This window comes from Staurois parvus, unplaced genomic scaffold, assembly GCF_062004578.1.
Source record: "Staurois parvus isolate SC_StPar_1 unplaced genomic scaffold, SC_StPar_1.0 ptg000165l, whole genome shotgun sequence".
Taxonomy (NCBI): Eukaryota; Metazoa; Chordata; class Amphibia; order Anura; family Ranidae; genus Staurois; species Staurois parvus.
Window position 1 is genome coordinate 1,447,298 of NW_028317961.1, and position 72,089 is coordinate 1,519,386.

Genomic DNA, 72,089 nt, shown 5'->3' on the forward strand with positions numbered 1-72,089 from the left:
TTATAAACATATTTGCAATGGCCACAGTTACTTTACATATAAGGATCATCTCCTCAGTTGAGAACTGTGCTCTCGCCATGTCCAAATGCCAATAAAGTTATCAAAATTTTCAACCAACACAAAACCTCCAACCACTTCTCATCCACTTACACTCCCAACAACCACTTCCGAGTGCGCGCGCACCAGATGACGGACTTCCAGGAGGATAGCTGCTCGTGCGCCATGGGGGACACCTGTTTGGCGTTTATTTGTGCACGATCGCGCATATCTATGCACGATCGCTCATTTCTATGCACGGCTATGATAGCTTTCGCGAATGTGTGTTTTAGTGATTTTTTTCTTTTTAAACCTTGGCTAATATATATTTGTTGCCAAAGGCCAAAAATCAACATACAGTGGGGACTATTTTATTACTGTAAATCAAATTGTAGAAAACCTGTAGCTGGCTGCACAGTGAATGTGACATATTCATTAGTACATAACAATATTGTGGTGCAAGCAGGTTTTTTTATTTTTTTGTTTGGTTTTGAAAAAGCCAGTTTGCACCCACTTGCATATTCACGCTCTTACAAGCTACATTTGAGCAGATTATATAAGTATACAAAGTAACTATTAAGGTTGTTCATATATTGAACATAAAATAAACACAAAAACATCGGTGAAACATTTATTGATCAAATATATCTTCATTTATTTGGTCAGCAGGAACAAGTAGGTACAGTCAATATCTTGGTGAGTCACAAAAATAGGATTGATGTGGCAAAAATAAAACACTCCTGCTCATAAGAGCTTACAATCTAAAGATACTTCTAATGAATTGTGTGTGCTCAGGTTATAGCAGGAAACAAAGGGGAAGATGAATCAAGTAACATTTTCGTGCACATAAGGTTTACTTACACAATCATTTAGTATAAAGATCCATTCACAAAAAAAGTCTACACATCAAAATATAAAGAAAACAAGACATATGTGAAAAACCCCTCCCACCTCTACAAATCCCCTCCCACCTCTACAAATCCCCTACACATACATTTGTCAGCAGGTTTGTAAGAAAAATGCATTTGAGTCTAAATAAGCAAGCAAAATTAAAACAAGAGCAGATTTTAAACAAAACGATTGACATGTGTGAGGCTTTCAATGCAAAGAGAAAAAAACACAATCATTGTGCAATAACACACAAACACACTTTACAAGGCCAAAAATATGCAAACATTTCCAGCCCACTTCCAAACACAGCCTGAGTGGTGTCTGGGGCAATTCAGCACAAAATCTCTTCCTCCCCCAAACCACTACAAGCAAGGACTTAGTCACAAACCACCCGGCCTAGTAACAGGCCAAATCACTCCCTACTGCACATCTTTATATAAGCTAGGTTGTATTTGGAGCGCGCCAAACAAGGCCCCACACCCAATGAAGCCACACCCACCACTGACCTTAGTTTGGTCAGTGAAAGTGTTTTCACCTGATGAATCCGCTTCCTACCTGCATTAACCCTTGGTATACAGGCCCCACAAATCAGAAAGAAATATACAGTGAAATGTACGTGTGCAGCATACAACAGAACATTGAGCAGGGATGTGAAAGGGAACCCCAATTGGAACCTTTATTGCTACTATGGTCACAATTCCCTCCAGATTCTCGCATGAGTTAAGACAGTCACATGACCACATCTTGTATGCAATACTGAAAATGACAAATCGATTTGACTAGTATGGTGAATTTCCCATCAATTGGTAAAACACTCCAGAAATCAAACATCACCAAACATTACACTCTGGGCAAAGCTGATTTACAAATCATGCAACTTACAGTAAAGTTGACCATTTCAAAGCAATTTTCAAGACATCTGACACAGATCTCTATGCAAATTGCCACTAAAGTAGTACATGTACTACTATAGAAATCAGTGTTTGAAACGCACCCATGTGGTCACTCTAATAGCAGACAATAGGGTGCGACTTTGCAGATGATTTACAGCTTGCATGTTGTGCAAATCACATGCCAAGTCCCACTCAATGAGCACGCTATTGGAGCGTTCATATTGTTGTGGTTCAAACTTGGTAGGAGCCGCAAGTAATAATAGAGTAATGAATACACTACTTTTCATGCAATTTGCTGAGAGATCGATGTCGAATGTCTTGCAAATTGCACTTGAAATCACCATGTACCCCGACTTTGAAATCATGCAACTTCTATGCAAGTCACATGATGTGACTGTGGTGTCAATAACACCACTTAGAAATCTGCTTTAATGTGACCGGGTAGCCCCCAGTAACATTGTTTGCGATTGCCATGCAATTGGCATGACAGGCGACTTGCAAATCGTAGACCAAGTCGCACCCTATTGGCCACTGTAGGCTCTGTTCACATCCAATTGGATTGTGAACTCGTGCAACTTCACTGTAAGTTGGACAATTGCCGCATCGGATTAGATGTGACAGTGGTGTTGGCCCCCAGTAACATTGGGTGCAATTTGCCATGCAAAGAGCAAGCTGCTGGCCATGCCAATCACATGACAAGTCACATCCAGGGTGTGCAATTTCAGGTGCGATTTGTGCATTGACATCGTACCTGATATTGGATATAATGAATGTGAGTGTATTAACATACACCATTTGTTGCAGCGAGAGTTCAAAGGTATTTGAGAATTGTGGCCATTTATTAGCAATTTAACATCTAGACTCAAATAGAAATCGCAATGCTACACACAATTGAAAACACAACTAGTTAGTAATTCTCTAGAAAACACAGTAAAATTGGCAACTTAAAGAGTAATTTTCAATTGCATATAGTGTGAGCGAAGCAGGAAAATCAACAAAGGAAATAAATCTTTGAAGGCGTGCGGTACCTGCCTGCTGGGATAAGGGTCTGCTATGCATTTGGGGGAAAAATGCACGCCAGGATTTGTGACAAGTTTGATGTGTGGATTCACCAACCGAGTCTTTTCTCTCTCGCTCACTCTTCTGAATGTCTCTCTTTATCACTCCTCAGTATGTATCTCTCGCTCACTCTTCTTCGTCTCACTGGCTTGCTCTTCTCTCTCGCTCACTCTTCTGAATGTCTCTCTTTATCACTCTTCATATGTATCTCTTGCTCACTCTTCTTCGTCTCACTCTTCTCTCTCTCTGTCAGCTCTTTGCTTGCCAAATCCTTCACAAAAGTGGGTGGAGTGTAAACCATCATTATCAAATCTATTAGTGATTCAGGCCCTTATCTTATACCATTGTATGACATTCACATAAGGTGCAGCTTTGAAGGTGTTTCAACAGACAAGGCCTCATTCTAATTCACATTTTAGGGATCATTTAGACAGAATGCAAAGATGTTGCCAGAACATGTATGTGAAGACAGCCACACACGGAGATCATGCTACTACCTCGCCGGGGTTGGGATTCGAACCGACAACCCTAGAGTTGTGAGGCAGCAGTGCTAACCACTAACCCACGGAGCTACATTGCTAACCCAGCCTGTATTTCTGTGCTGTGAATCAATCCTAGGTCCCTGGGCATGGTCAGTTTAACTAGCCAGATATCTCCAATGTGACACAAATGTTGTGCTATGTTGCCAATTCACATGTATGATGGTTCTATGTATCCCAATACAAAGGATTGCAATACTAATACAGGCGTACCTCGGTTTACCAACGCCTCAGGGAACGTCATATTTGGGGTACAAATGCCAAACCATTTCAGTTAATTGGTCTGTTTACAAATGTTTGAATAATTTGGTATGGGCATGTGGCCTGGTATGGTTCAGGAGGGGGGGAGGCGCTCGCTCGTCCCCCCCCCCTTTCCTGACCTGCCGGGCTGCATGCTCGGATAAGTATGTGTTATGGATTTTGGGGGGTACCCCATGCTGTTTTTTATTTAATTTCAGCGTGGAGGTACCCCTTAACATCCATACGAGACCCGAAGGGCTTAGTATGGATGGGAGGGGGGACCCCACGCCAGTTATTTAAAGAACTGTTTATAAATCACTGCAATACTTTGACATTCAACTGTCAGTGGGGAAATCCGCCGACAGCTGAAACATGAGCGCTGCATTGGTTTTCACTACTAAAACGCCGCATGAGTTGATAACATAACTCATGCGGGATTGTAGGAGCGACAGCCATGAGTTAATGTTTCATCTGTCAGCGGGGTTCCCCACTGACAGCTGAATGTAAAATAATTCCCTTTATTGCATAAATAATAGAAAAAAAGCGTGGGTCCCCCCTCCCATCTGTACCAAGCCCTTCGGATCTAGTATGGATATTAAGGGGGAACTCCACGTCGAAATGTAAAAAAAAAAACAGCGTGGGTCCCCTCAATATCCATACCAGACCCTTATCCAAGCATGCAGCCCGGCAGGTCAGGGAAGGGGGGGGGGACGAGCGAGCACCCCCCCTCCTGAACCATACCAGGCCACATGCCCTCAACATGGGGGGGGTGCTTTGGGGCAGGGGGGGCTCCCCCCCCAAAGCACCTTGTCCCCATGTTGATGAGGACAAGGGCCTCTTCCCCACAACCCTGGCCGGTGGTTGTGGGGGTCTGCGGGCGGGGGGCTTGTCAGAATCTGGAAGCCCCCTTTAACAAGGGGGCCCCCAGATCCCGCCCCCCCCCCCTACGTGAATGATTCTGCGGTACACGGTCCGCAGACTCATTCACAAAAAAACTAAGTGTGGTGTAAAAAAAACACAGTACAGGGTCTTTGACAAGTCCTTTATTAAAACAATGTCCCCCGAAGTAGATCCAACGTCAATCGCGGCGGCGGCAGGGACCCGAAAAAAAAAATAAAAGTTCCGCTCCCGTCGGAGGCTTCCAGCCTAGTGAAGAAGAGGCTAGCTGACAGTTCTTATATAGGTATGGGGCGGGGCCAGCCGGGGACATCATCTGAGTGACCCGCCCCATGTCACATGCTTGCTGTTCCCGGCTGGCCCCGCCCCATACCTATATAAGAAATGTCAGACTGTCTCCTGCATTCAGCTAGTTAGCCTCAGTGGAGAGACAGGGTGACATTTCTCAAATAGGTAAGGGGCGGGGATGATGTGCCCGGCTGGCCCCGCCCCATACCTATATAAGAACTGTCAGCTAGCCTCTTCTTCACTAGGCTGGAAGCCTCAGACTGGAGCGGAACCTTTTTTTTTTTTTCTTTTTTCGGGTCCCTGCCGCCGCCGCCGCCGCCGTGATTGACGTTGGATCTACTTCGGGGGACATTGTTTTAATAAAGGACTTGTCAAAGACCCTGTACTGTGTTTTTTTTACACCACACTTAGTTTTTTTGTGAATGAGTCTGCGGACCGTGTACCGCAGAATCATTCACGTAGGGGGGGGGGGCGGGATCTGGGGGCCCCCTTGTTAAAGGGGGCTTCCAGATTCTGATAAGCCCCCCGCCCGCAGACCCCCACAACCACCGGCCAGGGTTGTGGGGAAGAGGCCCTTGTCCTCATCAACATGGGGACAAGGTGCTTTGGGGGGGGAGCCCCCCTGCCCCAAAGCACCCCCCCCATGTTGAGGGCATGTGGCCTGGTATGGTTCAGGAGGGGGGGGGCGCTCGCTCGTCCCCCCCCCCTTTCCTGACCTGCCGGGCTGCATGCTCGGATAAAGGTCTGGTATGGATATTGAGGGGGACCCACGCTGTTTTTTTTTAAAATTTCAGCATGGAGTTCCCCCTTGATATCCATACCAGACCTGAAGGGCTTGGTATGGATGAGAGGGGGGACCCACGCTGTTATTTTTATTTTATTTTTTTTTATTGCGGACCTTTATTTTTACATTCAGCTTTCAAAATAAATTTTATCTAGACCTTCAAAATAAGTAAAATCATAACAGAAATAATTATAAAGGATAAGAAACAAAAATATAATCACTAAAACGAAGGAAATCTAATTAGATTACATGAAGATATGCTTAATGCTGTTTATTAAACACAGTAGTCGCGACCGAGTGCCGGCTGTCAGAGGAATCCACAATCAGATTCACTATTAGTCAGTGGCTAAAAAGCAAACGCCCATGGCAGAGGACTAAAATGTGTTCTGCACATGCTCAGTTCTATCTGCCAAAGACACTGCACGGGCATCTAGATTTTTACTGTGTCGATTTCCTTTAGAAAAACGTTTTTTAACACATTCTTAATTTTTTTGGAAATAGCAGATATTGTTTAAAGTGAAGTCCTGATATTTGGCAAAGCAAATTTCTAAGTGAACATGTCTCTACAGTGATTTTTCATGGTGTTAGACGTGCTTCTTAGCAAATCTGCTTTTGTGAGTCTGATTCCGGGCGTGTGTCTTTTTGTGAATTAGATTGGGCGTCTGCTTTTGGGCTCTGCTCAATAGTGAATTAGGTTGCAGGGTCAAAAATGGACGGACGCCCATGAAAATTGGGCTTAAGCCCATAAATATGCGCCCACGCCCAATAGTGAATCAGGGCCATAGCGTCCCTCTATCACCTCGCCGTTCATCCTGTCACATATCCCCCCCTCTGCTCAAGCCCCTGTGGCTGAGCAACTGTCCCAACCAGACAATGGACCCGGGAGAGGGCATCTACATTACTTTGCAGTTTCCCCGCTCTGTGTTCCACTGTGAATTTGAACACTTGTAGCGTGAGAAACCACCTTGTCACTCGACTGTTTTTCTCCTTATTATCACACATCCATTTGAGTGGGCATGATCAGTAACCAACTTGAACGCTCTTCCTAACAGGTAATATTTCAGGGCCTCCAAGGCCCATTTGATGGCCAAACATTCCTTCTCCACAATGGCATAGTTTCTCTCATGTTTGTTGAGCTTTCTACTTAGGAAGACCACAGGGTGCTCCTCCCCATCTCTGATTTGGGACAGAACCGCACCTAGTCCCACGTCAGAGGCATCAGTCTGTACCACAAACTCTATTGTGAAATCTGGAGTCACAAGCACAGGTTGGGCACAGAGAGCTTGTTTCAGCCTTTGAAATGCGGTCTCCGCCTCGGGATTCCACTTAATCATGACTGACCCCCTACCTTTTGTCAGATCTGTCAGTGGGGCTGCAATGGTGGAAAAATTGGGGATAAACCGCCTGTAGTACCCCGTGATTCCAAGAAATGCCCGGACTTGTTTTTTATTTACAGGTTGGGGCCACTTTTGAATCGCCTCAATTTTATTGATCTGAGGCCTAATGAGACCTCGACCAATGATGTAGCCAAGATATTTGGCCTCCTCTAAGCCAATGGCACACTTTCTGGGGTTAGCGATAAGACCTGCTTCCCGGAGCGAATCTACGACCGCTTGCAAGCGGGACAAATGAGATTCCCAGTCGGGACTGTGGATGACGACATCGTCCAAATAGGCAGCTGCATATTGGCGATGTGGTCTCAACGTCTTGTCCATCATCCTTTGGAATGATGCAGGAGCCCCATGCAAACCAAACGGCATCCGCTTATACTGAAAGGACCCCTCGGGGGTGGAGAATGCCGTCTTTTCTTTTGCAGCTTCCGTTAAAGGAATCTGTCAATAGCCTTTGGTCAGATCTAAGGTGGTTATGTACCGAGCTGTTCCCAACCTGTCAATGAGCTCATCCACCCGAGGCATCGGGTACGCATCAAACTTAGACACACTGTTCAGTTTCCTGAAATCATTACAGAAACGAATTGTTCCATCTGGTTTTGGGACCAACACTATGGGACTCGACCACTCACTGTGAGATTCCTCAATCACTCCCAACTCTAACATATCCTTTATTTCCTTTGCCACCGCTTCCCGCCTAGCCTCGGGTATTCTATAGGGCTTGACATTTACGCGGACCCCGGGCTGGGTAACTATGTCATGCTGTATGACAGTCGTCAGTCCAGGTAGGTGGGAGAAGAAATCTCCATTTTTCCTCACCAACTCCTTAACATCATTTTGTTGGGCTACTGACAAGGTTTCCATTATAGGTACCTGAGGGGCCACGGGAACCACGTCCTTTTGGGGGCTTGGTACTGCCAACAAACTTTCCCTGTCTTTCCAAGGTTTTAAGAGATTAACATGATAGATTTGTTCGGGTTTCCTTTTTCCTGGCTGGTAAACTTTATAATTTACTTCCCCCACTTTCTCCTTAATTTCAAAGGGACCTTTGCACTTTGCGAGGAATTTACTTTCCACGGTGGGGACTAGCACCAGCACTCTATCCCCAAGGTTGAAGGTACGGATCCTGGCACCCCGGTTATAAACCCTTCTCTGGACCTCCTGGGCTTGCTCCATGTGTTCCCGAACAAGTGGCATGACAGCTGCGATTCTATCCTGCATCTGCGAGATATGCTCGATGACACTTCTATAGGGCGTGGACTCTGTCTCCCAGGTTTCTTTTGCAACATCTAGCAATCCCCTGGGATGTCTACCATACAGTAGTTCAAAAGGTGAATATCCTGTAGATGCCTGAGGTACTTCTCGTATAGCAAACATGAGATATGGTAGCAAAAAATCCCAATTTCTCCCATCTTTGTCCACCACCTTTTTTAACATATTCTTAAGGGTCTTGTTAAACCTCTCCACAAGCCCATCGGTTGGGGGTGGTAGACCGAGGTACGGAGATGGGAGATTTTGAACAATTTGCATAGTTCTTTCATAACTCTAGACATAAATGGCGTGCCCTGATCCGTTAATATCTCCTTTGGAATACCTACACGACTAAACACCCGGACAAGCTCTTTGGCGATATTTTTAGCGGAGGTATTACGCAAGGGGATGGCTTCAGGATACCGGGTGGCATAGTCAAGTATAACCAGTATGTGCTGATGGCCCTGGGCAGACTTTACTACTGGACCCACTAGGTCCATGCCCACTCTTTCAAACGGTACTTCAATTATGGGTAGAGGTACTAGCGGACTGCGAAAATGGGGTGAGGGCGCAGAATATTGACATTCCGGGCATGACTCACAATGCGCTTTGATGTCTCCATGTAAGCCTGGCCAGAAGAATCTCTGGGTTATTCTCTCCTTTGTTTTCTCTACACCCAGGTGTCCACCCATTATATGCCCATGGGCTAAATCTAGTACCATCCGGCGAAAGGGTTTGGGGACCACTAACTGTTCTACCACCTCCTCCCCTTGCTTTACCACTTGATACAGCAAGTTATTGTTAAGAGCCATGTAGGGAAAAGACACCGCTACATCATTTTCAACTGGTTCCCCATCAATCATTTTAATGTTTTCACGGGCTCTATTAAGGGTGGAATCTTTCAGTTGTTCCATACAAAAATCCTCTTTTCTGACCTCTAGGTCAGGCACCACATTCTGTCCACTCTCACTGGAGCCAGCGATCATCTCTTGTTCTATATCCTCAATGTCTGGGGTTGGATCCAACTCCTCCTGCTCCCCCGCCATTACAGAGAAAGGGAAAAGATCTACACCTTCCTCGGACACACCAACAGTTTCCCCTTCCACCTTGCCGTCAAAGGGGTCAGGAGTGAGTTCAGGAGTTTTCGGCATTTCCCCAGCAGGGGGAGCTCGGTCCTCCTGACTCCCCTCCTTATCCCATAACTTCCAGAAATGGGGAAAATCTCTCCCCACTATGGCTTCATGAAGCAGAGAGGGCACCACCCCCACAGAATGGGTCACAGGGCCCCAGGGAGTACCAATCTCCACCAGAGCAGTCTGGTAATTACGTGTATCACCATGAATACAAATAACCCCAATCGTGCTAGGGTGTAGGCTGGCAGGGTTTACCAAATCACTTTTAACTAAGGTCACAACACTACCCGAGTCTAGCAGAGCAGTTACTGGCTTTTCATCAATGGCAATCACACACATTTGCTTTTCCATGCGTTTCTGACATGCTGCAGTACATACCACCTGTGCAAAAAGAGACATACGTTTTCCTAAATAAGCATTTTCACATTGCATAGGTTCATCATTTAAAGGACAGTTTGCAGCAATATGACCTAACGCATGGCAACGATAACATTGTATATGTTCAGTACTTAGACCTCTAAACGGCTTTGGGGACCTTCCTGACCTATTTGGCCAGTCTCTAGGTCCTAAGCCTACAGTCTCATTATCTGACACAATAGTCTTATCATTTTTCCCTGAGCCTTTGGCCCATGGAACAGTCTTACCGGATCTTCCGGATAGTTTTCCACCCCGAGTGACATTGGGGTACGGCCCAGGTGAATGAAAAAAGTCCTCAGCGGCTGCATATCTCTCCACCAGGTCCACCAGCTCGTTTGCAGATTTAGGGTCTCCACGGCCAACCCACTTCCTCAAAGTGGCAGGGAGCGCATGTAAATATTAGTCCATGACCACACGCTCCACAATCTGAGGGCCTGACAATACCTCTGGCTGGAGCCACTTTTTGGAGAGATGTATCAAATCGAACATCTGAGATCTGGGTGGTTTGTCAGCCCTGTAATGCCACTGACGCACCCGCTGAGCCCGGACTGCAATGGTGACACCCAGGCGTGCAAGGACCTCAGCCTTCAGTTTCTCATAGTCCTGGGCATCCCCTGGTTCCAGGTCATAATAGGCTTTTTGGGATTCACCTGTCAAAAATGGTGCAAGCAGTCCTGCCCATTGCTCCTTTTTCCATCCTTCCCGAACAGCAACCCTTTCAAAAGTTGAGAGGTAGGCCTCCACATCATCCGCAGGTGTCATCTTCTGCAAAACATAGCTGGCCCGCGCCATTTTCTGCTCAACTGGCAGCGGATCTGCAGATTCCTTCTTTAATTCTAATAGGTGTTGGGCCACCTGCTTAAGGAGCTCTCGGTCTGCTTCTTGGGCCTCCGCAAACTGGCGATTTGTCTCCCGTTGTGCTGCATTGGCCTGCAGCAAGGCTCTTATTATTTCCTCCATCTTCCCACTTGCTCAGGAAGTGCCCGCATCCTCCACCATATGTGGGGTTAGCTCAGGTGGGGGATCTCCTTCCCTGGGAAGGTAGACCGCACAGCAGGCTTTCATCAAAATCTGACTGGTTGTCAGCTTTATTTAAAAGGTTTGCAGAAAATAAAACATGAAAATAAACCCTTGCCATCCAGGCACTAACTAAACAAAAGGCGTTTCCTCTCTCAGAGGTGAAGGGCTTCTCCCTGTCACCAAAATAAAACAAAAGCAAACCTTTTCTTATAGGTATAGTACACACACACAGCTCTCTCAGAACACCTCTCTGAGTCCCAGGCCACGAGCAACTCCTTGCTCCAGCCCTGCCTTATTTATACCACCTGTTGGTGGTCATCAGTGGAGCCCAAACTCTGGTCCGGACCCACCTACTTAACTGTGGCCCCGAAAACCCGGAGTGGACTCCACCTAAACGGTCAGGTATGAGCATATGCGAGGTGACACATAGCGTCCCTCTATCACCTCGCCGTTCATCCTGTCACAATATATATATACACACACACACACATACATATACACATACATACATACATACATACACATATATATACACACACATACACTCACACATTTTATACACATAGCTTAATTTCTGAACTTGTTACAGTTTCTTTGTATGCATGGATTGCATAGGTTGTTACTGATGTCCTGAATATTTCATACCAATAGCACCTTTAGAAATATATTTACTGAGAAAAATGGTGACATGTTCTTTTGCCAGCCGTATATACACACAGCGGGTATCGAAAAAAATCACCCCCTTTAAAATAATCACATTTTGTTGCTTTGCAGCCTGAAATGAAGACACAGTTTTCGTTTTATCCAGCTGTGTTTACTCAGTGCAACTTATAACATCAAAGTGAAAGATATAACACCAACATGCCAGAAAACAATAAAGAAAAAATTTAAATACAAAATCACTGAATTGGAAAAAGGATCACCCCCTTGTGTGAGTATTTTGCTAAACTACCTTTTGCTTTATTCACAGCCTTTAGTCTGTTTGGATATGTCTTTACTCACTTTTCACACCTAGACTTTGTAATATTTGCCCACTCTTTGAAGAACTGCTCAAGTTCAGGTAAATTTGATGGTGACAATTTGTGGACTGCACTCTTCAAGTCATTCCACAGATTTTCAAAGGGGTTCAAGTCTGGAGTCTGATTGAGCCATGCAAGGATATTCACCTTTTTATCTTTTAACCACTGTGTGGCTATTTTTGTTGTGTTCATTGTCACGTTAGAAGGTGAATCTTCTTCCCATTGCCAACTTTCTGGCAGAGGACAGCAATTTTATTGAGAGTATTTTGCCCCATCCATTTTTTCTTCTATCCCGACAAGTGCTCCAGTCCCTGCTACAGACCCTACCCCCCAAATATCAGGATAATACCACCTCCATGCTTTACTGTAGGAATGGTGTTACTTGGATGATGAACTAGATTGGATTCTGACAGACATATTGTTTAGTGCTGAGGCCAATTAATTCAATTTTAGTCTTATCTGACCAGAACACCTATTTCCATGTGGCCTCAGAATCTTCAAGGTGCGTTTCGGCAAATCTCAGTGGTAACTGCATGTAACCTTTCTTGAGGATTGGCTTTTTTCTTGCAACCTTCCCATACAAGGCACATTTGTGCAGAAGTTGTGATATTGTTGTCACATGCACACAATTAACACTCATAAATCCCTGCAACTATTTCAGAGTTGCTGTAAGGCTTTTGGTAGCCTCTCTGACAATGGTTGGTGCTTCCACTAGGCAAACTAGGCTGCTGTCTAGGGCGCACTGCCGCCTAGTGGCACCTTGGCATAGCACAGGCCAGAACTGTGTTTGTGCAGGGCACCGCTATGTCAGGAATGATCCTCCAGCTGAGTGGGGCAGCAGAAAGGAGGAGAGTACAGAGGAGGACAGAGAAAGTTGTCCAGTGTCTGGGGCCAGGCCCTTACTGCAAACCAGCTGGCGGCTGCTGATCACTGTGGAATTCCAGCCCTTCTCTTCCCATTCATCAGCAGAGGCGGAGCTGCACCTGTGGAGGAAGGTAATGTCTGACTCTGATGTCTCGTGTCTGTGTGAGTGTGACCCAGCCAGCTGGCCATCCATCATATCTGCAATGTATTAATGAGTGATGATATCATCACAGTCCCAAAGCCTGCTAATCTGTGTCAATGTTGGTGGTGGTAAGTTGTGGTCGGTCGGTCTGTCTGTCTGTCTGTCTGTCTTTATCTCCCCCCTATTGCCTTGGGAATTCCAGCTTAGGATCTGTCAGTGTGGATCCATCAACCTCCACTCACTGCAACTGTCACCCTGCCACTGCCAGCCACAGGCCACAGATACAGTCCATGACACTGATTTTGTCCTTAATATTGGTGCTGGTGGCATTTTATGGTACTTATTTTCACAAATGAAAAGAAATTTAGCAGTTTCATGTTTTTGTTTTAAAATTATTCTTTTGGGGGGGGGGGGAAGTAGGAAGTAGCTGGTCATGCCTAGGGCACAAAATAGTCTAGCACCAGCCCTGTCCAGTTTCCTCCTGGCTCTTTCATCCAGATTGGAGCGATGTCCTGAAGCAGAGAAGGTCTGTGTTGTACCAAATACCTTTCACTTCTTAATAACAGACTTTACTGTGCTTCTAGGCATTTATAAAGCCTTTGAAATTGTTTTGCATCCGTCTCCTGAGTTGTGCCTGTCCACAACTTTATCCCAGAGATCTTTTGACAGTGCCTTTCTACCCATAGGTGATTGTTTGCTTTAAGTGCACTCTCAGGGACTAAAATACTCCAGGAACGCTCTTTTCATTAATCATAATGACCACAGCTGATCACAGTTGAAAGTCAAATGGCTTTGCGTGCCATTGAGAAGGTGATTAGCTACACCTGATTGAGTTTACAAGTCATTTTTAAGAGGGGGTGATCCTTTTTCCAACTCAATAACTCGGTTTTTGCTTTTTTCTTTCTGACATGTTGATGTTATAGCTTTCACTTGTCGTATGTTATACGTTGCACTCATAAGTTGAGCAAATACAGCTGGATATAAGTTACACAGCTGCAATGATGGCGCATGTGCATGGGAACCACGATTATAGTGCAGAACTTTGAAGGGACGGCATACTGGGTATGATATCCCTTGAGAGTGCAGTGCACATGCAACAGTGATGGCAGCAGCTGCAGAAATAGTGAATATCTCCTAAAGAATGCACATTTAGGAGATATTTCCTGTACCTACAGGTAAACTATTATAAGCTTACCTGTAGGTACAAGTCAGCCAGCGGTGTTTACTACCCCTTTAATGTATTTCCCAAGGTGTTAGCTCAGAAGCGCCAGCTGCATCTTTTTCAGTCACAGGCTAGCATCAAAAGGAGGCCACAGTGCCATTTTTAAAATTGGCACCATTATACTGGGCCTACGGTCTGTTCTCCCACATTAACCACTTCCCGTCTGGCCGGACGGTGGCAGTGCAGGGGCGGGTTGCCCTTCATAAACGGCGCCCGCCCTTTTGGATTGTGCGCGCTCCCTGGGAACACCGATCGCTGTCGCGGACCTCTGTGTGAGGTCCTGATCATGTGATCACTGATTGGCCAATCAGTGATCACATGAATAGGTGTAAGCAAAATGTCACTTCTGACATCATTGCTTACTACGTGTGAAATCTGTGAATGATCACAGAGATCACATGGTACAAGGCTATTCACAACAGCCTTGCACCATGTGACAAGCTGTGACCAATCACAGCTCACACAGTATTTCTCAATGGCTGCAAGAATGCAGCCAGAGAGGAAAAATTATTGCTTTTACAGCCTTTACGGGTGTAAAAGCAATCAGTATAAAAAAAAAATCTTCACCACCCCCCACAAATAGTACAGTGACACTGTACTGCTAGGATGACAGTATGTTAAAAAAAATTAATATAAAAAAAGTAAAAACTTTTTTTTGAAAAATTATAATTTTTGGTTATAAACTAATTTGGGTTATTTTTTTTATTAAAAAGATATCTGAATACATTTTGGCCAAGATTTATGAAGAAAGATTATTTATTTGCAAAATTGTATAAGAAAAACACTAAAAATCCCAGTGGTGAATAAATACCACCAAAATAAAGCTTTATCCGTCTCAAAAAAATGGTAAAAAAATTCATACAGGTACAGTGTTGCATGACCGCGCAATTGTCATTCAAAGTGTGACAGCACTGAAAGCTGAAAATTGGCCTGGACAGGAAGGGGGTAAAAGTTTCCGGACTTAGAGTGGTTAAAAAGTGGTTTGTAAACCTCAGACATGAAATATGAACAAAGCAAATACATGTCTCCATTAAGAGCACCAAATGTCCTTTCTATCTGCTGCTTCCTTACTCTGCTATCAGCATGAGTCACTTCTGAAAGGTTTTCCTGACACTAAGAAAAAAAATGGTGACAAGGGAGGGACCTCTAGCTGAGTTCCTGTGAGCTGTGTGAAGGGGTGTGTGTCCCTTCCCTCCAATCAGCGCTCAGCACTCTCCTCACTGAGCTCTGCCGAGTAAGTGTAGCTCTCCGCCACTATATATACTGACAGCTTATACAAGCTTTATCAATTCAGCACTTTGAATGGATGTTAGGAAAAGAAGACTGCAGATAGACAGGTACAACTTATGTAGGAGGATTGGTTTCATCTTGTGTACCACCTGAGGCCAGCCACTTAATTGGGTATATGTAAGGTTATACAACCACTTTAGGTCTGTGCTGCCTCCTTCTGTTTTGCAGTGTTGTGCATGCAGTTTTCTGGCATGCGTGCTAACCTGCTTAGTCCTTCCTGCTATCTGCTCACCCCTTCCTGCTATCTGCTCACCCACACCATGATCCTCCAGAATGTTGACTTTGGCTCCTTGCTACCCCCAGTTACAAAATCATAAACAGAATTAACCTTTCCTGCTCTGACAGTATTCTTGTGAACATACCTTGTGGAAATCACTCACTTGTATACTTATTATTGGAGAACATAAGAGGCAAGGCAAAGCCCTATCCTCCCATCGCAGGACCTGCCATGTCCTCCTGCCTTAGGTGTCTAGTCCAAAGATGTTGAATCTTTAATGCCACAAAAAAAAGTAAATATGCAATCTGCGATCTTATCAATAGGAACATTCCCGCCTATTTTCCAGTACATTTAGGCCTTGCGCACAAGGACAGAAAAATGCTGCCTTTAGAAGCATTTTTACATTTTTCATGCCTCCGAATGCAGCTCTGTGTTAGCCAATGTATCCATGCATATTGTGGCATTTACAGGGAGTTGAAATAAAAAAAAAAAAATCACCTCCTTTAAAATAATCACATTTCCTTGCTTTGTAGCATGAAGCGAAGACCGATACAAGTTTGTATTTCAGCTAGCTGCACTTATAACATCCAGGTGATGATAGAACACCTACACGTCAGCAGAAAATAGAATAAAAGCAGAATCACAGCGTTGGAAAAAGGACGATCCCCTCCTAAAAATGACCCCCCCCCCCCTTTAATATAATCACATTTCGTTGCTTTGTGTCCTGAAATGAAGACAGACAGTTTTTGTTTTATCCAGCTGTATCTACTCAACTTATGAGTGCAACTTATAACATCCAAAATGAAAGAGAACACCAACATGTCAGAAAAAAAAAGGCAAAAGCAGAATCATTGAGTTGGAAAAAGGTTCACCCACTAAAAATGACTCAAATCAGGTGCAGCTAATCACCTTCACAATGACACAGAAAGCCATTTGACCTTCAACTGTGATCAGCTGTGGTCATTTTGAATAATGAAAAGAGTTTTTCTGGAGCATCTCAGGCCCTGGTAGTGAAAATGAAGTAATAAACTAACTATGGGTGGCAAGGCAGTGTCAAAAAATCTCCGGTGACCATTTGTGGACTGCAGTCCACTTCCATCTCCATGTATGTGTGGGCAAAGGAATAGTAGCAAAATGCGTTGTTATGATAAGGCTGACATTTTTTCCTTTAGTTCGATTCAATCAATGTGAGTATTATACACTCACATAAATAGGACAAGTTAATGTATTTGATTGTAATATGTATATTCTAAACAAAAGTTAACTTTAACTTTTGTAGATTGCAGCACCTTTCTTGCAGAGCCATTCCTGAAGAAGGAGCTGATTCCAAAACGTGTTGGTTTTGGTGTGCAATTAACTGTGCTAAGTATTTCAGTGTAACATACTGTGTTTGTGTATATATATATATATATATATATATATATATATCACACACACTGTATATACATACATACACCCACACACACTGGTCAACTCAAAAAGTAGGCCCATGATGTACAGTCACCCAAAGAGCCTCTTACCTCTACACTGCATAGATGTTTACTCCTCAGGTAACAAAAACCCAAACTCCAAATTGCCAGTTTCTAAGGTAAAGAGAGAGAAAAGAGCATATATGGAACCACAAATCCAAGCTGACACATATCATTTAAAGTTCATGTGTGTATAAAAGGCAGGCATCCTAATACTTTTGGCAAAATAGTATATATGTACTTTTTTGTTGATGTAATAAGAAACATGAATTTTGGAGTAAATAAATATTATTGTTATATCTTTGTACAATGGATGTATTTCTGCCAGTAAAGTCCCATACAGTTGGGCCAATGCTCACAGTTTCGTATATAAAAAATTAAGGATGAGGGCAGAGGTGACCCCTGTGGTTTAATGCATTTTGAAAGGAGCATACTGGCATAGTAATTTGCGCATCTACAGGTGTAAAGGCCTGCATACATGCAAATATTCATTCTAGTAGGTAGAATGAATATTCTCACCATTACATGGAGTTTATGTACATATACTTCTAAATGCCATACACCTATAATTGGGCATAAATGTGCAGAATTATGAGCCAAAACATTTTTTTTATTTTTCATGCCGGCACTTTATGCAAGCTCCTGCCAGAAAGATCCAGTGTGGATAGGAGTATTGTAATACACCCTGTGTGCTTGAAGCCTTAGACAAGAACTTGTCCATTGAAATGATACTGCAGAGGTTGGATCACAGAGTCTGAAATGTGTAGACACACATAGGAGCGTTTTCAGGAAACTGCACCAAAACTATTTCTGGTATCCCACAGCCTTGTAAGTGTGCTTAAGCCAGATTTTTTTTTAAAATAAAATAAACATGTATTGAGAGGAGCTTCCGCTGCCAACTTTTGAAAATGCGAATGGTCTGGCTACAGGGCTTTGCATTACAGACATCTGGAACAAGCATGCAACAAGTGAGGTCAGGACTCATCTGCATATCTGTTCCCAGGAAATACCGAAACCTCTGGATTAGCATGGGAGCCAAGCAACTAGCATCTTCAGAGAGCTCAGCAATAGCAAGAAAAAGAGAGGAAGGCGCCTCTAAGTGCGGTTATTACAATTTATTCAGTAAACAATGGAAAATTTGCACTTACAAGATAAACGGTTAAAAAGACTCATCGTGTGGTAATTAGATCCAGGTGGGACATCCAGCTGACCAGCAGCAAACTAGATCAAGAAAGGCTAGGTGGTCTTTGTTGACTACATGGGTAAATGCCAGGCCCATATCATTGATATTACAGTAGGATACAAAATCCTGAAGTCAGTAATGTTCCCATCCGAAATAATTATAATATCATCAATGTAGCGACCGTAATACACAATGTGGGATAGGTATGGGTTGTTATGCCAGATATAAAGATGTTCCCAGTGGCCCATAGTGAGATTGGCGTATGAAGGGGCAAAATTAGCTCCCATCGTCGTGCTTTGTAGCTGCAAGTAGAAGTCTCTGTCAAATGGAAAATAATTATGAGTAAGGCAAAATAGTGTAGCATTGAGAACAAATGTGGCCTGTCTAGAGTTAATGGTAGCATCCTCTGATAAAAAAAAATGTTGTATGGCCCATATGCCAACATGATGGGGTATAGATGTATAAAGAGAGGAGACATCAAGAGACAGCCAAAGATATGTAAGTTCCCATCGATAGGTATGCAGTAGTTCTAATAAGTGTATACCATCTCTGATAAATGATTGCAGATTTTGGGCTAACGGTTGTAAGAAGAAATCTTACCCAGGACCCAGGAATTACTTGCCTTCCTCCCATTCCCTTCACACTATAAAAATGTCAGGGTTCTACTGGGGCTCAGTTCTGAAGAAGGAGTCTATTGAGCATGCTCTGAAATGCATTTCCGCCCCCTTCACCTGCTACATCTGACTCTGCTCTCCAAGCTTCATTTTTGATGCACAGGCATATCCTGAACTCTACTTCCTGATCCTATAGACATAGTCTGCTGCTGGACGGCTGAATGTCCCACCTGGATCTAATTACCACACGATGAGTCTTTTTAACCGTTTATCTTGTAAGTGCAAATTTTCCATTGTTTACTGAATAAATTGTCAAAACTGCACTTAGAGGTGCCTTCCTCACTTTTTCCTGTTACTGCATTAGAGCCTTGCTTCCACTCTAAGGAGAGCTGCCTCAGTGTTACTGCTCCCATCCATCCATCCATGCCTGATATCCATCTGACACCTTTATCTTACAGCTACAGAGGTTGGGCTCCAACAAGCGCGCCCTATATAATATACATTTTCAGCTCAGCAATAGCAGCCTTCTGAGTTTTTTAGGCACAGTGATCATGGAGGTTGTCATGAACTCCTAAAAGAGGTATTGATGATGCTTTACACTGTCTGAGTCACTGATCTGACACAAGGAGCACAAATTTGAAATGGGGAAAGGATCTTCTGATCTTACAGGAGAAGTTTACCTTTCAACAAAAAATAAATGCACTTTTGAGGGAAGGAGAAGTGGATTTATTACTTTTTGTTGTGTTTGGTTAAAGCATTGCACCAGTGATCAGCAGATCATGGGTGCCATACAGGACTCCTGCAGACCTGTCAGTGTATCTGCTTATGCATACATTGTACGGGCAAGCCAATAGCTACTGACAGGAAGAATTAATGAACTACCACATTACTCACTGAGCTTTGGTCATTCATTAAGAACTACAAGCTGACAGCCACTAAGGCTGTCGGGACTTGTAGTTTCTCATTCACAAAATACTGTGTATGAGTGATGTGGCCAGGACGGGCAGAACCCTGCACAGCCGTGTTTTTTGGGGGTTTTTTTTGAGGGGGGAATGAAGCTGTGAAAACATAATACGTTATGCCCTGAACATGGGTGGAACATGTAACATGAAAGGTGAATAGTTGCCCCAGAAACACCTCATTAACCCTTAACAGTTGCAAGCCAGTGGAGCCCTGTTCAATTGAATGGGTTGTGGTTAGCAGTGGTATACCTGTGCTATAAGGTTTACAGCAACTGTGATGCTCTGCTTGTGCACCACCCAGGGGTGGACTTGTGAGATAGGGAAACAGCTCTCATTGTTTGCACACTGTTTGTGTGGAAGTAAATTAATGTTTTGACTGACATTCTGCAGTTTAGCCACAAGATGTCACTGTTTTTCTAACACAGGCTCAGACTGCATAGATATTTGTATATTCATGAAGAGGTGGGGTTTTGCACTCAGAGTTGGAGTTTAGTGAACAGGAAGAGGAGACTGCAGCCATGTTTTGGATGATGCTGAGTGAAGCTGATGAGATTGCTGCCAGGAATGCTGATGAGATTGCTAAGAAGCTGATGAGATTGCTGCCAGGAATGCTGATGAGATTGCTGCCAGGAAGGCTGATGAGAGCAGAGGAACTATACAACATATACGGCAAGACCGCATGCTTTTTGGAGAGACATTTGTTCTGTTCAGAGTCACCAGTGAATACAAAGCAGACCCAGGTTGGTAAGATCGTGCACGCACTTCATTTCAGTGTTGGCGCCTTGAGACTGAGTCCAGGCCTATAGTTAGTTAGTTAGGGTCTCTGTTTGTGTCAGGCCACAAGTGTTGTTACTGATTATTGGAACAACTCCACAACTTAAAGACTGAGACTGAGTCCAGGCCTATAGTTAGTTAGGGTCTCTGTTTGTGTCAGGCCACAAGTGTTGTTACTGATTATTGGAACGACTCCACAACTTAAAGTGACATTTCACATTGGAGAGCTGATAAAATCCTACTAACTGAAGCCAGACTGGCGTTTTGCTCAGAAGGAATACTCAGGCACGTGCTACAGGACCAGTTATAGGAGAGGGAATACTGTAGATTTGTGTAAAATTGTAAGCTGTTGTGCTGCACCGCAATCAGGATTTCCAACTCGTGAAATCAGAACCCCAAATGTCTATACTTTTCTCCAGCCTGACTAAGAAGTAATAGAAACCGATAAATCGGAATAACAGGCCCTCCCCCCATAATCACACACCATTCATTTCTAGCACACTGCCACTTTAGTAAACAACCTCTAATTGGTTGCTATCAACAACCAATACTAGTCTATGGTACTTGGGAAGAGAATATGGGGACCTGATACCTGAAATCTCTGATAAAGGTAAACAACCCTGTTGTCATAACAGCCAATCTGCTTCTGTACTTATGTAAACACCTGGGCTGTACAATAGACAGCTGGGGCTGGGCACTTGCTATGGGAAATTGAAAGGGTTGAAAAAGTTATCTAATTTTGTTTTGCGTTTACTAACAAACCTTTAACAGAATGTTCCCGGGGACTGGAATACTGTTGTTATCTATGAAAAGTATCCTCGGCCTTCAAAAACTGTAAAAGTTACTAACTTGTTTGTTATATTTGATGATGTATCATAGTGAGGTATTGTAATTTCTATAAAATGTATTCTGATTGGTGCTATATTTAAGCTCGAGCAATAATAGAGATGATTGGAGGAAGGCAGCTAACTTAAATTGAGTTGTCCTAACAGGCAACAATCAAATGTTTACTATGACAAAGCTTTATATGATTATAATAAAAAGGGGAAGAAATTAAAAGGACTCCGGATTAATTAGAGATAAAACAGATTTATTACTACATGGAATCAGCGAGAAGAGACACTCAGTAGATCTCCAGCAATGCCATTGGCCCCCATATATTACCCAAAATACAAAGCTGAGCCCCCAGAAATGGAGAAAAAAAAAAAAGATACAGAGGAAATACATTTCTAGGACATTTCTTGCTTACCATAAGATCTGTAATTTGGTTGAGCCAGAATTGCCATACTGACACCCCCATAGACAGCACAGCCAGCTTCCTGGACATCCATGGCAGTTATAGCAAAGCTTAGGGGGCAGAGGCCTAAACTGCTGCCAGGAAGAGGCTCCACCCACTGAGTGGAGCAGACAGAATTTAAATCTGCAGTGTGCAGCCTGAGGTCAGATACTTCTTTACCACTTACCTGAGATGCAGCAATTTTCCGAGGATCCCCAGCAAAGTTTCTTTGCTTAGTAAATGGGCTGTTTACATAGAAAATCTAAGGCTTCTCTGATCACCATCAAAGAGGAGCCTGCTAGGGAACATCAAGACCTCAATACTGAGGAAACATGGGAGGATACATTTCCAAAGACTTTCAGGCTCCTCTGACTACCAACCAAGGGGAGCCAATTACAGAAATTTGGGACCTTGACACCAAGGAGAATTGGGAGGATGAGCTCCAATAAGACCCTCAGGCTCTTCTGCATACCACCCAAGAGGAGCCAACTGAGCAAAAGATGGGACATAGACTTCATACCTGAAGAAAGTTGGGACATTGATGCAGGGAACATCCAGCCCTGCACCAGTAACATCAAAGAAGCTCCTGCTAAATCCAAAAAAACAGGTACATTTAAAAGAACTTAAGCAGGGCTTTAAGAAGTTCCTGGGAAGACATGGTCTCAATTATGGTTGCCAAAGATGCAAAAAGGCAACCCCATCATCACGTTCAGCAGGTAAGGATTGTAGAATATATTTATTAAATGTTACACTTATTGCAGGTAGTGTGTCGAGGATCAATTTCCTACAAAATGGAGGATAAAGATTAAAAGCAATAGGAATGGGGTGACTCCGTGTACCTGGGGGAAGGAGGGGGAGGGAAATAGGAAAAGCCAGTGATTCAGAGGGGGATACTGGGGAGGAATACGGATGGGGGAGGGGAAAATTAAAAATAATATCTATAAATCTGGACAGGATCAATAGATTTACCAAGAGCCACCAACCCAAAATAAAAACCGGAATAAAATTGGAGATAGCGGGTGATCAAGCAGGTGATCAAGGGTGACTCACCAGTAAAATTAGAATTGGTGATTTCTGGAAGACAGAATCAGGAGCGGACAATCAAGCTCACTAGTATTCACCACCAAATATGCCCTTTGGTTGAATTAATCATTTAATATTTTTCATACTCCAGTTTGATTTTCTGAGCTCTGTACTCTTTTATGGTGTATAAATGTTACCATCAATATATGACTTGTACGCAGAGGTAATCCGATTTCTCTCTCAGGTATAAGCGACATCTAGCCTGCACCATGCATATGGACACCCCATGTGCTTTGACTCCGGACAAATTCACTTTTCATCGCATGCTTGGAGAAGGAACCGTTGACAAGGTAAGTTGCCCAATACATAAACCCCTAAGTGATCTATACAAAGTATAAGAAATAGGAGACCTTTCTGATAATAAAATGATGAGACTACATCATTTTTAATGTTATTGTTCAGTGTTAAATCATATGGATCTGAAAAGGTTTTCATTGGAAGCATTGCTCAAAACATTAGACTCAATTTACAATCCTACAATTTACAATGAAGATCCTTATCACCAAAAAAATTACACTTACGGTATTTTCAGCTCAGTCCAAGGAGATTTGAAAATTATAGTCTCATGGCTGTAAATAATAGAATGCCTTAGGATTTTATTAAAGGGTTGTGAATGAAGCCTGGTAACCATGTCTAAATTTATAAAGCTTTGCACAAAGAAAATGGATTGTATTTTTCAAAGGACATTGTGCATAGCCGAAAATAGCTGTCACTTTTTTAAAGAAGGCCCCTAATCCTGTTTTAGCTTTGTCATAAATTGGTTTGAATATTTATAAGCTTAGATTACAAATGGGGAAAATGGACATGTTGCCTACAGCAACAACTCAGAAACAACTGGTTTCCAACTTTCATTTCCTAATCCTGAGAATCCATGTTAGTCCCTTACGGTCATTGTTGGGGAAAGGATTAGCACTGCAGTTTCCCCACGTTTGTAAATCATACCTTACAGGTCAGATGTCTGAGGAATGACGGCATCAGGGGAGGATGGGCCTCTCTAGCTTTATGAATTATCCAACAACATTCTCTCTTCTATAGGTAATGTTGGCATCTCACCCTTCCATTGGTCAGCAACTGGCAGTCAAGATGGCGACTAAACGGCTCCTACTTGAGGAAGATCCCAGCTGTGTCCAAATCGAGCATCAAGTGCTGGAAATGTGCAGGGATAGCGATTTTCTTACTCATGCTTTTGCCACATTCCAGAAGCATCATCACTTTTTACCAAATTTCATGTCTTATTATCCACCTAGACCCTCACACGTATTCCCTTGATAACTAGGAATAATGGCATGCAGACCATTTCATCTTAGCAAAGGGAGCAAAACAATCATTAAGGTTCCATTTACACTTGTAGAACTCTAAAGTTGCACGACTTTGGAGTGCAGCTTTGATTGCAGAGGGATAAGTCACATCCAGCTGGCAGCCAAAGTCAGAACCACTGTTGTATGTAAATTATTTAGGTACGACTTTCATGCAACTTTTGAGGCTTACCATTGAAGTCTATGGCCCTAAAGTCAGACCAAAGTAGTGCATGAACTACTTTGCAGTCACTGCAACTTTAAATCGAACATAGTTGAATGGTTATCATTGGAAAACACACAGTACGACTTGACATGTGACTTTGATGTCCAAGGTCGCATGACAAGTCGCAGAAGTGAGAATAGGCTCTAAGTGAAGATTCAGATTATAAATGATGTCTGTATGAATTTAAACTAACTTTTTTCCTGTCTCTTATACAGGATTATGTTTCTTTGTCATAGGGTATTTGAATGGAGGAGAGCTCAATTCACTGATTGCAGATAAAGCTCCATTTGATGTGGCAACAAGCTCCAATAGAGGCTAAAAGTTGGCCTCAATTACTGAGAACATCCTGTCAGCATTATACCATAAGAAAATTTTTTTTGGTTGGCTTCTACAAATGTTACCATATTATGATGTTAAACCTTATTTTTTCCTCCACATCAGTTTTCTTGTAGTCGAAATGTTGTACAGACATCAAGCTCTACATTCCAGTGGCATTATGCACAGAGACATAAAACCAGACAAAAATACTGCTGAATAGCACCAGCCATGCTAAAATAGCTGATGTTGGCCTAGCAGAAACAGGCATGTTCAGATAGAGGATGGTCAACGACTATATCAGGACTCCACCATACATGGCACCAGAGGTTCATCAATACGGACCCTACAACAAAATAGCTGACTATTTCTCTCTTGGCTGTGCAATCTATGAGATGGCAGTGGGCTCACAAGCATTTTGTGACAGTGTGAACTATAAGTTGGTACGCAGAACAGTATGTACAGAAACACCAGTTTGCCTGGAGCACATTGATCCTGAACTACGATACCTCATCAAGAGAGTAAGTACTTTTCTATTTATAAGGGGGAGAGGAGATAATACACAAAGACAGAACAGAACACAGCCTATAGATGCACTTTACAAAGCCATGACTGTATACAGTAACCAAATTCCCATTTATAGGAAGATCTTTGGTTATTGCCTGGATATAAAACATTACATAATCCCTGTCCAGAAATCACAGATTATGAAAAAAGAGAAATGGCTGTTCCAAAATATTTTTGCAGCCTATGAGCAGATACTTCTCACAAGTTGATGTGGAACAATATAGGAATGGAAAGATCTAGTACTGAGGATAAAAGCATATAAAAAAAAAAACAAAAAAAACACAGATCAGATGAAATTGCTCATTTGTTTATGCTGTCACACTATTATTTATTTATTATTTTTTGTTCCCCATTATGCCCTTTACTAATATGAGGAATTAATCTAGCAAAGAGTTTGTGCAGCGCTGAGATCAAAAAATTTCAAAATACAATAAAGTGCAATGAATCCAACAGACTGCGCAATTCTTCTATTATTTGACATATCACCAGAAGATAGGAAGTGGATCACCATAACCTGACATCTTATGTTGGATCTTCACATCTATTAGTAAATGTGGACTTTGTCACTTTAATAGCACTATTAATCACTTTGAGTAGTAATACTTATATTTTACACTTTGTCACTTTATGAACTTGCCAATACCATTTTTTCTTGTCACTTTAATAGCACTATTTTCACTTTAAAGATAACAGTTGAAGAGTGATATAATTAATGAAGTCTGCTGGTTTATAACTTTGCAGTCTATTGCACTTTATTGTATTTTGTATTTTGAAATTTTTTGATCTACTCTTTGCTAGATTGATTTTGGAAGGTTTTTGGTACCTTTTTTTCAGTGTTGCAGGAGCTTGCCTACAGTGCTCACTTTGTTTCTTATGCTAGTATAAGGAATTGCATTAGGGAGAAGGTTTGAGCAAGTTCAAAACAGATTTTAATATCCAATAAATAAATAATCTCAGTGTACTTTAATTGAAGAAAAATATCAGTTTGGGGCAGGTGGGCTTTTTTCTGCCACTTTTGGGAATGTAGATTGATGTTACTTTACTCTGTCATGTATCTTATGTAAAAGCCCTGCTATTGACATATTACCACATGACTATATTGACAAATAAAAAACAGACCAATGTTTTCTCTTTCTAAATTCTGGTCATGAATCCCAATGATTTCATCTCGGTGGCTGACCTTATGATAGATTGAAACAGGGGCGGACTGACCATTTGGAAACTCGGGCACTGCCCGAAAGGTCCAGGGTCAGTAGGGGGCCCCCCATGAGATGCCCCTGGTACCTTTTTCATAGGCTTTTTTGTTTGGGCAAGGACACAGGGGCCCCATGATCCCCTATTGCCCGGGGACCCCATGAGTTGTCAGTCCACCCCTGGATTGAAGTATGAAGTCTGGCAGCCACCAATTCCAGCAGAGGAACAAATGTAACCAAAATATCAAACAGTGTTGCGCTTTGCTAAGAATTACAATAAAGAGTGAAGAAAAGTTTTTAAATAAATTAAATACAGTCCAACAACAAATAACTGTATTTTTCGCTCCATAAGATGCACTTTTTCCCCCCCAAATAATGAGGGGAAATGTCTGTGCGTCTTGTGGAGCAAATATGGAGTGGCCGAATGGGAATTCCAGCCACCACAGTGGTAGAAGACTGGGCCGGCCACTCGGCTCCTCTGTGCTCCTCGGTCCTACCTGTTCCTCGGTCCAGCACTGTTCTCACCATCTTCTCTCCCAGGGCCAGCATCTTTAGTCTGGGCACCCGGCTATGACAGCTTGTGGCTTCACAGCCGGGTGCCCACTGAGCATCCATGAGAAGCGCTACGCTTTGTGAATGGTCCGACATTCTTCTGGGACTTGTCACGTGTCCCAGAAGGCGGGGAGGGAGGGCAACTCCGCAGAAGTGGGAGCAGGTACCTGTCAAATTTGGGTACCCACTCCCCACCCCATCCTCTGCTCCCCAAAAGGTCCGCAGTCTCTGGTCATCCCCTGTACTGTGTCAGCAGTCTCTGGTTATCTCCTGTACTATGTCCACAGTCTCTGGTCATCTCCAGTACTGCGTCTGCAGTCCATTGGTTAAAAATATTTTTTTTTCTTGTTTTCCTCCTCTAAAAACCTTGTGCGTCTTATGGTCAGATTCGTCTTATGGAGCGAAAAATACAGGATATGTGATAATGCAATCACACTTCTGCTGCATAAATGTCCTTAATCAATTCATGACTTTGACATTCCTTTTATTGATGTGATAAGAAATGATTTACATGCAATCCACCAATCATAAAAGTGTGTACACCTTCATTGGCTGTGCCCTCACCTGGCATATATGACCAAACCATTAAGTGAGATCATATAAGGCTTATGTCTCTTTGGACTTGGAGATAAATGGAAGTATCCCTCTTCACAGTTAGGGGTCTCCTTACTTCCTTAGGACACTTCCTCCATAGGTATAAGTGCCATAAAGAGTAATAAAGAATATAGTGCATTATCTTCTTTTTAAAACATTAATTAACCTCCCTAACGGTATTCCCGAGTGTAGCTCAGGGTAAAGTTTCTGTACCAAAAGCGGTAACCCCGAGCTACACTCGGGCTTACCATGCAGCGTTGCATAGGGAGTCCCTGCAGCGCTTACCTTGTCCTTCACTCACGTGATGTGTCCCCTGCAGCGTCCCCAGCCGATGCCGGCTTCCGTGTTCCAGTCCCTGTGACGTTGGGACGTACGGGCGCCGGAACCGGCGGCAAATTTGAAATTTTTTTAAAAATGTAATTTTTTAAAAAATTATTATTACATAGTAAAACATTGCTGTTTCAAAACATTTCACATACATTTTGTCCCTACTGCTTTGTCCTGTCCCCTGCCTGCATTTTGACTGTTCTTTCTGCCTGGAAACTTAGAAAAGTCCATGGTGTCCAAAAAGCGTCTCTTTATGTCAAAAGCAGTTTTAGACCAGTTAGAATACAGCGATAGTAAATCAGAACCACTTGCAGAATTGAGTGATGATTCGTGGGGAAATTCGGCATCAGACACTGAAAACGATTTTGCGACTTTGCTCACCGATGTGCGTACTTGGCGCTAATTTTCAGTGTTTTTGGTTTAATTATATTATTTTTGATTATTAAATTATAATTTATGATTTTGTGTTTCAAGTTTTATCATATCCGGAAGGTTTACTAGACTCTTGTTCGGACAGATTTTAGTGAGTTATTCCTAAATTACAGGCCTACAATAAAAACAAAATACATATTTCCATGCAAAAAAATGGTACCGCTTTCAGCACCTGAAATAATCATACCGCTAGGGAGGTTAAAGTAGTGCACTCACATGTAATATAAGTTAAAATCGCTTTAAGACGTTGAAAAATTAATCCACAGTGTGTTTTTGAAAACTGCAGTATACTTGCTGTGTGTTGCCCTTAAGCGTTGTGATGTCAGAGCCCCTCCCCTATGCGTTACGCCACGTGGCTTCATCAGGGAAAATGATTGGACAACACGGGTCTCATTGATTTATATAGGGAACTCCAGGCACCATTTTCTAGTAGTCCGCATGGCAGCAGCCATGTTTCTGGAGCCCGGTTTAAATGTTTATACACAGGAGTGTGTGTAATCATTGCTCAGAGTTAACACCTTGTTAGCGCCTTCAGTTTTCCTCCAGCTCTATTTCAGTGTACTTAATACACCCATATATGATGGAATATACAATAATTAGCATATGGGGTGTGATGGCAATATGATTAAGATTGTAAAACACATATGCATTACTAAAAGGATAAAATTTTACTAAATAAAATATTTAAAAACAAACACTCTCGTTGCCATATTAGAGTGGTCCACAACTTAGTCGCCATTAAGTTGAGGCCAAGTTAATATATGGATAATGTAAAACTGTACAAAGCAATAAAATCATTATTACTATGTTGTAGATCTCACTAGATTATATTTCCTGCAGCAATGTGGTAATATTAGTATCACTTGCAACAAATGAGGGTGTGAGAACAAACATATTGCAATAAGTTGGTCAATGTATTTTTCCCCAGAGGTAACTACTATTACTACTGATGCTTAAATAGTGCTCTATCAATATGAATACATTTTATTGATGTGGATATTTTTGTTCGCTCTTATAGGGCCACACCCTTATTACTAATTGTGGTGTTATGTGCCTTTAGTGGTTACTAATAAAACAAGAGATCAAATTCTTTGTTCAAGCCTGTAGGTGCTAGACTCTATTTTGTGGATCCATCTGGATTCTTTTTTTACCGAGTTCTCCGATTTTATTGTCCTCTCTCCAATGACTCATGTGTTTTTCAACACCCTAAAATTGCATAAGACTAGCATCCTTATTATGGAAAGTGTGAAAGTGCTGTGATAAGTGATATCTATATCCCCTATTGATGTTATAGACGTGTTTCTTTATTCTGTCCTTCAGTATACTGCAGTTTTCAAAAGCATACTGGATTAAGTTTTTCAATGTTTTAAAGCAATTTAACTTGTATTACATGTGAGTGCACTACTTTATTAATAAAAGGTTTTAAAAAGATAAAGGCACTATATTCTTTATTACTCTTTATGGCATTTATGGAGGAAGAGTCCTAAGGAAGTAAGGAGACCCCTAACTGTGAAGAGAGATACTTCCATTCATCTCCAAGTCCAATTAAAGGGAATATTAGCCTTATATGACCTCACTTAAGGGTTTGGGTGTATATGTCAGGTGAGAGCACAGGCGGTGAAGGTGTACACAATTTTATGATTGGTGGATTACACATACATCATTTCTTATCACATCACTAGAAGGAATGTTAAAGTAACAGATTATGTACATTTATTCAGCAGAAGCATGATTGCATTATCACATATAATTTGTTGTTGTACTGTATTTAATTTAAATTTGTTAAACTTTTCTTCACTCTTTATTGTATTTGTTAGTGGAGCACAACACTATTTATGATTTTTTTGGTTTCACTATGTCACATTAGTATGAGTATGTGCAGAGAGTAGGTGACCCACTTATTTTAATTTCATTCATATTTCAATTGTTTTAATTTTTATTTGTATTGGCATTATTCACAATATTGATTTAATACATTAAGAATACTTTTTACACCATAGTAGCTCACAAGACTCCACATTTTAGAGGAACAAATGTACTTCAATGGGCTCTCCTTCATAAGTGAGAAATGGAGTCACATAGGAGCCAAGACGACATCATAAAATTGGTGGTCATGAAAGTGATGAAGTCCACTATTACCTGTAAATGTAGGCAGACCCCCGTGATTCCATGTTGGTGGGTGACATTACGATGGGCCGTGAAGCCCTGAATCTACTCCCTGGTTTTACAGCGTCCCATTGAGAGACCCCCACAATCCTAGGTGAGGTTATGATAGGCCATAAAGCCCTGAGAGTCCCAATAAGAGATCCCCATGATTCCATCTCATGGGTGACATGAGGATGGGCTGCAAAGCCCTGAAGCTACTCCCTGGATTTAGAGAGCCCTTAGGAGCAACCCCCACTATTCCATCTCAGTAGGTGACATAGTGATGCTGAAGCTCCTCCCTGGATTGAGAGAGTCTAGTGATAGATCCCTACAAATTCCATCTCTGTGGGTGAAATGATAATGAGCTGCAAAGCCCTGAAGCTACTCCCTGGATTGATGGAATCATGGAGTTCTTTCACTAAACTATGTCACTGGGTGACAATATGATGGGCTATAAAGCCCTGAATCTACTCCCTGGCTTTAGAGTGTCCCAAGGAGTAATCCCCATGATTCCATCTCAGTGGGTGACATTATGACAGGCCGCATAGCCCAGAAGTTATGCTCTAGCTTTGCAACATCAAGAGATCCCCACGATTCCATCTCACTGGGTGCATTATGAGGGGCTGTACAGCCCTGAAGTTACTCCTTGGATTTATGGAATCCTGGGGTTCCATCACTAGACTCTCACCAGGTGACAAGACAGGCAGTAAAGCCTTAACTATTCCCTGGCTTGACAGTCTAGTGATAGATCCCCATGCTTCTATCTCAGTGGATTACATTATGACACGCTGTAAAGCCCTGAAGCTACTCCCTGGCTTGATGGAATCGTGGGGTTATATCACTAGACTGTCACTGGGTGACATTATGAAAGCCCTGAAGCTACTAGCCAGAGAGGTATTACTTTGATGCAATTGGCCAGCTTGAAGCTGTATTACAATATACATGCAAACTAGGAATTCCTATTTTCAGCAAATGTTTGCTATGAATAAGTGAGGATTAACATGTGGTTACCCCTCTTTGGCATTTCATGTGTTGCATATATGGAAGCCATCTAGGACCTGAGCACAGACATATCTCCAGAGCAGGTCAGTGCTTAAAAGTGCAGGGATGCCTAGAGTTGCCAGATGATTCTTTAATAGATAAGAATACTCACGTGGAAGAAGGAAATAACATTTTTACTGAGGCCAATCTGGAACCTGATCATTTGCTTTAGATAGACTGGGACTCAAGACAGAATTGTAAAGGGAAATCAAATACTGAAATAAAAAAAACATTTAAATTCTAGTCTGTATTGTGTGTATATACAGAGGGTATAAGGATATCAATAACACCACATGAAAAAAGTAGTTTAACTACCAAACCACAGTTACAGTGTCAGGTAGTACTTGTCATGTGAAGTCCAGAATGGAGTACAGTGTAAGGTAGTACAGGTCATGTGATGTCCAAAATGGAGTACAGTGTAATTAACATTTTAATTCAGCTTGCTATTGACTATAAAGCTGGCTGGCTGCCATCCCCTGTGCTGCCTGTTTATCCTTGGGTAGGTTTGAGATAAAATATGTTTTGGCTGACTGTATAACCACTTCACATGAGATCTGCATACTTGGTACAGGGTATTGACTTAAAAGTGCTGAAAACCATTAATGCAATAGGACAACCTGGCAACACACATTTCCAAAAGATTAGCAATAGAAGCCTTCAAATTGTCCTTAGTACAAACATCTATAAAAAGTGCACTTTATTTTATTAAAGACACCTGTATGGATTTACATACTATTAGGGATAAGCTCAGTTCAAATGCCAATGTTTAGGGAGTTCAGCATCGATGAATGTGACAGCATCCAGTTATCCATGGTTTCCAAGGAGGCAGCAGCTGCCTGCACCCACCACGTCCTTCCCAACCACTGATGTAACCTAACCCATTTACATACATGGCAAGGAATCCCTGGCCATGTGAGCAAATTAGCAGAGAATGGAGCATTTCATCATTGTCAAAATATGGCCCTGGCCATATCTGGGAAAGGTCACCATTATATCCACCCCTTTCTTTATTTAGCCGATGACAGCTCAGGAAGCAGTCATTGGGCTTTGTGAAGAATTGGGGTTGGTTGCGTGCAGCAATTTAATTTTTTTTTTCTCCAGTCCATTAGATAAAAGAAAAAATATATAAAACTTTTGGGTGTCTATTTCTAGGTGACAATTGTGATCCTTTACTCATTTATGACATCTGGGGGGGGGGGGGGCTTATTAAAGCAGGCCTATAGATTTTGATAAGCTCCCCCATCTGCAGAATTCCACAACCACTGGGCAAGGCTTGTGGAGATGAGGTCCTTGTCTTCATAACCAAGTGGATAAAGGTGCTTTGGAGGGGAAAGACTTCTTTTATTGCTAGCTCCAAAAAGGTCCCCCCCACTATACATAATGAATGCTTAGGGGTCCACTATATAATTTTTGGAGAACCTTTGGTTTCCTGTGTGCAGTTTTTTTTTTTTTAATCCAGGAAGGAGAGATAATTTGCCAGAAAGTTAAATTTTTTTCCTTTGTATATGACAGAGCTTAAAAAATAAATGGAATTTAAACATTTCTCCCACTGATTTCAATGGGAATAATTGGAATGGCATTTGAAAATTTCTCCCATTGATTTCAATGGGGTTGGCATCCAAACTTCTTTGAAGTTTGCTGAACCCTGCACAAACCAAACCCAGAGCAGTTCAGTTCATCACTATAATATAAAATGTTACAAAAACACAATTTATTTCAGCCTACAATTAAAATTACATAAAATGAGTAATCGATGGTCTTGTTAGTAGTAACATGCTAAGCTATTCACTGGTACATTTACAAAGCAGACGAGGATTTGTTCATTGACATGCAACTGCGGAGGTTGTATCGTGGAGTCTGAAATCAAGGAGACACATAGGAGAATGTTTAGTAACCAGCTTCACACATAGCTTCTCTTAATCTATTTTTCATGGGGAATATTTCTGATAGTAAGCAAAAAAAACAAAACAAAAAAAAACACATAAAAACAGTACTAAAGAGAAATACAGCTGCTTCCAATGCTCACCTCAGAAAATGCTTTGGCGTGGCCAACACCAGTGCAACTAGCATGCAACAAGTGAGAGGAAAATTCATCTGAATTCCTGCACTAGGTTGGTGACTCTGAACACAGTAAAACTGTTAACACTGAATTCCAGGTATGGATTTTATTGCAAATTTAAAAATTTGTCCAACTTGGCTCAATGTAGTTATTCATATTGCATAGCTGTGGGACTGTTGCAGAAACAGAGAATTGCTGTAGCAGGTGCCGCTACCAGTGAACACCATGATCTTGGGGTCCCTATGTCATGCTGCATATTAATCACAGCAGGCACTTGCTCAGCATGGTGCTATTCAAAAGTTCTCTAAACAAGATGGAAAGGTTTGGACCCCAAAGACAGAATTGGCCACTGTAATAGTGATGCCTACTAGAGTAATTCTCTACTTCCCCAGGTAGGATATCAGCTTACGTTGGTCCAAGATGGAGCAATGTAACTATGCAAAAAAATCTATACCTGAAACTTAGCTTTAAATTGTCATGGGAGCCAGACAACTAGTATTTTCAGAGGACGAGCCAAGGACCTTTAAAAATCTGTCCTGAGAAGATGAAGGTTGGCCCTACAAAGGTTCTTGGCAATTCTTTGGCTTCAATACGATACAAATCACTGATCTGTAACAAACATACTGATCAGGAAAGCCACAAGAAACTCCCAATCTTCAATTTGTTTCAGGTTAAAGATTTCAATTGCCTCCTGTATAACAGCCGGGCAACCTGAACTTTCAGATTCAAAGCAATGGTGGCTCCCATATTTGACAGGTTTCCTTGAAGGTGTATTCTTGTGCATAGACCCCTTTCCAGAGTTCCCAACACCAGGTACCTGCAGAATCCATAACAAGGACATTCCATTCTCATCGCTGGCTTCTTCAAAACAAAGTGAAACAGCAAGAACTGTGATACTGCAGTGAGGTGTGGCATTAGGCATTCTGATGCATCTTATTCACTACCTGTCTCATACAAATATAAAATAAACTAAAGATACCCTATGCAAAACAAGCAAGCTGCAAGTGAAGCCAGAATGCCTGATCTGCATACTTGTTGCAGTTCAGCATTTGGATGACGCTGGCAGCCAGGGAACTAGCATTTTCAAAAAGGAGACCATTAGGCACAGTTTTGTCAGCATAGGTATCTTTTAAAGAGATTTGCTTGGTCTGCCATCCCTAAAGGCAACGATAATAGTAATAATAATAATAATAAATAATAGAAACTCCATGACAATTTGCTGGCTCCCTCTTCATACTAAGGAAAGCTTGAGTTTGATGCTGAAAAGCTCTGCAGACCAGGGCCCCCCTCCTCTGGACTTGTACATAGAACGTAGAAGGACGTGGCACTTATTTCAGGTCCAAATCCTCACTTACTGCTGGTTGGGGGACTTCAATGTTGTAGACCACTGGTTCTGTCGGTCTGCTGCTCATCCTCCGTCTTCCACTGCGGGACAGAGAGCGAGATCTTCTCTTTGGTGTGCTGGTCACCTGCTGTGTCTCTGTACAGAGAACAAGGAGAGTGGTATAGAAAAGCACTTTTGACATTCACCAGTTGTCTACAGGTTAACCAAAAAATTAAAAAACAGTGCCCTGCTGGAACTATGTACCAACCAGGAACCAATCAGGCTGTTCTGTTAGGAAGAGGATCATTGGGTCACTCCGATTCCTGGATCCTCCCTGGAAAGAGTGGGCATCTACAGAGCTCTCCGCTGCCTGCGAGGAGCAGAGAGCAGGAGATCAGAGTTGTGAAAACCACTGGAAGACCCAATGCACAGAAGACTATAGGGGAGCGGTGTAGGATGCCTCAATGAGCTGGTCAGCATCAAATGGTCTACTGGCTGGGTGCAACAAGGGCAATAGAGGACATTTGCTAAAGTCCGAAAGATTCCCTGCTCTCCCCAATTTTGTACAGTAACCAAAACATTAAAGATTATGAGAAAGCAGCAATTTTATAAAATATTTATAAATCTCGCTATAACCTTGTGAAAAAAAAAAATTATCTTGCATACATACACAAATACTTTGCTTCCCAAAGTGCATATGCTAGGATCTTTAGGACAGCATAGTAGGTAAGTGGTTAGCACTTACGTCTGGCAGCACTAAACATAGCAATGTATGCATGTTCTCCCTGTGCGGGTTTCCTCTGGGTACTCTAGTTTCCTCTCACACTTCAAAGACATGTTGGAAGGTTAATTGGCATCTGTCTAAATTGGCCCTAGTATGTGTATGAACAAATATGAGTTAAGGACCTTAGAATGTAAGCTCTTTGGAGGGCAGGGATGAATGTAGAATACATATATAAAGCGTTGCATAAACTGATGGCGCTAAATAAGTACCTGAGATAAATAAATCTTTGTCCAACCTTTTGACTTTCCTGGGCCACATTGGAAGAGGAATTGTCTTGGGCCACACAAAATACATTAACAAGAATAGCTTTTCAAACAGAAAAGTTGGGCAGATAACAAGCGAACGATCACGGATATAGAGTATTAAAACTTTTTAACATTTCGTATTCAAGTATTATTTTTCTTCATAAAAATAAAAAGGGGGAAACATAAAACTAGTGCAATATTTGACATGGTACTACATCCATCGAACTAGATATTGATGCATTCTTTTATCAAAAAACTATTTTCAAAAAGGTGCTCATCAGATATTCTGGTTTTAATTGTGCCTTTCATCCTTGAAAACATAGTTGCTGTCAAAAACTGATGACAAAGAGTAAATGTGAAGAGAAAACTAGATTTCTTTGGGTAGTTCAGTAAAGAGACACGGTCAAATTTTAATTTGGCCGAACACCCAACATTTTTAAGTGTACAATTTTGTGTTCGGCTGCATTTATAGCAGTCTTAGGCCACAGGTTGGACACCCCTACTATACAACAAACTCTACAGAAGAAAAAAAAAAATCCACAAAAAAAAAAAAAAAAACGAAAAAAAAAAAAAAACACAAACAAAAAAAACACACCACACCTATACACCCATTTGTGTGAACCATTGCACAAGACTTCCCCTTAACACATGCTGAAAGTGGAATCAATGGCAAGTTCTCAAAAATGACTTCTGACAGTGTTCCACAGTAAAGGATATGCTGCTTCTTCCATCCATCCTTCACATATGTCCTGTGATCCTGAGTGCTCCCACAGAAAATGCTCACTCACCAACTGCAGTTGACCCTTTATTAAATAGGTCAAATGTACACCTTATGCCAAGACAGAATATGACATTCCACCATTTCAGGGAAATCCCAAGCAATATTTGCTGTCACCTTCACACATAACTCAGAGGGACCAGAGATTCACAGGAGTATCATTGAACAACATTTAAAACTGTTATTGGAGTCCTATCAATCTAGTCCAATCAGAGGAGCTTCCACAACTGGGACAAAGAAAAAAAAAAAAAAAAAAAAAAAAAGTACCTGGGGCATCTCATGGGGCCCCCTTACTGACTTCGGGCCCTCAGGCAGTACCGGAGTGCTTAGAATGGTCAGTCCATCCCTGCTTCTGTTATCACTTCTGTCCCGTCACAGGAGAGAGGAAACAGTGCAGCAGAACACCATGAGAACTCAGAGAAAAGGAGATGAATGAGGGAAGAGCCCCAACCCACTGTGTGAGGAGCCAAGGAAGGGAAAGGCCCCAACCCGCTGTGCGAGGAGCCAAGGAAGGGAAAGGCCCCAACCCGCTGTGCGAGGAGCCAAGGAAGGGAAAGGCCCCAACCTGCTGTGTGAGGAACTGAGGGAATGAAGATCCCCAAATCCACTGTGCAAGGAGGCTTTGAGGTTATGGCCCTATGAAGTTATCAGCAAACACTGGGATCAAGCTATATACACCCATCTCGACATAATTCATAAATTGAAGAGAGTTGGTCGCAGGACAGAACCCTGAGGCACTCCGCTCACTACTTTAGGCCATTTAGAAAATTAGCCATTTATCACTCACATCTGGACGCGTTTCTGTAGCCACTGTTCTATTCAGGTACATACCATTTCTTCAATGCCAAGACATCAAACTTGTCAGGGAACTGTATTGAATGCTTTCGCAAAAGTGCAGATAAAACTACATCCGCTGGCCTCCCTCTATCTAAATACGGTTAGCTTCCTAAGAAAAATGTTGGTCTGACAAAAACTGCTCAATCTATGCTTTGTTGTTACCTCAGACACCATTTTTGCAGGGAAATTCATGAATATAGTTCCTTACCATTCCTTCCCACATATTGTAGAATATTGATGTAATGATGGCAATACACACATTAAATGGTCAATGTCTTTGTCTATGGATCACTCCCGAAGAGAGCAATGAATGATTGACAACCCATTTAATTGATGACACAGGGAAGGGAATTTGTGGGTGGTATCTTTTTGTCCCTGTTCCGGGCTGTCTGTTTACCCATATGTTCACCCAGGAGTAGCTTATGCCCACACAGGCTGTTATGAGCACACATTATATGGACTTGTAATCACCGCAATACTGTTCTCCCCTGAGGAACTGAAGTCAATCTGCAAAACATTCCTGTGCTATGAAACCCCATCTCATCACTTACCACATCATTGAGAAACCTACATATTGAGGTTATATTTGGCTTATGTTTAGTCTAAGGGATATTAGGCTTTACTTGAGGAATGGAAATCTCACACACACACACACCAATATTTTGACCTTTCAAATCGCATGATAAATTGCATCCAATGATCGGTGATTGAACCGTTCTAAATTGGTGCGACTGACTTTGTCGGAGTTGCACTGATTAGAAAAGTAGTTCCTGCACCATTTTTGCAGATTTGGGGTACGACTTGGATAGACATCTGTGCATGACATCGCACAGATGTCTATCAAGTCAACCCCGAAGTCGTGCCGCAATCAGACTTTGAAATCATGCGACTTCAGGTGAAGTTGCATGATTTCAAAGTCAGATCCAGTGTGAACTGGGGCTTAGTGTGCTCTACAGTGCTACAGATCTTTCACAATCCTAGGAACACCTTTGAAGGAGGTCTACCTCAGCCACTCAACAGCAAGCAGTTAAAGCGCCACTGAAGTTACAGAAATATCCAGGTCAGAAATATATTGTACTAACAGTCTGAACATAGAGCTTATCCTAACATCTCCTACAGCAGTCATGCAGGGTGTCCATTACTATGCAGTTGCAGTGTACTCCAGTGAACAGACCTGGTCATACACACTTTGAATGACTGATCAAGGATGTGGTTGATACTCCCCTATTCCAGAACACCTCTTGGGAGAAATTGCCAAATTATTATTTGTGAGTTTGCAAAGTAAAACCTGCTTGAAACAGGTCAAATGCAAGCCATAAGAATGACAAATGCATATAACATGCAACGGTCAATTAATTCTAAATGCTTTCAGAAGTGTCTAAATGATGCCATAGACTCAAACCCAAAGCCCTCAATACAGGCCCATAGAGTACCATTTAGGCCTCATGCACACAGGACGTCATAAAAAAAAAAAAAAAAAAAAAAAAAAAAATTGCCAGCGTCAATGGTTTAAAAAAAAAATTGAGGCTAAAAATTGCAGCTAGCTGCGGTTTGCTGCATTTTTATAGCTGAAAAACTAATCTTCAAATGCAGTAGTTCTGGGGTGTTTTCCAGCCTGAAAACACCCGACAAAAAACACTGATAAAAGCCTGTGTGCGCATGGACATATAGGATAACATGCTGGGGAGTTTACTTGCTGTAGAGAAAAAACAAAAAAACAAAAAAAAAAAAAACACCTGACGGGGGGGGGAAGCAGCTGTAAAACGCTGTGTACATGAGGCCTAACATTAGACATGGGTAAGATGGGTGTGCGGCCATCGCTCCCATTATCACATAGACCTAGACATGACTATCTAGCTGTCCATGAGTACACAATGAATAAGAGCTTTTACTTGGCTAGTAGTTAGACCAGAATTAGTGTTGCAGAGAAACCTTTTTATTACTGCTTGGAGAAAAAGGGTATTAAGTGCATTTGTAGTAAGAGATGAACAATTTGTAAAAAGGTATTTCGACTAAAAAAAAATTTACACTACAAGAAAGAACAAAAAAAGAAGACTAACTGACCTTCTACATCTACCATGTTGGTCTCATGGCAAAAGTAAATGGTTGCATGTAGAATCTTAGGGTGTTGAGATAAAAAAAAAACAAAAAAACACAAACATCTACATATAAAAATATTAAAGGCGATCACAACCAGGTTTTGTATTATGAAAGCAAGGTACAACAGTATACAAGCACAACTCACCAAGCTGCACACTGTACACTGAATCCAATAAACTATACTTCACAGAGAGAGGATTGATAAATGAAGGCTCTGGAATCCCAGAATCCCCAAAAAGATCTTCTTTCATCAGAATCTTGTCTGAAAAATACTCTGGTTTGTTCAGCAACTTCTCTGCAGAGGACACAGAATGCACAACATGCCATTTCTATAATAGAATAGTTCTGACTTCTAGAAATTCTATAATAGCACAGAGCAAGACTCAATGAACCTGTAATCTCTTTACAAAAACCTCAAGAAAAAAAACAAAAACAAAAAAAAAAAAAAAAAAAAGGACCGTGTGTAACATGTACTGTAGTGCCGCTGGATCCACTTCTGTTTTTCACTTTTGCCAGGGAAGGACAAAATTTAAAACAAGGTAAAGCTAAAAATTTAGCTAAAAAAAAAAAAAAAAAAAAAAAAAAAGAAGAAGGGTGTTGCTCCATTGTCTTGCTCTTGTTAAAATCCTCATGTACCAAGCTTTCACACCATTCACATTCTCTGTATGGTCAAAGTTTGAGAATACTTGTTCAGTAAGCTTATATAGATGTGAGGACCATCTCTTTCCAAAACAATGGACATTAATATGGATGCACCTCTTTCGGCTTTGAAAACTTGTGCCCTTTTAGCCAAAAGAGCCATTGTGAGGTCGGCTACAAATATTGGTCTTGAAGATCTGGCTTGCAAAGGACTTTCCAGTTTATCCTAAAAAGGTGATCAATAGTATTAAGCACCCACCCTAAATATGGGCCTGATGGTTCAAGTTTGAGGAAACTTGGCCGCCACTTCTATTTAAAGTCTATAGGACATCTCTTTTCAAAAACAAACAGTGGGCATTAATATCGATGAACCCCATCCTTCTCTGAAAATGTGCTCCCTTTTCAGCCTAAAGAGCCTTTTGGTGGTCAGATTCGGATATTGAAAGTGATCTAGTTTGCAGCTGACATTCCAATTTATCCAAAAAAGATTCAATAGGGTTAAGGCCAAAGCTCTGTGCAGGACAGTTCCTAGACACTAAGCCCATGAAACCATGTTTTTATGGAGCTGACCCTGTGCTGGAACATAAGTGCACCTCCTCCAAGGTGTTGTCAAAAGGCTAAAGGGCCCAATCATCTCAAACATCTTTGTATGCTGAAGCATTGCCAATACCCTACACTGGAGTTCACCTAATGTGGTGGAGTGCCCACATCCTTTGGCAATATGGTTGGTGTGAAAGTCAGGTGTCCATCATATTTTATAGTGACAGCTGGTGAGAGAGAGGTATAGGTCCATCAGAGTATCATATTACAGTTTGTCAGAAATACAAATCTATCACAATTGGGGTTTTCACACAGCACTCTTTCTTTCAAGAATTCTCTCAATCGAAAGGAAAGAAAGTCAGGAAAAGCAGAAAAGACGACCAACAGAACTAGGGTGTTTCCCTAAAGAAGAAATTCTCAAATTTACCTTTGTAGTTGATAAAAATGGGAATCTCTGCTATAGGGCGATAGATGATAATAAGACCCGACAAAAGGATCTAACCCTTAGGGATTGTATACACCATTCCACTGCTGAAGGTTCATGTTACTGCACATGTAATTGAGCGTTAGTGCCATGCCATTCATTCTAAAAAGGTCTCCTAATGTACCTTCGTACATTTTTGCAGAAATCAAGAAGTCTTTAAAAATAGTGCTAATGAAATATTAAAAATGGAGTAAAATAGAATATACACCTGCCTCCCGTATAATAGTCTGCAGTTCAGCTTTTGTTTCCTGCAGCCCCTGAAGCACCTCCAGACTCTGCCGTTGTACATCACGGTAAGTCACATAGAAGTAGAGTAGGACCATTAGCCCAAGGGAAATGGAAATCTTGCGGGCTATTCCAATCCAGAAGGAGACATTCTCCTGGGAAGACAAAAAGACAGCCAGAGAAGTGACAACACAAATACATCTCTATGGAGGTCCTAATAAAGCATTTAGGAAAAAAAAAAAAAAAAAGGCATGCAACAGTGAAATGGAGGAAAGATGGATATGACAAAGCCACATGAAGGGGGTTTATTTAATAAAATCCGGTGCACACAAAATCTGGTGCAGCTGTTCATAGTAACCAGATTCTAACTTCAGCTTGTTCAATTAAGCTTTGACAATATAACCTGGAAAGTGATTGATACTATGCACGGGTGCAAAACATTGTGTGCACCAAATTTAGTAAATCTCCCCAAAAAAGTTTCCAACACTAGATTTAAGAAGCGGATGAAAATTATTCTTGATACATCCGTTTTCATGTGCGCTTCAATGGGTTTTATACATGCAGATTCCTGTGCAGAAAAACAAAAATATTCAGGTCATACTAATGTTGTAAACAGGGCACAGAGAGAACAATTGAAAAACTGATGTCTCTGCACCATGGTGTTAACACTTTTTTTGTAAAGCTGATAAGTAATATTAGGTGAGCTCTGTTCAGTCCAGCGGCATTGAGAGTCTGTGCTGGCAGGATGAGCTCCCCAGGTGGCATGTCCCTGATGGCAACACGGAAAGTGGGTTGAAGAAAGAGGACCGACAGTGCATTGGAGAACAGAAAGTATGCGGGGACTGTGCTAGAGGTGGCGAATATCGCTGCAAGAACTACTTTATTAAAATGCCGGGTTACTATTTTTTTTTTTTTTTTTTTTACAGTGGATAATCAAGAAAAAAAAAAAAAAAAAAAAAAAGTAACAGCTACAGTATAAATAAAATTATAACTAAAAGGGTGGAAAAAAAAAATATATCTTTGGATAGAGTGGAGAATGATTACAGTATCTGTCAGTTTTTTATTGCCGTGTGCCCCAGCTAGGGAAATTCACTTACCATTATCATTGGTTTGCCATTATCACTGAAAAAACAAACAAATCCTGAATTCTGGGTTGTCCCCAAAGAATAATGGAGGGGAACTTTCCAAAACGGGACACTAGCTTTCATGACATCCCAGGATTAGGGCCAGATTTAGACCTTGGCAGGGCCCAGGGTACTTCAGGTCCAGGGGACCTCTTACAGGGAATGTAAAGCAACTCTGAATGACAAATACACATTTTTAAAATACAATGATAACATTCTGAGGTCACGTGTGTGCGCGCACGCACAGTCATACCACTATGTATGGTTAGATTGAGCCTCCAAAATAGTTTTTTTAAAAACTATAAACTGTACCAGTCCAATTCAAAAACCTTTACATGATGGGCAGCAAAATATTACTTCCCAAAATAATTTAAATAAAAGAAAAAGGTGTTTATACTGTACATTTTTGTAATATTTTATACAATTTCTGTATTGGGGGGTCCCTTCTGTCAGGGGTGCCCAGGGCAGTTGTCCTTTTTGCCCTCTTATTAAATATGGCACTGCCTGTGATCCCCTCACCTTGGAAGAATTTCTCAGGAACTGAAAAAAATAAATAAATAAAAAAAGTGAGTGGTGGTTTTCATACATGAAGGCCACAGTGTTTTTCTGCCCCTTTACAGAAGGTTTTGTAGTCCCAATGATTCATAGAAAGCAAGGTTTTTTGTAAATGGATAAAAAGGGGAGACAAACAACTTTGCAGCTGCAGTGTATGAGAACCCCATCTCCCCACCAGAAGAACGCTCTACTACTATCTGGCCTGAGTAAATATTAAATGACAGCAATACTTAAAAGCAGCATACACCTCCTGAGAATTACCTTCTGGTTACACTGCAGATTTAAAAAAAAAATAAAAAAAAAATTCCAGAGTTCTGGTTTTATTTTTGTTCTAGGTCAGCAACTTGTTTTTTTTTTTATTGAAAACGATTAGCATTGCAGACAGCTAGTATTTTCAGAGCAGGTCATCAATGGCCACCAGCAGATTTCTATCAGGAAGGGTTTACAGTCACAATGATTAATCAAACTTAACTGCCCACATCAGCCACTTTTACTTACCCCTCAACCTATATTAAAACGGGATCTGATGTTTTAGTAACAAAGAAGAATTCCTCACCGTTTGATCATAACTAGGCTGAGTATTACCCAAAATATAGGAGCAGATCATCCTCTCCACATAGACATTTGCAGCAACCAGGGCAAACAGGATCAGTCTGCGGAAAGATCACATCAAGTCAATATAGCCAGCAACCGAAAATCTCTCATTAAAATAACCTCTTTAAAGACACTTTAATTTTGCCCTTGCAGGTCAAAGTAACAGTCTCTAAAAAGGGCATCCATAGCCTCCACATATACTCACCTGCACTCCCTAAAATTTGCTGTGTTGATGATCTGGGGGAGTGTTGACATCATTCCTGTGGACATGTGACAGTGTTGAGGCCTAACAATTGGCTGCCAGGCTGGGTCATCACAGGGAAGACTTTCAAACAACCCCCCCATACCAGGAAGCTGGGCTAAGATTGGAAGGGGAAAATGGGATGCTTGGCAGGAGGGGCAGCTACCCTGAGTGCAGTGTCTTATGTGTTGGAGGCTGTCGTGATGCTACAGATCAGAGCATATTTACCTGAGCTGAAATTGTGCCCCCAGCCTTTCCATCTCTTACTGGCATGTCCTGCCTTATCTGACAGCAAGAGCCCAAGTGGAGCAGAAGTGAGGTCTCTAGTAGTGAGGTCTATTGTCTGCACCAGTGGGAGGGAAGTGTGCGTTGCACCAGGTACTAGCACTGGGTGACGACTACCAAAATGTCTTTGCCCCGCTGTAGTATCAATAGATCCCAGCTGCAGGAGACTACTGAGATCACCCACATCAGGCAGAGAAGGGGTGCAGTTTGCATTTTTGCCCCGAGTACTGGATGACTGCCCGATACTATCCAGAAGAGCCAGGTATTAGCTATGGAGGAGGAAAGGGAAAAAAAAAAAAAAAAAAAAAAAGCTGGTAAGCCCGGTACATGTGGGTCAGGGCAGGCACGTCTTTGCTGTGAGGAAAAGAAGGACTTTGCCTAGGACAGCACCAAAAACAAATACACCAATAGGTCAAGGGTGCCCAATGCAGACACGCACGGGTGGATTTACTAAACCTGGTGCACTCAGAATCTGGTATAGCTGTGCATGCTAGCCAATCAGCTTCTACTTCTATTTGTTCAGTTAAGCTTTCACAATAAAATCTGGAAGCTTGTTTGTGTGCCGAGTTGCACCAGATTTTGCACTCCAGTTTTAGTAAACAACCCCCACTGTCACGAGAAGGTTCTGCAACAGAGTGCTGAGGACATCATCTCTGCTATAGCTGATCTACACCACAATCTCCAGATCCTACTGGAAGAAAGTGTCACCCCTACCTAGACACCGATTGTGGAAGCTATGAAAAAGGCAAGTATATTAACTCCCCCCCCCCTTTTTATTCAACATTTCAGAAAGTTACCTTTAAAATTGTATATAGACCAAACAAGAATGTAATACACTGCATCAGTCATTATGGAGATGTCTGCATTAGGTTTTTTTCAGTTTACCTGATAATCCTGGGAATAACACTTACCCATTCCTGAGTAGCTACATTCACTCCTCCCCTAGATCTATGGAGGATGTCATGGTTGCAACCCAGGTTGGACTACAAATACATCCCTCGTTTCATATCGATGTCAAAGGGGATGAGGAAGTTTACAGAAGAAAGGTTAGATTGCTTTTACTTCTAATGCAGCTCCCAGGAAAAGAATGCATAATTTGGCAAGATAAACAGGTCTTTTTGCTGAAAACGTTTTTAGCCTGAAGCAAAATAAAAACTAATACAGTCACCACATCTAAAGTGTGATGAGCTTCTATATTACATTTCTGTTCTTGGATTTAGTTATCCCTTAAGAACCAACTTCTCTGTGCTTACATATCTTCATGTACGATCAGTCAGGGTTTACAGGGACATTATGAACCAGAAGACAGCAAAAAAGTCAGTTCTAATCATTCAAAGCCAAGTCATTGGAGTAGCATTGATGGATTGGACAAGGACTTTCTGATGGATGTTACACTCATCTCCAACTAGTCAACTATCAGTGGATTTTTCAGACTAGTGACATTTTCAGTGGGTACTTCACCTAACCACGTGCGACCAGTAGATTGGCATAGGAGGTCCTAGAGTTGGGCAGCACAGTGGCTAAATGGTTCACACTTCTGCCTGGCAGTACTAGGGTCATTAGTTCGAATCCCAATCATGACATTATCTGCCTGGAGTTTGCATGTTCTCCCTGTGCCTGCGTGGGTTTCCTCCGGGTACTCCGGTTTCCTTCTACACTCCAAAGACATGCTGGTAGGTGAATTGGCTCATGGCTAAATTGGCCCTAGTATGTCTATATATAAATGTGAGTTAGAAACCTTAGATTGCACGCCCCTTAAGGGTTAGGGACTGATGTGAATGTACAATATATATGTAAAAGTGCTGCGTAAATTAACAACGCTATACAAGAACATGAAATAAATAAATAGAGTTATACCGGGATGATGATACCTGCTGCTGTCGGCACCATCCCCGTATCAAAATTTTCAGTCAGCAATTCTCATTCCTCCTAGAATAACTTCTACATGAAAAACTCATGGCAAACACAGAGGATCATACAATATTAAAGAAGCAGTCTTCGTTGTGAACTTACCTGGCACTGGCCGTTCTTTGGGTGGAGGTCAGCAAGAAGGCAGCAGCACAGCCCATTAGGTTGTACATGAAGGAGTAGAGTGTGTTGGATTCCCCTACAACAAACTGGTGCAAGAAAGTGATGCGGTTGAAGATTTCAGAGAACAACAGGCGCTGCTCGCTGGCAGACTGCTGCATTTCCTCAAAGGCTTGCTTTACCCCTAAATGGACAAAGAAGAGATTTTACAATGCTAGAGAAAATAAATGCATTGCAGAAAAAAAAAAAAAAAAAAAAAAAAAAAAAAAGATTGGCTGTTAGAAAACGTATGCAGTCCTTACAGTCCTCCACAACTCACAAGATCAACTTGAGTCTAAATGGTTTTTGATTTCCAACACACAGATATGCGACTATATGCTGACTGGGCACAGATTTGGTTAGGTGTACCACTGGGATCTATTGTTGCAGAGACCAAAACATAAGCAGATCAAGGGATGGGGAGGGGAAGGCAGACTGAGAATAGGTCATATACCATGATGAAAGCAAAAGGAGGAGAAGCTGGTTAGAAAAGCCACACTGGTCACTGGTTGTCTACCAGAGGGGCATAAAGAAAGCTGTTCAAGAGGCAGTCCTTTCTCCTAGGGAAGTAATGGTAGGTCATACATTTGCTATGATATGCAAAGTAATGGTGCAGCAATTTAGGAATCCAGACAATCATGATTCTAGAAGTACAGTATATGGTTCTCTGTATATTGGACAAATGTGTATGTACAGTGGGCAAATACACATGCACAGTTTGCAGCCTGAAATGAAGACAGTTTTTGTTTTATCCAGCTGTATTTACTCAAGTGCAACTTCTAGCATCCAAGTGAAAACTAGAACACAAACATGTCTATAAAAAAAAAAAAAAAAAAAAAATCAATCAAGCAGAATCAGAGTTGGAAAAAGGATCACCCTCTTGTATCAGTATTTTGTTAAACCGCCTTTTGCTTTATTTCAGTCTCAAGTCTGTTGGGATATATCTCTACTACCTTTGCACATCTGCAAAGAAGAGTGGGCAAAAATTGCTAATTCTAGAAGTGCTCAAGTACAGTTAAATTTGACGGTGACAGTGTACTGCAGTCTTCAAGTCACTCCACAGATTTTCAATGGGGTTTAAGTCTGGGCTCTGACTAGGCTGTGCAAGCACATTCACCTGTAACCACTGTGTGGTCATTTCTGCCATGTGTGGTAATTTTTGCTGTGTGCTTTGGATCATTATGTTGGAAGGTAAACCTGCTTCCCATTGACAACTTTCTGGCAGAGGGCAGCAGATTTTCCTCAATTTCACAGTATTTTTCTCCATCCATCCATTTTCCTTCTAGCCAGACACGCACTCCCGTCCCTGCTGCAGAGAACCCCCTCCCCATACCAGGATATTACCACCTCCATGCTTTACTGTAGGAATGGTGTTATTTGGATGGTGAGCAGTATGGAATTTCACCAGACATATTGTTTAGTGTTGAGGCCAAATAATTAAAATTTTAGTCTCATTTGACCACAACACCCTTTTCATATGGCCTCAGAATCTTCAAGGTGTGTATTGGTAAAGCTCAGTGGCGATTGCATGTCGCCTTTGAGGATTGGCTTTTTTTTTGCAGCCCTCCCATACAAGCCACATTTGTGGAGAATGATGTGAGATTGGTGTCACATGCACACAAAATGACTACTCTTGTCAAATTCCTGCAGCTGCTTCAGAGTTGCTGTAGGCCTCATGGTAGCCTCTATGACCAGTTTTTTCTGGCTTTTTCATCCAGTTTAGAGAGACGTTCTGATCCAGGGAGGGTGTTGTAGAAAATACCTTTCAATTCTTAATAGACTTCACTGTGCTTCTAGGCATGGATAAAGCCTTTGAAATATTTGTGTGTCTACCGACATATGCCTGTCCAACTTTATTTTGGAGATCTTGCCACCCATAGTAGTTTGCTTCAGTTGCACGACCAGGGATAGAAATGCTCTTTTCATACTGAACAGATCAAAATGACCACAACTGAAAAATCAAATGGCTTTGCATGCCATTGAGAAGCCGATTAGCTACACCTGATTCCATTTACAAGTCTTTTTTTATGAGGGAGTGGTGATCCTTTTTCCAACTGTTTTGGCGATTGACATTTTTTTCTGACATGTCGAGGTTACATCTTTCACTTTCAGACTGCAAAGCAACAAAATGTGATTTTAAAAAGGGGGGCGCAATTCTTTTCTATACCCACTGTATACAGTTAGGCTCCATGCACACTGGGTATTTTAATAATGCTGGTAACAGCTGTGTAAAGTCATGTTAAAAACTTGAGTTTTTCAGTGTTTTTGTATTAGCTTTTAGCCATGTTTTTTAGAGTTTTATTTGACCGAAAAAAAAAAAAAAAAAAAAAAAAGCAGCTGTAAAAAACGGCCAGTGTGCATTGTGCATGAGGAATTTCTTACTCAAGCCTTGTTTGGGTTTCCTAAAGTATGAATGCTTCATGCGGTGACTTCTGGGGCTGGTAACATTACTAATCACTAGCAGCAATCTTATCAGCCAATTCCATAGTCAAAAGATTGGAATTGGTGTGTATTAGCAGACCTGGCTCAAATCACAATCAATGGGGTTCCCTGGTTGCAGGGCTGGGACAAAGGGTGAGCTGCCCTGGGTGCAATAGTTTACTGTAGGGATGGGGGCACCATCCTTCTGAAACAAGGCTGAAAAGTAGTGACAGTGGCATCACTGCTCCGTTCAACCCTGCACTGGAAGCGGAGAAGAGAGGTGAAGAGAGCCAGGAAGTGGTATGGGCTGTGTTCTCTTAGCTATGCATTTCCAAGTCAATGCAAAACCTGATTGAAATATCAAGAGCTGTGATGTGATTTTGACAAGCAAGTGACTGCTAGGCATAGAATCTCCTAAGCTTGCACATTACGAAAAGGGTAGAGGGATCATTTGTCATCTTTTCCCTGGATGACCTTGTATCGGCACTGCATGCTTGTACATGGTTTCTTTGCTTGCAGAGGCTTCCAGTTGCCCTTGCCAACTCTGGGGATCATTTGAAGATTGCAAGCAAAGAGACTATGGAGAGGCTCCCAATGTACCCATCTCTGGAAGCCCTTTCTCACCCTCCATCTCTTGCCAAAACCTCACTGCATGCAAGTGCATTTTATACTCAGCGACTCACCACTGGTGGATTCTTGCAGTGTTTGCTTCAGAAGGTGTCCAGTGCGTAAAATTTCCTCCTGAGACTGCAGCGTTGCATTTTGTGCCTGCATCATTTCTTCAGTCATTATATTTGTAGCTTCCAGTTGGCGTGCAACACTGTCAGAGTTGACCGTCAGCCTGAAGGCAGATAAATTCATATAGTAGAGAGAAGATTTCTATTTACAGCATCATTTTGTGACAGAAATGCCATTTCATAACCGTCACTAAGTTTATTTAAACAATACGTTTCAGGCAGGGAAGACAATATTCTTTCTCCCTGTAAGGAAGAAGAAATAATATGCCCCTTCTCCATGTTTGTGGTATGGATCCCTGGTCAGTTTGCAGAAAGGTGTGTTTCGTTTGTAGCAGTCCTCTCAAACACCATGCACTCCTTCATAGACTTAAAGTAGAACAAAACAGAAACACAACACAACAAAAAAAAACAAACAAAAAACCCTATTTTTTTTCCCTTTTAAGTTTTAGATAGCATGTAGGAGGGATTAGAACCCCCATCAGTTTTTATTGCTGTCTGTGCCCCTGTTAAAGAGATTACATAATTTTTATGATAATAAAGCCTTACCACACGACGAGGAGTGCCTTATCTTTTGAGCACCTATCCATCGGAGTGGGGAGGTAAAAGGAGTGTTCTTGCTTGAAGAAAGGGTCTTCCTAAAACTGGCAATAGGTTTGGGAGTTGATTTTGAACCTGAAAAAAGGTCCAACTAGCTCATCTTTAATAATAACATCCCATAGCAGTACCCCACCTCCACCTTGCTGGCATCTGAGTTGAAGTAGAGCTCTGTGTTCATTGCTGATCTAGCCACAGGCCCATCCATCTGGTTCATCAAAAATCATTCTCATCTCATCAGTCCATAAAACATTTGAAAGATCTCTCTTCAGATATTTCTTGGCCCCTTCTTGATGTTTTCCTGTGTCTTGTTCAGTGGTGGTCAGGTTTCAGCTTTCCTTACCTTGGCCATGTCTCTGAGCACTGAACCTCTTGTACTTCTGAGCACTCCAGGTAGGTTGCAATTCTGCAATATGACAGCCCTGGTAGATAAAGTGTTCCTGGTAGCTTCACATTTGATTCTTCTCAAATCTTTGGCAGTTCATTTGCATCTTTTTTTTCTCAATACATTTCTTGCGCCCCTGTTGACTATTTGCATCAAAAGGTTTGATGGTTCTGTGATCACGCCATATCTTAGTAATTTCAAGAGTGCTGCATCCCTCTGAAATACTTTACAGTTTGACGTTTCAGAGTCAGTAAATCTTTTTTGGCCCATTTTGCCTGAGGAACAGAAGGTGCCTAATAATTATGCACACCTTGATATAGGGTGTTGATCTCATTAGGCCACACCCTCCCTCAATACACATCACCTCATTTTTAAATCCAATAAGCATTCAGGTTTATGCAGCTTGAAGTTGGACAATAAGCTGATTTTGTCAAAATGCTCACTTGCCCAATTGTGCACACAGTGTATGCAAATCCAGGCTTAGGAAGAAAATGCCCCAGTGGCTTACTTTTTAGAGCTATTGCCATCTTTTGAAGAGAGTGAGCTGACAAGTTGCCATAAAAGGCCTCTTTTTTGGAACTTCATTCATCAGGTAATATCTTTTCTGAACACAAGTTTAGCTAAAATTGGGCATTTGAAAAAGGAGTTGGATAATGTGGCCATCTACTGACTAATTCAAGGTCAGTTAGACTTACTAAATCAGCCCAATCTATGGCACATAAGGATTTCATATCTCAGTGTACCTTAATATCAGACAGATTGGGAGGCAATTAACCTATGTCTTTAGTTACTCTGCCAAACACCAGCTAAACATTTGAATAAAGAAGGGAAGAGATTCTATTGCTATCACGTTTTTGGTGCTTTGTCCCTGTTGACTAGCCTTTCCCTTACTTCCTGTTGTGATACAAAACACAGGAAGTGAGGAGTAATCTCTCCAGAGGGAAGAGACCCCCACCAAACATGAAAGTTAGTTTTTTCTTATCATTTAGAAATATAATATTTTATTAAAAAAGGGTTTATAAATTTTACTTGGCAAAATAAACATTTTCTTGAACAGATTAGTGTGTTGATATACTTCCTTATAAATGTAAAATTGGTAACAGTTGGAGTATTGATTTTAGACCCTACCCGATATTTTTCCAAAACAGAAAATGCAATGCCCCTCCAATCCAACAAACCAAATACACTGAAGACAATGCTCTTCAGGAAAAAACTGGTATACACAGTATCTGGAGAGTGTTGCATCCAGTGTCTAGAAACTACGTGTTAGTCATTCTACTTCACTACCCCTCCTTTCCGGTTTTAAAATCCTAAGGGGCATCTTCTTCAGTGGGGTATTAGGCTTAAAAATTAAATGATTACACTCCGCATCATAACTACACACCCTTAAAATCCACTATGGGCACACACTATTGCCTAGGACTCTAGCAGAGCTATCTTTACAGTAGCAGAATTACTACATTTATATAATTAGTTTACTCAAAGTTGCTAAAACGCTATCTGAAAAATTGTATTCAATGTAGTGGCAAGTCTGACAAAAGGTTTTTGATATGAATGGTAGGGCTTTAAAAGGCATATTTGTATCCTGTAGAATTAACTGTATTGTATCAAATGGCTGAATCACATACCGGAAAATTATGTCCTGGGTCCTCTCCTGCCACAGCTCATTCTGTAGGTAGTAACAAATACTGTGGGCATGGGTAAAGAACTCTGTATATGTGTTAAATGCCACCGAATCCATCCCACGGGTACACTGACGGACGGTGCTTTGTTCTGTGCAGGTTGGGTAGTCTCTCCCCGACCTGAAATAATTAAGATATATTCCTTGTAATAGCAGAAATACAGAAGGATAGAGTGTATATTAAAAAAAACTAGTATAGTGACTTTAGGACACTTTTCTGTAAAGCTAGATATTTAGGAAGGTGACAAGACTGATTTGTATTAAAGCAGATTTACACTGCATCTGAACACCAAAAAACTAAATATGCTATTTAAATTAATTTTTAATAGTCAAAGCAAACTTGACCATGCGACCATGCATCCATGCCCCATGCTAGGTTTTGCTGAGAAATCACTAAAAAACACCCCCTACTATTTCTAGCCATAGCCATCTTAAGGAAGGGCAGATGATTCATGTAGCATTTACTTCCTGGAATCCATCTGCCCTTAGTTCAAGCATGCATGAAGGGTGTGCATAGCTGAAAAAGTCCCCCCCCCACCCTCCTGGTATATATGACAATTTGTCTAGGCAGCCTGGAAACCAGTAAGAAACTTACAATAAATATGGTAAACTCAAGTAAATACAATATGCTTTCTTATTTACTAATGCTAGCAGCATAAAGATTAAAAATAGTCAGTGTTGACAGGGAGTAAAGTTCCACTTTAAAAACAATTCTACAACTACAAGGTTGTAGTATGTCAAAGTACAGGTTCTGTATGACAGTCTAAGCAAGAACCAAATCCAGTTGCCATAGCAGAATGCTGAATTAGTTGGACTTCAGTGTCAGAATCTATAGGCACTTGTGGGATTTTGCAGGGACACCAAGAGAAATATAAGTGCAGACGCACTTATTAAATGCTGCTGAACTTGAATGCCATTTTAAGGCTAAATCAAAGATCCAGAACTGTATATACACACACACACACACACACACACACACACACACACACACACACACACACACTAGTATATACTAGGCCTTTGGCTTTTACATTTTAACAGTCAGGGCCAAAGCTAGATTCTACTTATAAATCCAATTTTGCATACACTATACAAAAATACTTTTTTTTTTTTTTAAGACTATACATAAAAATGTTAAAAAAAGAATGTTCATGACCACGAAAGTTAATTTAGCATGAAACAATCTAGTACATGTGCATTACAGCGAGTAGGGTTTTTCCTGACTGAGAACCACATTACTTTTGCTCGCTAAAGATAATTAGAACATTGTTCCATCCAACCCCTTTGATTTTTCTTGCCACTATGGTCAAAAACATTCCAATCCCTGGATAGCAAATTGAACGAACTTTTAAAACAAACATTTTTGAAAGAAACCATGCTTAACTCTTTGAACCAAACCGATTATTTTTCAATTTTGAGAAGCATAGAGTTCTTTAATGTCAGTACAATGCTTTGCATAAGTTTGGGGTGCCCAATCTCTGGCCCTCAGAACCCTCTGATGTGGCCCTCGACCTCAAACCAGGGAAGCACAGGCTTGAGGTCGGCAACTTATTGATCACAATCTGGGCTTGCAGACCTGCCATCTTAAATCATCAGAGTGCATTGAGTTGGCACCAGCAGCAGAGGAAGTAGGCGGCCACAAAGAAGAAGCCACATTAGTCGATGCTTCCTTTGCAGTGCCAGCTCTGGTCCCAGATTGACTGATGCCAAACGCACTTCACCTGCGATCTTTCTAGCAGTCTGGAGAGCGATGCCAGAGACGCAGGAAGAGGAAAAGAAGATCAGTGTATTAAACATGGGCATATTAATACCTATAAAAAAAGGTTAACCATTAGGCTATCACCACACTGATCCACAGGTGCAGCGCAGTGCATTTCCTGCGGGTTAGCTGCCCTGAACCATAGACTTCTATGATATCCTGCAGATTTGGTGAGGCTTCAGAAAGTGTACCACTCTCGCAAGACATAATAGAAATTTATGACAAAGTGCAGCTAACCCACAGGAAAGCCACAGGTGCACTGCTCTGCATGATGTGCGTAAACTACAGTGCATCAGTGTAAAAGCAGCCTTATAGGGGGCCCAGAACAGTAAAGACTTTTTTACATTTGCAGTTTGGGGGGTGGTAAGACCCTATAGTTCAGATGTGTTTTTACCACACAACCCCAACCCCTGGTGTAGCATCCGGGGTCACAATGGCAACCCCACCCCATATCCCAGGCGGCCTCCCTGTCACATTGGACAGGAGTGGTGGCAGGTGCAGCATAAACAGGAACCAATCCTCTACATTTTCCTCCTGCAACCTTTGAAAGTGGCTGCAGGAGGAAAATATTAATTATGCCATTTAAAATAAAAAAAATCCTTGCATAGGTATAAGGGCCAATTCACACGGACTTGCACCAAAATGGATGTACATTTCCATCCATTTAATTAGAACACCGACATCCGTTGACATAGGCACACATTTTTATGGCCAATTCACACCAGTGCGTTGATCTGCATATTAGCACCTTTGCAAAATGCTGATCAACAAAAGGATATCTGAAAAAAAGTTTTCCAAATGTGTCCTATTCACATCATAATGCTGCATTGATCTGTGTTGCACTAAAATGCAACATGTATGCATTTTGGCACAACACAACAGATGTAAGTGGATGTTAACACAATGCACAAGATATCTTGTGAAAATGCAATAAGTTTTAATGTACGCTAAAATGCATGCCAACGTCAAAATGTAGGTCAGCAAACGTCAGCGTGCAACTAAATTGGATGGAAATGTACCTCCATTTTCCATATACACAAAGTGTGAATTGGCCCTTAATGTGAAGAAAGCAGGCAACCCTGTATAGTTCATCCAAAAATTCTGAATTCACAGCCATCTATTAAAACCTGCAAAGCACCAGACAAGAAACCACACAATGACCACATACAGCCCTTATACCTTCACATCTTCATTTGGACACTCAAAATCTGAAACGCTCAGGTACAAGCTGTATACAGCAGAATGATCAACAAATTTGGTGTAACATGAACTTTCTTGGTATATATATCAGCATGTTCCAGAAAGCCTCCAATTTTAGGTTTCCCTTCACATTCTAGAGCAGCTTCTCTCAACCTTTTTAACATGGAGGATACAATCTTGTCAGCAGTTTAATTTAAAACCTTGTTTCTTTATATTTGAACATTTTTTATCCTCTGCAATGATTGGTAGCCAGATATGATGTAGCCTGCCTTGGCTGGCAATTGTGAAGACAGATTATATTTTAGGGAGAAAGCGTTTTTTTTTTGTACAAAAAGTCATGCTATAGGAATGACAGGTCTTTCAATTTTCTACAGGTGTTTTTACCTTTCTAGATGGCAGTGAGAGAATGCCAGAGCAATGCGGCTTTGCTCCTCTTCATTCAGTTGCTTGCAGCCCACATCCACCCTCTGAAGGGCTCTACGCCAGCAGTCTCCATAGCGCGGGTGCTGAGCAAAGTTCTGAAGTGTCAGCAGCTGGGTCTTCCCTTTCTCTATGACACTGGCATCTGGATCACTTCTGACACACAACAGAAAAAAGGCCAACAATAGCAAGATGCTTATGTGACCTGCAGTGGAAAGTGACACCTTAAGTGGAAGAAAAAAAAAAAGTAAATATCTGTGGCAGGGGCATAACTGTGTCAAGAAGACCCCTAGCAAAAATGTTAAAGCCCAGCTCTGAGCTAAATGTTTTTATTTACTCACCTTCAATCCCATCCCCAAGGAGCCTCTTGTTTTACCACACACTGTTCTCCAGCTTATGGCTGAATGACAATCAACATTACTTACCACAGAAGACCAATGATCCTACAGTGAAGAAGGTTAGGAGGGCTCTGCTCCTTGGAGCTTACAATCTAAGAGGGAGGCGGCCCTATCCCATGAAGGGCATCATTTTGGTGGCCTTCCTTCACACTAAATTGGTGCAGTGCAGAACTCATCCCATATGAAGGACTTTTGGGTATCCCATCCTCCATTCACCCCATCAAAGTTAAACATGACAATAAAACATGAAAAATACACCCTGTACTGGTTCTATCCAAGCTCTTGCAAGAAAGGGGGAAAAAAAAAAAAAGTTCACCAGCAACTCCTTAGGGGGTGTGCTACATGTGGTTTTTTGCAGCAGCAACTACATTGGCGCCGAAAGGAGCAATGGTGCAGACTTTTGTCTGTGAGATGCCATAGCAATATCAGCACTCCTTCACCCCCATTCCCTTGTCCTCGCACTGCATACAGGGCACCAAATGACATAATGAAACTATATGACAAATAAAACACAAGGCGTGAAAGTCAGTTCAAATACAATTTGTGACGCTTGGGCAATCCATTAAAAAACTATGGACTGCCTTACAATAATGTTTAACTCATGAAATACCACACATTAATGCATCGGACAATTTGAACATGCACTATTTCAACTGGTAATTGCGCGATCGTGAAATGCTGTACATAAATGAAATGTATGTCCTTAATTTCACACAAATAGAGCTTTATATCGGTGGTATTTGATCACCTGTGCGCTTTTTATCTTTTGCACTATAAACAAAAAAATGACCGAAAAGGTTTAAGAAAAACTATATTTTTTACTTTCAACTATTAAAAAAAAAATAATATATAGTAAACTGCTACATGTCTTTGGTAAAAAAAAAAATCCCAATTAGTGTATATTGCTTGCTTTATGTGAAAGTTATAGCATCTACAAACTATGGTATAGATAATAGAATTTACACAGCTTTTACTCTGACTGCCTATCACATTTGTTGAGGTGCTAATACCAGGACCGTACATACACCCCCAAATGACCCCTTTTCAGAAAGTAGATACCCCAAGCTATTTGCTGAGTGGCATATTGAGTGCACGGAAGATTTGTTTTTTTTCCCACAAGTTTTTGGAAAATGACACTTTTTTAAAAAACACAAAGTTGTCACTTAAATTATTTATTTATTGCACAAGTCATGAATATATGTGGAATTACATCCAAAAATACATTCTGCTACTTCTACCGAGTATGGGGACACCACATGTTAGACTTTTTGGGAGCCTAGCCACATACAGGAGCCTGAAATCCAATGACCACTTTGAAAGCCTGAAGGTGCACAACTTCCTCACTACCCATCACAGTTTTGGAGGCCCCGAAATGCCAGGTTAGCAGCAAACTCCCTCAAATGACCCCTTTTTGGACAGTAGACACCCCAAGGAATTTAAAAAGAGGCATGATTAGTATTTAGCAGATCTCATTTTTTTTCTCACAAGGTTTATAATATACATTTCTCTTTCTTCATTTTCCAAAAACTTGTGGGAACAAATGAGATCTGCAAAATACTCACCATGCTGCTTATAAAATTCCTTGGGGTGTCTACTTTCCAAAAAGGGGTCATGGTGCTATCCTGGCATTTCAGGGCCTCCAAAACTGTGAAATGTAGTCAGGACATGTAATGAGGAAATATAAAGCCCTTTAAAAGCCTGAAGGTGCTTATTGGATTTTTGGGTCCTGTACTTGGCTAGACTGTCAAAAAGTCTCTCACACGTGGTATCCCCATACTCGGGAGAAGTAGCAGAATGTATTTTGGTGAGTAATTCCACGTATACCCATGGCATGTGTGAGCAATAAATCATTTAAGTGACAATTGTGTTTTTTTTGTCATTTTCCAAAAATGTGGTAAAAAAAACAAAAACAAATTTCTATTGACTCAACATGCCTCTCAGCAGATAGTTTGGGGTGTCTACTTTCCAAAAAGGGGTTGTTTTGGGGGTGAGGCACTTTACACCCAGCATTAGACATGTAAAGATGCCACACATCACTCTTTCAACCACCTGAAGACCAAGCCTTTTCTGACAGTTTTGTTCACATGCAAAAAAAAAAAAAAAAAAAAAAAAAAAAAAAAGGATGCCAGGATGATGCCTGCAGCTGTAGGCATCATCGTGGTATAACCAAAGTCCAGTGATGTACCAGTACTTCGCTGGTCTTTGTTGGGTGTATATGCCATGTTTTTTTTTTTTCTTCTTTTATGCAGCCTGTGGACTGAACAAAAAAATGAAGAAACCTCTGCCAGAAAAAGTGTGTGGTATGCCCACCAATATACTGCCCTGCATCCACCCACTTCTAATGGTGGGCAAACATGAAATGTGCCAAAATTATTATTAAATATATATGCCAAAGCATAGGGGCCATCCACCCACTGGCCACCCCAGGCCCCCATGCTTCAGCATATATGTGTGTTTTTTTTTTTTTTTTAACTGCAGATGAAAAATCTCATCCAACAGTACTGCACACACCTACTTATGTATATTCTAAGAGCAAGACCCTGTTGCTGTCAGAATAAACAAGTTGGTGCTGCAGCTAAAAGACATACTCATTTCTCAAGCAGGCTTTCTCCCCCCCTTTCTAAGACTGGTATTTACAAGCCGTTGGAGAAAGCCCCCGGTGATTAGGTCGCACGGTGCCACATGCATCAATTCCAAGATTTTTAAATGTTTAAATAATGGCACGTTTGCATAAAAATTGTCACATATAAGTGGTACCCCATATGGAAAAAAGATGACACCAAGTCCCAAACTACCTTGCCACTGCTCATGTAGTATGAGCATCCAGGGAGCTCCATCTTTTCCCTCGTAAATCCGAAACGTATATGTATAGCCTGTTGCCCTCTCACAGGTCTTATACATCTTGACCCCATACCTGGCACGCTTGCTGGGGAGAAATTGTTTGAATGCAAGAAGACAATATTAGAGTATCCTCCTGCGCTCAATATAGGCACAATCCCTATCTAAACAGCTGCTGTCACTTAAAACTTAACCATTCAGTAACCAATAATATATACCTTAAACAGTGAAGCGCTAAATAAATCAATAAATATATATATTAAGGTGCCATCAGTGGATATAAGTGCTATGTCGAAAGAGTACTATTTACAGGAATTGAATAAACAATTATCTGATAGTACTACATATAAAGTGATTCCAAAGGATCCGACATTAACATATAAGAAGAAATTGGTTAAACTTGTACAAGAAGGAGAAAATAGGAAAATTTTGAATAAAAAGGAGGCCAAATACCTAGTACCTGAATTATGTAGGATACCCATAATATATACAATTCCCAAGATACATAAAAATATGAAGGAACCTCCAGGAAGACCTATCATAAATGGAATACAATCCATCCTGGCGAGATTAGGTCAATATGTGGATTTCTATTTACAACCTGCAGTTCGAAAGACCAGAGCCTATTTACGCGATACGAAGCATTTAATTCAACTACTGGATAAAATAGAGATAAACTCAGAGGTTATTCTAGCAAGTGCGGATGTAACTTCCCTATATACCATTATAGATCACGATGGAGCAGTAGAAGCAGCTGCTTGGGGCCTGAGACAATATACCAACATTGGATGGCCACAAAGAAGATATATATTAAAATGTTTAGAATTTGGCCTCCAACAGAATTATTTCTGGCATGATGGGACCTTCTTTCAACAAATAAAAGGAGTTGCAATGGGGGCTAAGTATGCCCCCAGTGTGGCCAATTTGTATATGGCCCACTGGGAGGAAGAAGCGATTTATCGCCAAACCCCCGAGGAACTTATGCTATATTCTAGATATATAGATGACGTGATCATTATATGGAAGGGAAACAGTGAGTCATTACTAGGGTTTCTGAATGGAATGAATATTAATAATAGAAATATAAATTTTACATGGACATATGATAACTGTCAGGTTAACTTCCTAGATTTGAATATTAGAATAGAAAGAGGAAGAATTATTACCAAAACGTTTTTTAAGGAAGTAGATAGGAATGGCTATATACCAGTAGACAGTTGTCATTTTCCCCCATGGCTGTATAATATCCCAAAGGGGCAACTGGTTAGGCTTAAAAGGAACTGTTCAAGCCAAGAAGATTATAAAAAACAAGCGGAATTGATGGGGAACAAATTCATAAATAAAGGGTACCCAAAACAAGAAATTGAAAGAAAGATTAATGAAGTCGGGAATCTGGAGAGGAACTCGTTAATATTGGACAAGAAGAAGGACGAGAATTTTGACAGTCAGATGGCCATTGTGCTAGATTTTAATGTTCACTATAAAAAAATAGAACAAATATTTAGGAGGCACTGGTCAATTTTGAAATCTGATCCTGTGTTGAACCCAATATTAGATGATTGTCCAAAATTTATTTATAGAAGAGCACCCACATTGAGGACGAGGCTAGTTAAGAGTGTGTTAGATCCACCTGGTAAGAAAAAAATCAACTTTTTTGGACCAAATAGGTTTTTTCCCGTGCAGACATTGCTATGGATGCAGGGAAACAAGAGGAAAAAATGTGAGACGGAAAACCTTTAAATGTAATGTTGACGGAAAGGAGTATAAAATCAGGGATCTCATTACCTGTCGTACAGAAGGTGTGGTCTATGGTTTGGAGTGTGACTGTGGCTACCAATACATAGGCAGAACAAAAAGACCGCTCTGGAAACGTATTAGGGAACATGTTCAGAACATAAAAAATGGTTTCCCAAAACACAGTGTATCCAAACATTTTTTAAAAAAACATAATAAGGATCCTTCAGGTTTGAGGTTCTGGGGGATTCAAAAATATACCAAACACTGGAGAGGAAGCAATAAGATTAAATCTTTGAGCCAGGCGGAATCTCGATGGATTTTTACTATGCACACGCAGGCCCCTTTTGGACTCAATGTGGAATTTGATTTAAATTGTTTTATTAGTGACTTTTAAGTATCACGTTTTTTAGGGAGCCCCTAGTGGCGGTAGTCTGTTTTGAATGGATATATATGTATAATTTTTATCGGAACATTTGATAATATAGACTTTGGGTCTATCGTTAGAATAGACGGGAGTACAAAGTAGTTTAGGTAAATATATATCCATTAGGTATCCATTTGAATTATTAACATGTTTTTAGTTTTTATTGATTTTTAATATATGAGATTTAATAAAAAGGATGAATAAAAGGTTTATGGATATAATATGAGGAATACTGTAAACTCAAGCCATGGGTGTATCAACATGATTCCTTATATATATATATATATATATATATATATATATATATATATATATATAAAAGATGTTCTTATATAAGGTAGAGATTTGTATTAATGGTTAAAGTATTAATGGTCCTATTTTAACATTAAGGTTTTTTTTGAGGAATATTTAATTGGAATACAAGGTATATTAACATGCAGGATGGGTCTATAGGTAGAAGGGTAATTCCATAGATGTGGTAATTATATATATATATATATATATATATATATATATATTTTTTTTTTTTTTATATGGGTTTTAGATTTTATATATATATTTGTAATTGGTGTCTATTAAATATAATTATTATGTGTAAAAAGGTTTTTTTAATATAATAAAGAGATTTTTTAATATGGGGTGGTTTGTGGGGTTTTAAACTATATAGTGATACTCCATAGATTTATCGGTTAACAATGGGATATAAGAATTGCAGTAATAAATAGTGTTATAGATCGAAGGTCTTTTTCCCATAGGGGGACATTATGATAATGTCCCTCTGTGTTGTATAATGAAGATAGCGGGCTTCGGGAAAATGGCCGCCGAGAGCCCGCCTTCTAATTGGGAAGAGAGATTAGGCTGATCCTATTTAAATGCATTCAGACACTGGTGGGCGTTAACCCTGATGAAGTCACGACGCACGTGACGCAACGCGTCGGTACGCCATATCCGGTTCAGAACTACGTCACTTCCGGTCACGTGGGACGCATGTCCGAACGGAGCGGCCATATTGGTGTTCCCCTGTGTTCATGTGATACACCTATGGGATGAGGTGGAAGGTCTTTGTAACCAGGGAGAAAATTGTGAGTACAACCAATATGTAATAGAAGTGGCCTATAATAAACAATATTATACTATGGGAGCTCTGTTTTATGTCCTATATGACGTATGAGTGGAGGAGAAGTGGAGACCCTGTGATCCCCTGCTGAGCTACCGAAGGAGAAAGTTTGGCCATAGAGGAGATTAAGTAGCCTTTTGGCCCCTTGAGGGTCAGTGCGGGGAGGTGAGCAGGCACTGCTGCCATTTGAGGATTTGTGTGTGAGCACTAGAAGTGAAGATCACTGTTTTTTATCACAAGCTACACCTGCATGGACTTTATTTATTTATATATATATGTAATATTTATTTATATATATTTTTTTTTTGCATATGCACGTAGAAAAGTTTTTTATACACTTGTTCACTTTTTGAGCTTTTGATTATTTGTTCACTAATGAGCACTTTTTTTGTGAATGAGAAGAAGGATTTTATTGGAGGTATTAGAATATTTATCACTGGTGTGTTTATATATATTTATTTAGTATTTTTCACTGATATATTAAGCATTCAGTTTGGTTTCTAATTTTATACACTATTGGTTGGAATGTTCCAGTGACCTACAAGGAACTATTAACACTATAGCACTTATATCCACTGATGGCACCTTAATATATATATTTATTGATTTATTTAGCACTTCACTGTTTAAGGTATATGTTTGAATGCAAGGCAGCCAGAAAAATTAACGAGGGGCTCATCAACGCAGATGTTTTGCTGGGGAGTATAGACATTTGAAAATTTTTGGCTAAGGCGATTTACGAGGGGCTGAATTTTGTGGAGCTGGTCAAATTCAGGTTCACCCCAAGGACGACAGAGTGTACTGTCATTGAAATGCATAAAACACTATATGCTCATATCTATGCCTGGCCATGGCAGCAGAGAACATGGGCATATAAAATCGGGTCGGTGGACCAATACAAATCGCAATTCATTTTTTTTTATAGTAATGCCCATGTTGAGGGTTAGCGCCCCCCCCCCCCAAAAAAAAAAAAACCTTTAAATTCGGAAACCATAATGGGTATCCATGCGAATGGTCTGGTTTGAATTTGGGTTGGCAGCGATAAACTGTTGTAAATATAAATTGCTTTGATCCACAATGCATACAGATCTTCTGTGAAAAACAGCTCCAAAAATATCAAGGGGAGTCATTTAAATTTGCGATTTCCACCTGAATTCCTGGTTAGGCAGTATGGGTGCTGCAGAATTTGTGGGCTACCAATCGGGATTTGCAAGCACATCCAAAAGGATACTAGGGGCTCTACAGGCCTGTGTGAGAATTCTTGGTGGCTGCGGGACACTACTTGTGCTGTCCACTGCACCAGCTTGTACCGCACTTATGGGACATGCCATGTCACCAAGTGATACTGCAGTGCTGGTATGTGAAATACCAGGATGTACTAGGCCGCTGGTACTCCAAAAGGTAGAGCGGCATTAGTATTGGTACTCTGCTGCATATGAGAGTCATCATGTGATTGTAACATCTCAGCAAACTGGGAACTGGGTCTGGTAGTCCCGATTTTATCAGGGACCTTTTCTCCATTGTCTGAGCTATCTGTCAGGGTGCCGCTGCTGTCTACAAGTTTGTGTTCTGAGGCCGATTGTGTGAGTGAATCTTTCCCTTAGCTCTCATTTGACATGCTCAGAATCCTGTAGGCCTCTTCACTAGAGTACCTTTCCATTGACATTTTGGGCATTCATTTTATAGGTACCTAGTGCGACTCATTGGAGAGATTATATATATGCGCACCTGTGCCACCTTGTAGCAGTATTTCTGCTATCGGGTGTTAGGTAAGCAGTTAAAGACAGCTGTCAATCTGGGCTAAAGATCAGAGGTCGGCGGGACTGGTTTTCAATCATGTGAGCTCTGATCACCAATCCTTCCTGCCCCCCAAGAACCATTTTAAAGGGATGTTGGGAAAGGGATTAAATAGACCACTAAAGCTACATACAGCCAAATGGCCAGAGACAACCGCTAGCAAGAATCAGCATCTTGCCAGTGGATGTACATTCTGCATGCACACAGTATGTGCTATCAGCAGAGGCTGCTAGATTTGTACTGATCCAAGCAGTTACATGCAAATAGAGCCTCTGGATGCACATATGGGAATGGCGTTTGACCATACACACAAATTGGCTGCAACTAAAGCAGCTAGTTTGTATGTGATCGTAGCACAGACTGTTGATGCATCCAGAGGAAGCATTTAACTATCTCTGAATGCAGTAAACTAACTGCCCCCAGCTGCCTGTGTGAATAGGGCCTAAGTTTTATATACAAATTTTATACAGATACATACCGGCACATTTTATAATGCTTTTTAAAGCTTTCCCTTTTAAATATCAACTGATACCATAAATTCCAGACACTTCTAAGTACATATACCTCAACCTGAAGTCAAAGTTTCAACAATACAAAAACATAAAAAGTTACTTTAACAAACCTCTACTCCAATGTTTAAAAGGCTTTTTCTTTTCAACCTGTAATGTCTAATGCTGTGTGCACACGGCTGTATGAATTTATGCTCCAAATATGATGCCAGAAAAAAAAGAAAATGCCTCTAATGGTGTATAGTTATATGTATATGGCATCTAGAAGCATATGAAAATAAACTCATTCTATTGGCTAGAATATTACATTTATTCTAGCCACTGGAATGAATTTACATGCATATGTACAAGTGTAAATTATGCTTATTAAAAAATAAATAAATAAACCCTTCCATCTGAATGCAGGTTGGGAGCACAATTTACTAAAACTGGAGGATGCAAAATCTGATGTAGCTCTACATAGAAACCAATTAACTTTCAAGTTTTATTGTCAAAGGTTAATAGAACAAGCTGAAGTTAGAAGCCGATTGGCTACCATGCACAGCTGCGCTAGATTTTGCTCTCTTCAGTTTTGGAAAGTCAACCCCTATATATATATATATATATATATATATATATATATATATATATATATATTTTTTTTTTTTTTTTTTTTTTATTTCATACACACACTACAGGCATATTAGATAAACAAAAAAAAACAAAATTGCCAGATGCCTTAAAAGCGGTACTTTTGCTGGATCCATTCATACAAGATGCTCTGGCATGCACTGATCCAGGTATACCAATGCTCACACATTACATTTTAAAAGCAATAATTTCAATAGTAGCAGTTAATACTGGTAGTGTGCTGATGTGAGCTATACAGCTCTGAAAACAAAAAGGAAGAGTATTGCACCACATTTTAAAGACTACACAAAACAGCATACAAATGCACGCTGACACAAGTACATTTACAAGCACACTGCAATTTCAATGGACTCTTAGGCAGGCCATACATTATACAATTTTCCCTTAGATTTTTCCAAAACCATACAATATGAGGTCAAACCTAAACACTTTCAATTTATATGCAGACAGGCCCTTGCACTACATACGTGAAGGTAAAGGAAATAGAATAAGAAATGTGTATAATGTATGACCAGCTTTACTCTTCCAAGCTGCACTCCATACCTTCATATCCCCTGATGTCAGTTCCTCTTCAGAAGCTAGATCCCAGCTGAAGGAATAAACTCTTATAACATCTAGGTGTGTCCTCTGCTCTCACTGATTAAGGCAAAACCCCGACCCAGAAATCTGTAGACACGGTATTGGATTGGGGCACCTGGAACACAAGAGAGTACGTGACAGTGAGTTTATTTTTTTATATCTACAAAAGGTTTCAGAGGCATTTGACAGGCGGTGACAAATTGCCTCCTCACCACCTGTTTTGACCTCATAAATTATACACCACTGTGTGGGGTGTTTGTGGCGTGGTCTCTTTCACTTAAATGGGTGTGCATAGTGGTGCTACTGGCCTCTGAGCACAGCAGGGAGGATGTTTTTGCTGCGATATGTGAAAACCCCCACCCACTGCCTTTGTAGATTTAAGGGGGAGGTAAAAATGTGGACCAACAGTGTATTTTTACCACCACCAACCACAAGTCTTAAAAAGCCTTATGGGCCCACTCATACTCTAACATTATTTGATACATTTTTAGCATTGCTATTTATTTTGTTTACAGCACTTAGTAACACAAAATAGATTAATATAGAACCAAGGCCTCATGCACACAGGATGTTTTTAGAGCTGCTTCTATGGGCATCTGATGGTTTTTTCCTGCCTCTAAATGCCCCTCTATGTTAGCATTTGTGTCCATGCACACATAGGCTTTTAGCAGTGTTTAGTAGCAGGAGCATGGGCATAGCATCAGGGGTTGCAGGGGTCACAGTTGTGAACCCATCCATGCTCCAGGGGGCCCCTGCCGCTTCCTTTTCACGTGTCACTGTGTAACCACAGAGTAGAGCATGCCTGTGTGAGGACCGCAGAATCACCTGAGAAACTGCATGTAAGGAATGTGACAGGACAGATCAGAGTGGAGGAGGCAGGTTACATGCCAAGGGGAATGATAGCAGCACATTAGGGTGTAGACTGTCTCATCCCCGAATTCTCCCTGCTGCCTCCCAGCTCCTTGTCTTCCCTGTCTCTGCCAGTCTGTGAGTGGCTTCTGCCCCCTTCCTGCCCTGTTTTCTCCTCTCACCTCTCCTCACCTCCCTCTTCTCCCCTTCCTTCCCAATCTGCTTTCAGTCATGGCAGGGGCCCAGCAGGGGGTACATGCTCTCCAGCTGGAGATGGAGCAAGTGACACTAAAATAAAGTGAGTAGAGAGTTAAGGGTGTATCATGCTATGAGGCGTCTATTGAGGTTTAAAAATTGTTCTGGAAATGTAATATGGGTCCCAGAAGCTCCTGGGCACTTTACCTGCCCCCAGACACAATACCTGAGCTTCCAGCATCTTACCCAGTTCCTGGATTGTTTGCCTGACCCCCAGGCACATTACCTAGCCCTGGGCTCCTTACCTGTGTTCTGGCCACATTACCTGGCCCAATACTCAATACGTAGGCCCTTGAACACTGTATCTGGTCTCATTCTCTTCATGTCAGTCTATTCACCTGCCCTCTGGGCTATTTTTCTAGACCCTGGAAACCTTACCTGGCCTCACGGGCACCTTACCTAGCTTTTGAGCATTTTACGTAGCCTCAGGCTTCTTACCTTGGCCCCTGGGCACATTACCTGACCCTGGATTCCTTTCCTGTCTCTGAGCACCTTACCTAGCCACTGGGCACCTTAAAGCAGCATTAGTCCCTTGTGGTGTCTGCATTCCTTTTTATTTTTAGACTTTTTACCTGGTGATCCAGCCAGTAACACATTTCCTGTCTTAGGGTGGCTCCACTCTGGATGGAGGAGCAATAGAGACACCTTTGGAGAGCAACATTGTAAGTCTTGGGAGATGGCAATTTTAGATATAATAGATTTTGGATGTAACTAACAAATGAAAGCTAAACTCCAACTAACTCTTTATAAGCAGTTACAGCAGTTTTTTTTTCCTTGCAGGACAAAGGTTTTTCGTAAATTAATAAAAGCTGATCATTGTAAGCACCCCTTGTCAGAGGTAAATAGTTTTTCTCAACCCTTTAAATGCTGCATCTGAGGAAACCTTGATCTGTAAAAGGAAATTGAAAACAACAGACTTAGTGGCAGGACCACCAGGTGAAACTAAAGCAAGTCTAAAAAAAAAAATGAATGCAGCCATTGGTAAGAATTGGTAAGCTCATAGGCATAGCCAGTATGGGGGGGGACCCCTGTGTGACATGAAGGGACCCCAACACTGGTGTAGTGTAGGGGTTGCAATGGTGGCCTCATACATGCTGCAGACAGCCTCCCTTATACATTTGATTTTACACTCAGACAGAAGGGGCAGCTTATTGAATAACCAAAGCCCTCCATTTTCCTCCTGCAACAGCTTAAAAGATGTTTTTCCTCCTCTCCCTCTCTGCGGCATTCACCAGCTGCAGAAGGAAAATAGAGAGGATCAGTTCCAGTCCCTTTTTTTCCCTGAATGAACACAGTGAGTGGTCGATACCGATCATTCTTGTGTCCATACATAACTGAGGCATAGTAAACTGTTACCTATGCTTCAGTTTGTGATTGAACGGGAAGCCTTGGAGCACTTTCTATTCATTCATCTATTCTAGTCTCAAAAGTCTGTTTAGATCCCTGATATTTCACCAAAGCCCCAGAACAGAGCTGCTATAAAAAATTGTAAAAACTGAAATTGTAAAAAAAGAAATATATATATATATATATAGTGCAAATAATAAAAAATAAATTAACAAAAATAAAATACAATTGACACCATCCACTACCCTACTGGCACCATACCTTGCCCTACTGGCACCATACCTTGCCCTACTGACACCATCCACTGTACTACTGGCACCATCCACTGCTCTGCTGACAACATCCACTGCCCTCCTGGCACCATCCACTGCCCTTCTTACACCATCCATTGCTCTACTGACACCATCCACTGCTCTACTGACACCATCCACTGCTCTGCTGACAACATCCACTGTTCTACTGGCACCATCCACTACCCTCCTGGCACCATCCACTGCCCTACTGATACCATCCACTGCCCTACTGACATCATCCATTGCTCTACTGACACCATCCATTGCTCTACTGACACCATCCACTGCCCTATGGACATCATCCACTGCTCTACTGGCACCATCCACTGCCCTAATTACACAATCCACTGCCCTACTGCCACCATACATTGCTCTACTGACACCATCCACTGCTCTGCTGACAACATCCACTGCTCTACTGGCACCATCCACTACCCTCCTGGCACCATCCACTGCCCTACTGGCACCATCCACTGCTCTACTGGCACCATCCACTGCCCTACTGACACCATCCACTGCCCTACTAGCAGCATCCACTGCTCTGCTGACAACATCCACTGCCCTACTGGCACCATCCACTGACCTACTGCCACCATACATTGCTCTACTGACACCATCCACTGCTCTACTATCAAAGTCAACAGCCATAATGACGGCATCCACTGCCCTACTGACTGACACTGCTTCTTTTTAAGGTAGGCTACAGTGACATTATATTTTTCCTTACTATTTAGTTAGGCCTAAATAAATACAAGGGCACCAAACCCCAGAGATCTTTGATCTCTTTCATGTTGCTCAGGCAGATCTCCACCTCTTAAAGGTTGCCCACTCCTGCTCCAGGGTAGTCAAAAGAATTGGAGAGGTATGTCAAAATGTGGACAGTTTCTCCAGAATCCTTTTACCCTCTCATTATGTATATATAGGCTTCAAGCTACACCTGTGAAGACATACATTCTAAAAACATTTGTGTGAAGCTTTATTTTTCATGAATTATTTTATTTATCTATTTGGGCTTTCAAGACCATTGTGTTCTTTCAACAGGCTGCATCATTTTCATTAGTCTTTGGGGTTTGAAATGCCTACTTCTCTGGATCTCCTCCAGCAGGTAGCAGCAGCTGGTCCAAATGATCTCTTGTGCCTTAAATTCTTCCAGCAGATGGCAAGCCTGATTATTATTTTATTTTCACCTGCTCAAACTGAACACATACATTTGTCTCCTTGTCTAACTTTGTCTTATATTTTGTTTGCTACACATTTTTGATCATTTGCTCATACTCTTCTCCAGCCTTACTTTTACGTCATAATTTGGTAGATGATTTATATCATATTATTAAATTCTTGGGCCAATATCCTTGCAGAATTGCATATTCATGATTTTATTTTGAGCTCAAAAACTTTGCCAAAATTTGTTGTTTTTCATGCTCATCACTTTGCCTAATTTCAGACACTTATGTGCCAGACAGCAGAATCACTGAGTTTACCTGTGTAAAATTCTCAAAAATGATTACTTGAATAAAACAGGGATATCTGGCCTCTCTTTAATAGCAAAGGATTATAGTTAAATGGTCTTTATTAAATGTAAATGATCTTTTTACAGAGCAATCTATAATATAAGCTATAATTAATTTATTGTTTTCTGTAGTCTTTTTTTTAATAAGTACTAAGTAATAAATCTTCTGTGTACATGTAATTTAAATGACAATTACATGTTTGTCAATAAACTCATGTAACAAACAGTATATAATTGCTAGACATTTAGCAACAATGCAGTGAAGTGTTATTCAAAATTACCTTTCCAATTTAGTTTTCATCCATCCTTAAACTCGTAGGCAACATCATCTATTCATATACCAAATGGTTGGAAAGCTGAGCCCTGAGGGAGGGGGTTTACCCCCGAAAAACATCAGCTTTCCAACCATTTGGTATATGAATAGATGATGGCTGGAATTTCTGGTTTGATACTCCTGTTTTTATGTGTGTTTGCAATTGAATTTCAATTCCAATAAATGCTGATGGCGGTAATGTTCTAGGCCTTTGAGTCCTTCTGTATGTTTTTTTTTTCATGTGGCTAAGGTTATGAGCCAGCCCCTCACTATATATATATATATATATATATATATATATATATATATTATAGCTTTGTTCTCAGCACCCATATTGATAATGATTATCTGGGATAGGGAACTGCTACTGATTAGAGTAGAGTTTCTAGGTACCGGTCAGTATTTCCTATTTTTCACTGGCTACAATATATTTTTTCACAGCTTCTCCCTGTCCTCATCTCTGCAGTCATAGTAGGCTGTTTTTTTCCACAGGGCATATTTCCTCATTTTCTATATAGAATGTCCCTGTTCATGTGTACTTAACTGATATTCACCTGCAAGTGTATTTTCTATTTTCTCAGGTCATACTTGCTAATTGTTGCTGGGTGCAATTTTTTTTAAAGGTGTATTTTTGTAAAAACTTTGTAACATTTCTGGGCAATATGCAGAAGCTTTTTTTTGTCCTTTAGGAAGGCATGTGACAGCATGATTTTTCAGACAGCAGGTTGTTGGAGACAGGGCAGAGTGTCATTACCCTATACCACAAAGTGTCCAAACTGTGCTCATAAACTGTGCATGCACGCAGAACTGTGCACAAAATCAGGGTTGTGCACACATTTACACATACATTTGAATTGACTTTGGTACCCAGTCACTTATTTAAAGCACTGCAATACTTAAAATCATTGCTGAGAGGTCAACAGATTCTGTGACCAGACCCTGCTTGTTACTCTAATATACACAATTTTCCTTCTGACTACACCTGATCTTGATCCCACCAGTACCTGACCTTGCTTCTTGACTCCGCACATTTATCCTTTGACACATCTTAATCCCTGTGATATTGATCTCAACCCAGCTCTTGTTTACACTCTTGTCTTGTCATCTGAATCTGTACCTCTGCTGCCTACCCATAGCCAACTTCTGCCTGTCTGAAAACATTTCTTCCTCCTCCTTCTGCCAGCCCTGTGATGACTTCCAACATGAGTTCCTGTTCTTCAGCTTCTACTTCATCATCAGATCATGAGATCTGTGCATCCATGAATTTTCCTTAGCAGAACAACAGTGCGTAGAAAGCTTTATGGAATGGGTTTCCATTGCCGAGCAGCTGCATCCAAGCCTTACATCACCAAGTGCAATGCAAAGCATCGGATGCAGTGGTGTAAAGCACGCCATCACTGGACTCTAGAACAGTGTAAATATTGTTGCTGACCAAGTACACCTTTCATGGAAACAGTATTCCCTGATGGCAATGGCCTTTTTCAGCAAGATAATGCATCCTGCCATACCACAAAAAATGTTAAAAAATGGTTTGATGAAACAAGAACAAGTTTTATGTATTGATTTGGCCTCTAAATTCTCCAGATCTTAATCCAATCAAGCTTCTGTGGAGTGTGCTGGAAAAACAAGTCCAATCCATGGAGGCCCACCTTCCAATTTACATGACTTAAAGGATCTGCTACTGACAGCTTGGTGACCGATACCACAGCATATACTCAGAGGTCTAGTGAAGTCCATGCCACATGAATGAGTAAGGGGTACATAGTAAATGTAA

The 72,089-nt window shown here is 41.2% G+C and overlaps 1 protein-coding gene across 1 annotated transcript; it reads right to left on the reverse strand.

Annotated features, from left to right (window-relative positions):
* Nucleotides 1-33,399: 33,399 nt before the first annotated feature.
* Nucleotides 33,400-56,072, reverse strand: LOC149462831 (uncharacterized). Its single transcript, XM_089676274.1, has 10 exons — nt 56,061-56,072; nt 55,684-55,943; nt 52,288-52,461; nt 49,627-49,784; nt 46,469-46,667; nt 43,892-43,988; nt 41,640-41,811; nt 39,914-40,063; nt 35,056-35,180; nt 33,400-33,498 (listed from the first exon to the last, which is right to left on the reverse strand). The coding sequence occupies exons 1-10, from the start codon at nt 56,070-56,072 to the stop codon at nt 33,439-33,441; spliced, it is 1,407 nt and encodes a 468-aa protein (XP_089532400.1). The 3' UTR covers nt 33,400-33,438.
* Between the last annotated feature and the right edge of the window lie 16,017 nt (nt 56,073-72,089).

Coding starts and splice junctions, on each gene's coding strand:
- LOC149462831 (XM_089676274.1), bottom strand. Junction 52,462..55,683: donor TCTCACTGCCATCTAGAAAG/GTAAAAACACCT, acceptor TAATTATTTCAG/GTCGGGGAGAGACTACCCAA. Junction 43,989..46,468: donor CAAAGAACGGCCAGTGCCAG/GTAAGTTCACAA, acceptor ATCTTTCCGCAG/ACTGATCCTGTTTGCCCTGG.